Source organism: Chiloscyllium punctatum, chromosome 36 (assembly GCF_047496795.1).
Source record: "Chiloscyllium punctatum isolate Juve2018m chromosome 36, sChiPun1.3, whole genome shotgun sequence".
Taxonomy (NCBI): Eukaryota; Metazoa; Chordata; class Chondrichthyes; order Orectolobiformes; family Hemiscylliidae; genus Chiloscyllium; species Chiloscyllium punctatum.
In genome coordinates this window covers 52,261,900-52,333,988 of record NC_092774.1, presented here as the reverse complement: position 1 = coordinate 52,333,988, position 72,089 = coordinate 52,261,900, and the positions used below count along the sequence as shown (strand labels likewise).

Here is a 72,089-nt window from a genome sequence, read left to right as displayed (position 1 = left end):
AACACAATACAGCAGTGAACTACAAAGATTTATATTAATTTATTGATTAAAGGCACTTACCAGGAATAGCAAATATAGCGAGGAGCACATAGTAAATGATCTCTACCCATAGAGTTGTTTGAAGCATGTTCTAAATGAATCCAATCTAATTGATTGTGATAAAACAAGCGGAAGTGAATTCTAATAGATGGTTAACGGTCATTCATTATATATCCTTTAGAGTCTCCACGGAAATGCACGAAGTGATTTCCTTCATTTTGAACAAACAAATTACGTAAGCGTTTTTATTTGACTGAACCGCCAAGAATAAATTAGTCCCACCACACAAACAAAACTGTAAGTCTCAATGCAATAAGTAACTAACAGTATTTGGAATGGCATTCATAGGAATGGAAATGCACATTTTGACACCTGCCGTCATGTCTCATTCATGCTCTTCACTGTTCCAACAATTAAATGCAGGTCTTCTGTTCTCAGTAACTGCCCATTTTATATGCAGTAAATCCATATGATAATTCTTGTATTTATAAAAAAATCAACATTTTTTGAGCCATGTCTAGTCGATGCCCACTCATTTAAAAAATATCTCAGATAATTCTACTTTTCCATCTCCTCGTCATTCTTGTTTTATTTTGGTTATCCATTAGTTGTTTTGTGTTTGCATATGGTTTCACTGAATTCTCGGGTACATTATTTCAGAACATAATCACATGATTTTAATTCTTCACGTTCATTCTACCATTGATTTAAGACAATCACTGGGACACAATACATGTGAGCAGATGTCGACCATTCCCTTCATTGAGTTTGATCCGCTATTCAATGAGATTGCATCGAACCTGATCATTCTCAACTGCATTGTGAAGCGAGCACCGCCAGAACACGTGATTCCAGTACTGATGTGAACCGTGTTCTCAAAATAAGCAAAGAACCAATTACTTCAGCCCTCTGCAGAAAACAACTCAACATATTCACCACCATCGGACAGAGTGAATACCCACCTCTTTTTTGTTGCACAGATTAGAACATTTATTTTCAGATTATTGCATCGGACTCTCGGAAATCTCACGTGGGAAACAAATCCCTTTCTGCATATATTAAATCAAGTCCTTCGATGATCTTATATACTTCACTGAGAGGCATGGATAGAGTCGATAGCCAGACAATATTTCCCAGGGCTGAAATGATTAACACGAGGGGTCATAGTTTTAGCTGGTTGGAGGAAAATATAGAGGGGATGTCAGAGGCAGGTTCATTTCACAGAGAGTTGTGAGAGCATGGAATGCGTTGCCAGCAGCAGTTGTGGAAGCGAGGTCATTGGGGTCATTTTAGAGACTACTGGACATGCATATGGTCACAGAAATTTGAGGGTGTATACATGAGGATCAGTGGTCAGCACAACATCGTGGCTCAAGGGCCTGTTTTGTGCTGTACTGTTCTATGTTCTATGTTCTATTTCAACTCCTCTCAATCTGCCAATTACAAAGAATAAAGGCCAAACTCTCCTCAATGTTTGGATGCTTTCTATCTGCTATTCAGCGAGTGAACATTTTCTGGACTGCCTTCAAAGCCAATATATATTTCCTAATACAAAAGGCTCAACATTATTTACAGTATTCCTGATTTGACTTAATTGGAGTCTTCTACAGATTTAGTAAAGCTTATTTAATTTTATAGCCCATTTCCTTTAAAATATAGACCACCATTTAATTTGCCTTCCATGATATCTGCTGCAATCAAGGGTGAGGATTTTGTGTGTGTGTGTGTGATTAATGGGTGAAGACTCACAAATTCCTCTTTACTGCGGGTTTCTGTCGTTTTTCTCACTTTAATTAACATTTGCTTCCACTAGACTTCCTCCCAAAGTGACACTAACCATAATCTTCCATTTCTCCACATTAAATTCCGGTGGCAAGTTTATTTTTGGCTTAACCTGTCAATGTGCTTTTGAGCTGTCTTCATAATATTCTCACAACAAACTTTTTTTTATCGTGTCTTGCAAACATTTCACAAGAGTATAGCCACTTTCATAATCTAAGTTGTGTCTATTGGGTATAATTATGGCCCAGCACTCATAGTTTTACCACACCACTAATTACATGTTGCAATTCAGAAAAAGACCTCCGCATCCCAGCTGGCCAGTTTCATTTGCTCAGCCAGTCAGCAATCCATGCAAAAATAATCCATCCAACCATATGGGCTCACATCGTCTTCAGGAGAATAATGTCTTATTTCTTATTGAGCACAATCTAAAAATCGAAGTTTATTTCGTTTAGAGTCAGAGAGTCATGGAGTCATAGAGATGTCCAGAATGGAAACAGACCCTTCAGTCCAACCCGTCCATGCCAACCAGATATCGCAACCCAATCTAGCCTCACCTGCCAGCACCAGGCCCAAATCCCTTCAAACTTCAAAAGGATAACGAAGGAAGGCTGTGTGTCGAACCTGAGAAAATGGATGGGATTCTGAATGATTATATTACGTCGTTGTTCACTGAGGAGAGGAACATGATGAATATTGAGATTGCAGATAGAAGTTTGTTTAGTCTGGATCACGTTGACGTAAGTAGGGAAGATGTGTTGGGTAGGCTAGAGGTTATTAAGGTGGATAAATCGCCAGGACCGGATGGGATCTATCCCAGGTTGCCGAGGGAGGTGAGAGGAAATAGCTGGGGCCCTGACAGATACCTTTGTGGCATCCTAAAATACAGCTGAGGTGCTGGAGAATTAGAGTGTTGCTTATGTTTTCCCTGTGCAATAAGCGTAGAAGGGATATTTCAGGGAACTACAGACCAGTGAGCCTGACATCAATGGGAGAAAGCTGCTGGAGAAGTTACTGAGGGATAGGATGCATTTATATTTAGAAAGGAATGGGCTTATCCATAATAGGCAACGTGGTTTTGTGCGGGGGATATCGTGCCATACTAACTTAATAGAGTTGTTCGAGGAAGCGACCAAGTTGATAGATGAAGGAAGGGCTGTTGATGTCATATACATGGACTTTAGTAAGGCATTCGATAAGGTTCCCCATGGACTAATGGAGAAAGTGAGGTCACATGGTGTGCAGGGTGTTCTAGCTAGGTGGATAAATAACCTGTTGAGCAACAGGAGACAGACAGTAGTAGTTGAAGGGAGTTTCTCATAATAGAGAAAGGTGACCAGTGGTGTTGCACAGTGGTCAGTGTTGGGGCCAATGTTGTTTGTAATATACATAAATAATCTAGAAGTGGGCACTGTTAGTATGATCAGCACGTTTGCAGATGACATGTAGATTGGTAGAGTAGCAGAAAGCTTAAGGAACTGTCAGAGAATACAGGAGAATACAGATAGACTAGAGAATTCCTGCATTTGAGGCTTAATTTATTGCATAGGACGCAAAAAACAAAAAAGAATTGGGAATGAGTATTTTTTGAGAAATAATGAATGCATTCACTAGATTGCCAGAGGCTATTCGATTACACAATCTCACAGCTAAAAGGATTGAATACGAGTTACTCAAATCTTTCACTAGATACAGATTACCCATAGGGATACAAACTAATAAGGGTCAAACTTTATAAAAAAATTATTCAAGGATGTTATTGATGGCTTGGGATGAAAACAATACAAATTTGCTGCATACCATCTCGAAACACAAGGAACGTCAGAAAGGTGGCATCAGACATAAAATACCATACTCAGAACTGATATCAAGACTATCCACATGATTGGGAAAAATAAATACAGTTTGGATGTTTTGGCATCAGAGATGTGCCAAATGAATCGACCAAATTTCGTCCATTTGCATTAATTATTGGGCATGAAGTTGGAGGACAGTTAAAATTGATTCAGGAGAAATTGTCAAGTCGGAGTTATCAGATACCATGTTTGGACTACGTGTCAAATTTAAGGGACTGTTTAAATGGAGCGGGAAATTTGGCTAAAAAGCAGTCAAAAACTTGCAATTTTGCTATCGGACATGTAGGTGTTAGTGTTACTTTCAGTGATAGGTGAATCTTTATAAGCAAGATTTAGTGAAACGTATCAGTTCGAAACGAAATTTTGTGAGGTGAACTATTTCATAGGGACTTCAGGCAGAAAGAAATCTACCGGATTGTGTCACGTGGATATGCTCCAAAACTATTTTTACAGGCAAGGAATACAAACAGAGACTTATTGATTACAACCGATCATGAAGAACCAAGTTCAGATGATTCTGTATTAGACATACCTCAAATTAAATTGGACAATAAGGAAGTTGTCAAAAAAGTTCGATAAACGATTGAGTTATTTTCCGGCGTAAAATTGAAATGAACTGACAGAGTTATTGATATCACATGGGGAGATATGTGGAAATAAGCTGGGAAGTACAAACTTACTTGTGCATGACATAGATATATGAAATGGTGTTACGATTAAGCAAATCCCTTATAGGCATGATCCTCTAAAATTGGTAAAGGCTCAAATGTAGATAAAATGCAAGCTCCAAGACGACATAGTTGAAGCGAAATTCAGTGATTAGAGGTCAACCATTGTAATGTTTCCAAAACCAGATGGTACCAACGGTTTTGCGTGGACTATCGCAAAGTCAGTGCAGTTGTGAAGACTGATGCAATTCCAATTCCACGTTTGGAAGACTGTATTGAAAATATGGGACAAATATCTTTTTGTTTCGAAGTTGGACTTGCCAGAGGGTAGTGGCAGGTGATTTTGTCTGAAAGAGCAAAGTCAATTTCGGCTTTTGTAACGCCAAATGACTGCACAAAATTAAAGTTATGCCATTTAGTATGAAAAACCAACCAGCGACATTTTAAAGATTAACCAATAACGTCATTTCCAGATTACCTTATATAATGGTGACCTGATGATTTTTAGTCACACATCGAAGGAACATTTGCAATATCTATGAGAATTGTTTGCTTCACATCGTGAGGCAGATTTGGTGATAAAGCTTGCTAAAAGTGAATTTGCTAAAGCCCAAGTCCCCTCATGGGCCACGTTATTTGACATGGACAAATGGCTCTAAGGAATGCAAAAACAAAGTGAAATGTGTGGATTCCATACCATTGACAAGAGCAGAATCACGTTTCCTGGGATTGAATGGATTTTATCAGAAATTCATACCAAAATTTAGCAGTAGAAACAGAACATAGGACATTACTGCGCCTTGAGCAGCCCTCTTTCCATAGCTTTTCCAAATAATCGCTATGAAATATGCATTCAACTCACTTTTGAAATCTTCAATAGAACCCATTCTCCCAGTCAACACATTCCAAATCCTAAAGTCTGAGCAAGGACGTTTCTCCTCATCTCACTTCCAGCTCTCTCTTGAAATTGTAACCACTCCGCCCACCTCCCATTACCCCGCCCACCCCCCCACCCCGCCAGTAACGTCCACACCAACTGGTGGAACAGGGAGAAATTGAGCACTGCAGATGATGGATATCAGAGTCGGAGAGTGAGGTGCTGGAAAAGTATTACCTATTAGCCAGCATCCGAGGAGCAGGAGAAGCGACATTTTGGTTATACCCCCTTCCTCATTCATCCCTGATGAAGGGCTTATGCCTGAAATGTCGAATCTTCTGCTCCTCAGATGCCTCCTGAGTGGCTGTTCTTTTCCAGCACCACTTAACGACTGGTGGAAAAGGACGTCCTTTTCTGTTCTGTCATACAGTCGCAGAGTCATAGAGGTGTACTGCATGGAACCAGACCCTTCAGTCCAACCCGTCCATGCTGACCAGATAACCCAACCCAATCTAGTCCCATCTGCCAGCATCCGGCCCATATCCCTCCAAACACTTCCTATTCATGTAACTATTCAGATGCATGTTAAGTGTTGCAATTGTACTTGGCTCCACCACTTTTTCTGACAGCTCATTCTATACACAGACTACCTTTTGTGTGAATATGTTGCCGCTTAAGACTCTGTTACATCTTTTCCCTCTCACCCTAAACCTATGCCCTCTAGTTCTGGACACACCCACCCCAGGGAAAAGATTTTGTCTATTTATTTATCCATACCCCCTCGTGATGTTATAACTCTCTATAAGGTCACCCCTCAGCCTCCGATGCTCCTTGGAAAACAGCCCTATCCTATTCAACCTCTCCCTAAAGTCAAAATTGTTGATAATTTCGAACACCTGAGTAAGCTCACCTGATAAACTGCGAAAACATCTGGTGGCAGAATGTAGGTGAGTAACATCAGACCAAACTTCAAAGACTTTAGAGATTAAAGAATGGAATAAAAAAGCCTTTATTTTGTTACGTACATTCCAATGAGTGCAATGAAAAGTCTGTAATGTCGCCTCTTAGCACTATATTAAGTGCAGAGTACCTAGTCACAGATAAATTAAATGTTGTTACAATGTATAAACAAAAATAGCTTAGCATTGGAACTCCAGAATAATAATAAAAATGGCTATAGAGTGCTTTCGTTCTAGTCTCCATCCATCGTGAGTCCATACCTACTGGCCTCAGAACACTTCCATCATGGGCCAGCATCCATCCACAACTCACTGTGAAGCTGCTCCAGCTCTGGTCCATTCCACTGTCGCTCCGGGTCTTGGCCCAGGAACCAGCCCACACAATCTGCTGCTGTTCCATGGGGCTCGGCCCCGACATGCGCTGCTCCCACCCAGCCTGCAGGTCCCACACGTCTCTCAAGGCTTCATTCCCAGACAGGATAGAGTAGTCTAAATTTTGGGGTGGGGCAGAAGAACAAAAGTAACAAGGAGAAGAAAAAATGAACTGGCGAGCAGATGAGCTCAGACTGAAGCATCCGACTGTGCCGTGATCTTGGAAGGGAAGCCTGAAATGGAGGATTAGCTTGCTCGGGGTGGGATGGGGGAGATGGGGGATGGTGCCAGAGGGAAATGTAGCAGAATAATTAACCTCAATAACAGTCGCACAGTTGGCCTCCAGGGCAAGGGGTTTGATTGCTCCTTCTCCTCTTCTTCTTACTGTTCTCTTCTTTTCAACGTTTTATTCTTTACTTAACTATTTCTGAAGATCTTGGTCGTGAGGGTGGAGTATGTCCAGTATAGACTTATGTCAACGGTGGCAGAGGTGAGATTGGGTCTTTGTAGGGACCTGGAAGCATTGATGACAGCAGCATCGGTGAAATTGGTCCAAAGAGGTTTGATACTTGCGGTGGTCTGTTTGGAGGCAAGAGGTACAGAGAATGGCTACAATTATTCCGGTAGCAGCGAAGGGACTCGAGGCTGGCCAACTGTTTCATACTGGTGATGGTCTCAGCATCGGGTGACGGAGTCTTGATCGAGCCATGGCTGAGCACTGAACAAGAAGGACTGTAAACTTTGTTTGCTTTCTGCCTTTATATTCTATGCATTATTTTTCAATGTTTTAGCCAACCTCCAACACTTCCCCAGCAGCCCACTCCACGCATACATCATTTTCCTTTTTAATGTGGAAAGTGGTGCGTATGTGGACAGGGCTTCCAGTGGAGGTCGTGGCAGCTGGCACACTTACAACATTTAAGTGTCGATGGTAGCCCTGATGTGAATGCACCGGAAGTGGACAGGGGTTGACAAAGTTAAAAAATCACACATCACCATTTTATAGTCCCACAGGTCTATTTGAAAGTTCAAGCTTTCAAAATGCTGCTACTTTGTAAGATAGCTAGTGGAGTAGGACAATAGAAAACAGAACGTAGAGCAAAAGACATAACCTATGCCTCCACTTTTCACCTTTAAACAACAGCCAAGCCGTAAACAGACTATTATTTGCAGCAAACTGCCCAGCCTTCAGGTCAACATCAACTCTGGGAATGGAACCAGTCTAACCCAAGAATAAATTCTAATGCTAACCCTACAACTTTAACGAATTGCCTGAGCTCAGATGTCACTTTTGTTTTTTTATAAAACCTTAAGCTATCCCGAGAATGTGACTTGAAGAAGTTATATGATTTACATATCAATCAATCAAAACCTGCAACCCATTCTAAAAGATAAAAGACTTACCTGCAATCAAGGTTTGTTCAATAGAATGCATCAGTTGTATGACACTATGATCTTTCATTATAAATTCTCTGTCCTCTGATCCTACTCTGATAGCTACCTGATGAAGGAGCGGCACTCCAGAAGCTTGCATTTCCAAAGAAATCTATCGGATTATAACCAGGTATTATGTGGTTTATAACATTTAACAGACAGCTGGATGGATACACGAATAGGAATGGTTTAGTGGAATTTGGGCCAAATGCTGGCAAACTGAACAAGATTAAGGTAAAATATTTAATCGACATGGACAAATTGCACCGCTAGTCTGTTTCTATGCTGGACATCTCCAGGAATCAAAGGTGGCGCCAGAGAGTGGAGCAGTGCTTATAACAAAGTACACATGACGCTAAATAAATATACCTATCAACAGAAACAGAAGATTGGATTGTCTCAATATCATGACAAAGAAGCTCCATGAGTTCCTCCTACTTTTTCGAGGTGAGGATGGAGGTGACGGGGAGAGGGAGATCCTTTCAAAGTGAACTGTTGTGAACATTTAACAAACTGACACAGAGCTGATGTATTTGACGTTTACTCAGGCTATACATATAAACCCAGACTGGATGTTATCAACATCGACAGACACAATGAACATGGTTGTTACCATTATGTGGTTAGCAGCAAAATTCAGCGCATAGTCACTTGTGAACATGCTGGTGTCTCAGCAGATTGAATGAGTGAGTGAATCCCTTCCCACACTCCATATAGGAGAATGGTCTCTCCCCAGTGTGAATTCGCTGGTGTACACTCCAGTCAGATGATCGCTGGTATACAAGATGATTAGGGGGTTAAATAGGGTTGACAGTGAGAACCTTTTTCCACGTATGGAGTCAGCTATTACAAGGGGGCATAGCTTTAAATTAAGGGGTGGTAGATATAGGACTGATGTTAGGGGTAGGTTCTTCACTCAGCGAGTCGTAAGTTCATGGAATACCCTGCCTGTAGCAGTGGTGGACTCTCCCTCTTTATGGGCATTTAAACGGGCATTGGATAGGCATATGGAGGATAGTGGGTTAGTGTAGGTTAGGTGGGCTTTGATCGGCGCAACATCGAGGGCCGAAGGGCCTGTACTGCGCTGTATTCTTCTATGTTCTATGTTCTATGTTAAAACCAGCCCCGCAGTGAGAACATCTGAATGGTCTCTCCTCACGTCGATGCCACATTAGTTCCCCAGAACTTTTAAAGCACTTTCCACTGTGTGGGCATGCAAATTCACTCTCCTTGGTGTGAACATGGTAGCGGTGGATTCGCTTCTTGGAACTTTTAAAGCATTTCCCACAGTCCAAACATTGAAAAAAAGACTCTTATCAGTGTGAACTGGCTGGTGCGTGAGAAGGTGGGATGACTGAGTGAATCCTTTCCCACACTCATTGAAGGTAAAGGGTCTCTCCCCAATGTGGACTCGCTGGTGTTTCGAGTGGTTAGATGATTGCCTCAACGTAGTCCCACAATGAGAGAACCTGAATGGTCTCTTGTTAGTGTGAACATGGCTGTGGGATTTGAGATTACTGGAACGGTTAAAGCGCATTTCACAGTTCGGACATTAATAGGTCTCTCATCAGTGCGAGCACGTTGATGGGATATCAACTCTCCTGAACTTTTATACCATTTTCCACAGTCAGGAAAATTAGAAGGTCACTCTTTGGTGAGAACACGGAGGTGGGACATCAGACTGCTGTTATTTTTATAGCATTTCTCACATTCTGGAAATTTAATAGATCCCTCTTCGGTATGAACTCGCTGGTGTCTCAACAGACTGGATGAGTGAATGAATCCCTTCCCACACTCAGAGCAAGTTAAGTGTCTCTCTTCAGTGTGAAACCATTGGTGTCACAAGAGGTGGGATAACTGAGCGAATCCCATCTCACAGTCGGAGCAGATGAACAGTTTCTTCCAAGTGTGACAGCATTTGAGAGGCCAGCTGACGGCCTAATTCCTTGGTCACACATACAACATGCGTATCGTTCCTTCCCACGATGAAAGTGGCTTTTTTTCTTCCACGTTCAAAATTCGATGATATTTTGTTGATGACAAATGTGGTGCCTCTCTCAGGTGCGGGTGCGATGCCTGATTAGAGGTTCCGACTGCAAATTCTTCTGTTTAGAGCAGAACAGTGACTGAGTGAGATAGAGAGAGAGAGTGAACGAATCAACACACAAAAGAAGACAATGAAAGGGAGCTGAAGGAATCCAGTAATTTCTGGGATAGACATGAGGGAACTGTGAGCATGAAAGCAGCCAGCGTGTTAAAGAAGTGCTATCCAGTCTGGACCATCCAAAAGATCTCCTTCGATGGGAAGAGGTAGAGAAACGGTGAACAAGAAAGAAGAGAAGAGAAGAGCAAAAGACAGAGAGAGCTCCGAAGAAAGAGTGAATGTGATGCAAGTCATACAAAAAATAGTGATGGGGACAGAGTGTGAGCAGGAGAGGAAGGAGAGGCGGCGAAGTGGCGTAGAGAGCCCAGACTGTGAATGGTGTGGTCACAACATGAAGGTTACAAGTGCCAGAGAGATGAATGAGTGGGACCCTTAGTTGGGAGCATGGGCCAGAGTGAGGAAGAGCACAAAGGGCATGAGAGGGAATGAGAGAGTAGTCAGAACATTATTGGGGAGTTAGATCAGAAGAGTTGACCATTCCCCCAGTCTGGAAACCTGAAATATTGCCCAGTCATGTGACATCACCAAGATGATTGCACACGCACTCGACTCCCATTGAAACTGTTTCCCAGAAAATGTTGCAGAGTTGAATGTATGGCTCCTGCATGATCTTATCCAGGACTTGGGCTCTGTTCATACCCGGCTTCATTCTTCTTCTACGTCCTTCTACACCCAGCTCCATTCCTCTTCCCAATCCCTGACCTACAGGCCTATTACTCTCCACCCTGAAAGCCTGGTCCAATTCTTCTCGTATCTCCCACCCTATGCTCCAAACCGTCTCATCGCTTCCTCACTCTCCACGCAATTCCTCTCCTTGCCTCACCCATGGCTGTATTCGCCGGCACCCTCCTTCACCCCATTCAACTGCACGGTGGCACAGTGGTTAGCACTGCGGCCTCACAGCGCCAGAGACCCGGGTTCAATTCCAGCCTCAGGCGACTGTCTGTGTGGAGTTTGCACATTCTCCCTGTGTCTGCGTGGGTGTGCTCTGGTTTCCTCCCACACTCCAAAGATGTGCAGGTCAGGTGAATTGGCCATACTAAATTGCCCGTAGGGTTAGGTTAGGGGTAGATGTAGGGGTATGGGTGGGTCGCGGGGCGGTGTGGACTTGTTGGGCCGAAGGGCCTGTTTCCACACTGTAAGTAATCTAATCTAATCTAATCAACAGGTTCCATCCCTCTCCCACTGCCAAGGACCTGGCTCCATTGTATTCCCCTCCACTGTCCTCCAGTTTCATTATTCCCCCTCCTCCACAACCCAGCTCTATTCCTCTCCCCGCCTCCCTCGGTCCATTACTCTTGTGCCCTTTCCATTCCTTGCTTCATTCCTATTGTTGTCCTCCACGCCGGACTCAATGCCTTTCCTCCCTCTCTAACACTGGCTCAATTTCGTTCCTTCCCCCCGGTTCATCCTTCCCCCAATCCCCTGTTGGTGGCGCTGCCCCTTCATCAGGTGTTAGTGCACCATCACCATATCACGCAGAAATTGCAACCAAAGGTCACAGTGTCATGGAGTTTTTTTTAAACTTTTGTCCACCTGTATGCAATACTGGCACCTCCAAATTATACCTAACAATGTCAGCAATGATAGTGACTTTACCAACCATCTGCTGCCGAAATGAAGATGCTCAGATGTAGTTCCCCCTTCCGCCGGAGGATGGGGCACACGCTGTGACATTGGTACCAGTTGGCAGAGATACAAAATCACACAATACCAGATTATATTCCAAAATGTTTATTTGGAGGCACGAGCTTTCGGACTGCTGCTCCTTCATCAAGTGGTTATGGAGTATAAGATTGTGGGACACAGAATTTATAGGAAAAGTTTACAGTGCGATATAACTGAAATTATATGTTGAAAAAGACCTGAATTGTTTGCTAATTCTCGCATCTTTTAGAATAGGCATGTTGTTTTCAGGTTTTTCATATCTAAATCCCAGAACTTTCTTAAACTTACATTCTCAGGTGAACTTTAACAATAGGTGTAATGTTGGCCCAGACAATGCACTAAAGGTGTGCGGTGACCTGGGTGAGGCTGTTTGTGCCCCAATGTTCAGGCTGATGCTAATCTATAAAAAGAAAGTATCTTACATGGATTCATACAGCTTCTGAACAAAATAAAATGTAATTCTGCAAGTACAAATTCACCCCACATACTTATATATGTATGTGTGCATTTGGATGTGTGTGTGTGTGAAGGGGTATGAGTGACTGTGAGACAGTGTGTGTATGTGTGAGTGTAAAGGGGTATAACTCTGTGAGATGGTACGTGCGTGCGTGTATGAGAGAGAGCTTATGGGTCTGTAAGAGTATGCGTGCGTGTGTGTGTGTGTGTGTGTGGGGGGGGGGGTGAATGTGTAGTGCAGTGAGGTCACTTGTTATGTGACATGAATAGCCATGGGGACCAAATCTGCATCCCAATATGCCATCACTTCCATGCACAGGTTCAAACAAGACTTCTTCTCTATGGAGGAACTCCAACCAACACTATACCCGATGTATATAGATGATATGCTCTTCTTCTGGTAAGAAGTCACTGAAACAACTACACAGCAATATCACCAAGTTTCATCCTTACGTCAAACTCACCATGGATTACTCTCTAATATCTGTATAATTCTTGGATACAAGGATGGGCACCTCACCACCTCACTCTACCGCAAACCCACAGATAGCCTCACGATACTACACTCCTCCAGCTTCCACCATAAATATTAAAACAGCCATTCCCTACGGACAAGCCCAATGCACACATAGGACCTGTTCAGTTGAGGAGGAACTTGACGGGCACTTGAAAGTACTCAAGGATGCGTCATAAGAACGGGGTATGATGCTCAAGTCATCGATCGCCAGTTCTGCGTGCCACAGCAAGAAAGCATAATGAGCTCCTCGGGAGACAGACAGGAGCTGCAAATGACAGTGTACCCTTCATTGTCCAATACTTCCCAGGAGACAAAAAAATTATGCCATGTTCTTCGCAGTCAGCAACACATTATCAATGCAGATGAGCACCTCGCCAAGACCATCCCTTGACTTCCACTTCTCGCTTTTACACAACCATCAAACGTGAAACAGGTCATTGTTCACAGCAAACTGCTCAGCTTTCAGGACATCACCATACAACATTGCCACGATAGATGCTGCAGGACGTGTTGGACTGTCGGCACAGACACCACCATTACACTTGGGGACACCTTCCAACATGCACGTGGCTGGAACTCATGTGACTCAGCCAACGTTGTCTAATGATATGCTGCAGGCAAGGATGCCCTGAGACATAGTACATTAGTGAGAATGCGCAGAGGCTAAGGTAATGGATGAATGGACACCTCAGAATAATCAACAGACAGGAGTTCTCCCAAGCAATCAGAGAACATTTCAGCAGTCTGGAGCATTTGGTCTTGGAACTTCGGGTGATCATCCTCCAAGGTGTTCATGCAAATTTTCATAATCTTCCTCAATGTCCACGATACCATCTGCTTTAATGTTATCTGAAGACTTAATAGTGATGCCTCGTGCACTCTCATTCAAATTATTGACATAGATAGTAAATAGTAATGAGATCAAACCCGACCCCTGAGGTACTCCACTAGTCAAAAACCTCCAGTCAGACAAGCATCCCTCCACAAACCTCTGCTTCCAACCATCAAGCTAATTGTTAATCTAATTTGCCAGATGCACTGGATTCCAGAGATCCAACCCACAGAACAGCCTCCCATGTGGAGCCTTATCAAAGATCTTACTGAAATCCATGTCGAAAAATGCGACAGCTCTGGCCACATCAACCTTTCTGGTCACTTCATCAAAGAACTCTCACAAATATGTGAGGCATGACGTTTCACGCACAAAGTCATGCTGACTGCTCCTAATCAAACGCTGTCTTTCCAAATCCATGGATATCTTATCTCTCGGGATATTATCAAGCAACATGCCTATCACAGATGTTAGGCTAACTGGTCTATAGTTCCCAGGGTTTTCTTTGCAGCTTTTCTTGAATAAAGCAACAACATTCTATACCCTCCAGCATTCCGGGTCGTCACCTGTGGTTAACGATGATGCAAAATTATCAGCCAGAGTCACCACAATTTCTTTCCTAGCCTCTTGCAGTATTCTTGAATATATCTGATCAAGGTCAGGAGACTTATCCATCTTCAAGACAATGATATAGACTGACCCAAAGATTAACAACAAGCTTCCCAAAATTCCCAAGTATTCATGTCTTTCTCCGTGGGAAACGCAGAGGAGAAATAGTCATTGAGGCCCTCAGCCCACTTTTACAGTTCTGTCCAGACATGTCCATTTTTTGCTTTTGAATGGTCTTATTTTCTTTCTAGTTGTTGTTTTTGTTTTCCTTTAGAATACTTAAAGAACCTCTTTAGATTCACCCGAATCTTCTTACCCAAGTCAATCTCGTGGTCCCTATTCGCCCTCCTGATTTCCTGTAGTAAACCACCAAATCCCCAATACATCTCGAGGGACTCACTTGATCCCAGCTGCCTTTCTCTGAGACATACTTCCTCCTTTTTTTTCTAATCAAAGCCTCAACACCTCTTGTCTTCCAGGTCTCCCTATCCTTGCCAACCTTCTTCTTCACCCTCACAGGAACATGAAGACTCTGAATTCTACCTATCTCACTTTTTGGAGATGCTGGTGTTGGACTGAGGTGTACAAAGTTGAAAATCTCACAACACCAGGTTACAGTCAAACGGGTTTAATTGGAAGCACTGGCTTTCGGAGAGACGCTCCTTCATCAGGTGGTAGTGGCGGGTTGAATCCTAACACACAGAATTTACAGCAAAAATGTACAATGTGATGTAGCAGAAATTATACTTCAAAAATTTGATTTTCTGTTAAGCCTTTCGTCTGTTAGAATACAGTGATAGTTTCACTTCTTTCATGTGTAAATCACAAAACCTTTTTTAAAAAAAGTTGCATTCCCGGGTTAGCTGTTAATGATGAAAGCTAGACAATATGTTGAAGGTATTGGCCCCCGGGTTCTCTGTCTATGCCATGATGTTGAGATTGATTCCAATCTAAAAAGTGAGATACCGGAGTTTTACATAAATTCATACAGTTTTTGAGCTCAGAGTTCTACGTGAATGCATGGAGTTTTCAAGCAAAGTACAATGTAACCCTGAAAGTACAAATCCACCCCACAAAATATATGTGTGTACATGTGGGTCTTTGTGTGTGTGTATCTGTCTGAGTTGGGGTTGTGAGTGTGAGAAAGTGTACGTGTGTGTAGTGAGTGCAGAGTGTCTTAGGTCTGTGAGGGGGTGCCTGTGAGAGTGTGGGAGTGTGTGTGTCTGTAAGGGGGTGTGTGGGTGTCTGTGTGCGCGTCTGTGTGTAAGTGCGTCCATGTGTATGTGTGTATAGGAGTGCCTGTGTGAGTGTGAGTGTGTTTGTGTGTAGGAGTATCTGTGTGTGTATATAGTGCAATGGTGGTCACTTGTAAAGTGACATGATCCCAAGGTCCCAGTTGAGCCCCTCCCTATGGGTACCGAACTTAGCTCTCAGCCTCTGCTCGACCAGGTTCCTCTGCTGCCTGTCCTGAAGTCCACCTTGGAGGTTGGTCACCCGAAGGTCCGAGGCTGAATGTCCTGGACCACTGAAGTGTTCCCCAACTGTTGAGGAAAACTTCAGTGGTCCAGGATATTCAGCCTCGGACCTTCGGGTGACCATCATCCAAGGTGGACTTCAGGACAGGCAGCAGAGGGAACTGGTCGAGCAGAGGCTGAGAGCTAACTTCGGTACCCATAGGGAGGGGCTCAACCGGGACCTTGGATTAATGTCACTTTACAGGTGATTACCATTGCACTATACACACAGACAGATACTCCTACACACACTCTCTCACACGCACACAGGCACTCCTATACACATATGCATGCGGACACACAGACGCGCACACAGACACCCATACACACCCTGACTGACACACACACTCCCACACTCTCACATGCAACCCCTCACAGACTTAAGACACTTTGCATTCTCTACGCACACACGTACACTTCCTCACACTCACAACCCCCAACCCAGACAGACAGACAGACACAAAGAACCACATGCACACATAAATTTTATGGTGTGAATTTGTACTTGCATGGTTACATTGTGCTTTGCTCAAAAACTGCATGCATTCTTGTAGAACTTTGAGCTCAAAAACTGCATAAATTTATGTAAAACTCCGCTATCTCACTTTTTAGATTAGAATTAATCTAAACATCATGGCATAGACAGAGAACACAGGGAGCCAACACCTTCAACATGTTGTCTAGCTATCACCATTGTTAACAGCTAACCCGAGTTTTTGTGATTTACACATGAAGGAAGTGAAACTATCACTGTATTCTAACAGATGAAAGGCTTAATAGACAATCAATTTTTCAATGCATAATTTCAGTTACGTCACACTGTAAATTTTTGCCATAAATTCTGTGTTAGGATTGAGCCCTCCACTACCTCCTGATGAACGAGCGTCGCTCGGAAAGCTACTGTGCTTCCAAGTAAACCTGTTGGACTAAAAGCCGGTGTTCTGTGATTTTTAACTTTGTCTCACTTTTAATGGCCTTCCATTGGCCGGAGGTCACTTTTCCTGCTAACAAACAACTTTAATCAAACCCTGCAAGCTCCTGTCTAATTCGATCAATATTCACCTTGCTCCAATTTAGAACTTGAGCCTGTGGACCAGTTTTGTCAATCTCCACAACTACATTAATATTAATAGAACTGGGGTCACACCAGGAGCGCCCCCGCTGTCAACTCAGTCACCTCTCCTGCTCTATTTCCCAAGGATAGATCGAGTTTCAGCCAATCCCGACTAGGATGTTTCATGTTCTGCTGCTGGAATTAGCTGATATACACTTGAGATGGCATTTTTCATCTCGTTAAACTCCCCAGATATCAACTTTGTTTGGATAACCAGGAGACAATGGTCATTTCATTTCTTTACCTCTTTCTCAAAAGAAATGAAATACTTCTTGTTGAAAGTAGGCGACTTTTAGTCATACTTCATTAGATAGACACCAGTGGTTTGACAGTGATTGGATTTCTCTCCTGTTCTCTCACTGTCCTCATCACGACTCCTAATTTTCACCTCCCCTTCTGTTATTTCAAGTACACTTTGAGTTTGCAGTTCCAAGATCTGAACGCACAAAACTCTCTTTTTCTCCCGTTGTTCTTGTATTTGTTTCCCTTTCTTGTGCTAGAGCTTTCCATTCCTTTTCTTTCCCTGCTTCTAATCGGAATTCACATCGTTTCATTTCCTTTCCTTTTATTTTCTTTTCCTGCCAACTTCACTGCTTAATTCTGAATTGCATTTTACCCTACCACAGATTACAATGTCATTATTATTAATTGTAAATGCTTCCCAATTGCCACAATTACTTTTCCTTTGTCAAACGTTTTGCCTACTTCACTGTCTGTAAAGCTCCTGAAGTGACTTATCTTACTCATAGGAACGTCTTAGTCACCGAACGAGCCATTATTATGAAAGCCACACTTTGCTTTAGGCAACTGATTACAACATGAAAATGAAGAAAACATCAATAACTCGCCTACCACTGTATTTGAGTCCAATACTCCTAAATGTAATACAGAATTATAAAGATTTTAATCCCAGACGAGTCAAAGCTTGTTATGGATCAAAGCAGATCCCATTAGAATATATTAGGAAGACAGTTTAGAACCTAATGTTGTCTTCTTTTAAAGGCTTTGTCAGGCTTTGCATTCCAGATCCAATCGGATTGAATAATCTGCCAGTCTTGAAACAAAACACATTATATTCATACACAGTAGTTACAATACACAGAAATAACAAAATGGATTGGCTTAACGCAATTGGAAAACCTAACGGAATAATAGATTACTTCATCACTAAACAGTGACTATTCCAGTTTAGTAGCACCCCATAAACACAGTCTTGCCAAAGGTGAAGTCAGCAAATTAAATAATCCCGCATGCAATTTTCCACTTCAAACGAAAAGAAAGAGAAAATTCTGAGAGAGAGAGTAACGGGGAGAGATGCATTGCACTTCTAAATCCTGTTTTAAGATCCCAGCAAATGGTACTGGATAACTTCAAGTAAGAAACCTCATTCAGCAGAGGATTGATTCCACCCAGTCAGGCTCATGGTACTGTTTGGACTTGAGAACAAAAAAAAACGAAGGCCTCACATGCTGGACTTTAAAGCTTTGTAAATAGTTTAGCAATTAATGTAATTGGATGCATTAGCAGACTCTTCACCTCTTTTCTGAACTTGGACTGTGTCGCCACGTAAAGAAATGTATTTGTACAGCAACTTAAGTTCCGCAGCATATATGCGATATGAACACGTATACCGAAAGGATCAATGGCGCGAAAGACACCAAAAATATACAGAACATAAACCAACCATAGAAGAGTGAAACTGCCTGATATAGTGAACAACAAAATCACAGAATTTCTTCTGCTTTCCATTTCTGTGTCTCTGAGATCACCTCCTTTCTTCTGACACTTCAGTGCCTTACGGGCTCGACTGGCCACGAAAATGAATCTGACTGTAAGAGAGTTGAGTAACAGAATTAAAAAGAATGGCATCATTGGAGTTAAAACCTTTTCGAACGTCTTAAATCCAATCCATCTCGGGTCAGTATTATAACTCAACTTATTCGAGCAGAACCATGGTATATTGTTGACTATCATAGCAGGTTTAAATCTAAAGTGGATTGGAATGTTTTTCAGGTAGAACAGAATTACAGTTGTTGAGATAACCGCAGCTGCAGTTTTCTTGGTGCAATAGTTAGTCTTCAGTCTTGAACAACAAATGAAAACAAATCGATCAAAAGTGAAAGCAGTGGTAAACCAAACAGAATAGTCTAATGCTGCTCGAAGCAGGACATAGATACCCGTGCACACAGGTGTGATGTTCAGAAAATTTACTGGGAAATAGTGATAATTGACACGGAGGAATATGACTTCAGTAACAATGATCAGCAGATCAGATGTTGCCATAGCCGTCAGATAGTATATGGTGCAGGTGGAAAGTCCACACTTCCTCTGGTATAGAATCACAACTGTCACGATATTTACTGTAAGATAAATAATTCAAAAAAGCACTTAGTATGATTAGGAAGTTTAAGAACAGACGGATAAAAATTAGAACGTTAGATTACGTGTTATGATTATGAGAAAATGGTGCAACTTCTTTGTTGTAGACGTAAACGTGCAGAAGGAGTGTCAAACAATGATGACCTCATTATAAAGGAGTTTGAAATTGATAACATTCCAAACATATTTCCACCTGTCATGCTATTTAATTCTATGTGTGACCAGTGCGGAGCAATCATCAATGAATTTGCAAAAGAATTTAAGGAATAACAGTCTAAATCAGAATGTGGAATTATTACTGGGAGTCTTTGCGATCAGAAAACAAAATCGTTTAATACAAAATGACACAGGTACATGTGGTGGAGAGGAAATGGTGGAAATATTAATAGATTTAAACGATCTGGAATGGAGAGCTCTCTGGTGGCATGTTAAGATGAAAATTATCCGGTCTGGCTAATCCTCAATTCCTACTCTATGTTATAATTAACGTTTGAGTTGAATAATCAAATTATTGAGGAATTCTTGCATAGTCCTGAAGTGTAACACTTATAAACAATGTGCACCCGGCCCCAAGTAATTCACAGGGTTGCTTTTGGTAAGACTAGTAAGTTTCGAAAAGTGATGCCAATCAGTTGACTTCGAATCAGAGTGAGATGACGTTTCAGTTCCAATACGATTATAAAACGAGAAGTATTTCACAAATCGTACGGTTGATTGTGTCACATTGCTCACCACATATTAAAAGCTTTTCTAGGATATTAGTTACTCCCAGTAATTTATGGTCACTGTAATCCTGTCATCAACTTCTGTGATCACACTCAACATAATTGAGTCCCAAGTATTATGTCTAGTGATAGATTTTCCTGTTAAAAAAAAAATGTATTCAGCAGAAGAGAAATTTACCTTGTAGCACAAATTTGTGGTTTGGTAGAACCAGTTGAGACAAAAGTCTAAACTTGCATCAACCACACGTAAAATTCAATAGCACAGACATATTATTGAATGGAAGTCTTTATAGCTCTGAACAATCGATTACATGTGACATTACCATTAACAAAACAGCAGCGAACTACAAAGATTTATGATAAGTTATTTATTAAAGGCACTTACCAGGCATAGCAAATACAGCAAGGAACATATAGTAAATTTTCTCTATCCATAGAATTATTTGAAGCATGTTTTAAATGAATCCAATCTAACTGGTTGTGACAAAACAAGGTGAATTGATTTCTCAGTTGATGGTTTTCCGTCATTCATTTTATATCCTTCAGCGTTTACACAGAATTGCATGAAGCGCTTTCGTTCATGTTTGAACAAACAAATTACGTAAGCTTTTTTGTTTGATTGAACTGCCAAGAATAAATTAGTCCCACCATACTTTCAAACCTGTAATGCTCAATACAATATGTTACTCAACGTACTTGGAATGGGGTTCAAAGTTATGGAAATGCACATTTTGACACCTGCCACCAGGTCTCATTCATGCCCTTCACTCTTTCAACGATTAAATGCAGTTCGTCTGTTCTCAGCAACTGCCCGTTTTGTACGCAGTAAATCCGCATTATAATTCTTGTATATATAACAAATCAACTTTTTTTAACCGTTTCTTATCGATGCCCACTCATTGAAAATAATCTCAGATAATTCAACTTTTCTATCTCCAGGACTTTTTTTTTTGTTTTATTTTGGTTATTCGTTAGTTGTTTTTTTCGTTTGCATGTGGTTTCAGTGCATTCTCGGGTACATTAATTCAGAACATAATCACAAGATTTTAGTTCTTCACGTTCAATCTACCACTGATTTGTGACAACCAATAGCACACAATGCATGAGCGCAGATGTAGACCACTTCCTTCATTGATTCGGCTCCGCTATTCAATGAGATCTCATCGAACCTGATCATTAACTGCATGGTGATGCTTGCACCGCCAGAACACTTGATTCCAGTCCTAATTAAATAAGATATTAACCGTGTTCTCGATAAAACCAAAAGCACAACTTCTACAGTCCACTGCAGAAAACAGCTCAACATATTTACCATCTTCTGAGAGAGTGAATGCCTCCCTCATTTTTGTTGTACAGGTTAGAATAATTATTTTCAGATTATTCCTTCCTACCGGCGAAAATCTCACGTGGGGAACAATAACCTTTCTGCATATATTAAATCAATTTCTTCGGTGATCTTATGTATGTCACCATATTTCAACCCCTTTCAATCTCCCAATTACAAAGAACAAATGACAAACTAATGCAACATCTCCTTACTGTTTGGAGGCTTCATGTCTGCTGTTCAGCGAATGATCAGTTTCTGGCTTGCCTTCAAAGCCCGTCAAGGATAATAGTGGGAAGTTGTGTGTGGAGTCAGGGGAGATAGGGGAAGCACTAAATAAATATTTTTCGACAGTGTTCACTATAGAAAATGAAAATGTTGGCGAGGAAGATACAGAGATACTTACATCTAGACTAGAAGAGATTGAGGTTCACAAGGAAGAGGTATTGGAAATACTCCAGAGTGTGAAGATAGACAAGTCCTCTAGGCCGGATGGGATCTATCCTAGGATCCTTTGGGAAGCAAGGGAAGAGATTGCCGAGCCTTTGGCATTGACCTTGAACTCATCATTGTCTACAGGAATAGTGCCTGAGGACTGGAGGATAGCAAATGTGGTTCCCTTGTTCAAAAAAGGGTAGTAGAGACAACCCTGGTAATTACAGACCAGTGAGTCTCACTTCAGTTGTTGGTAAAGTGTTGGAAAAGGTTATAAGAGATAGGATTTATAATCATCCAGAAAAGAATAATCTGATCAGGGACAGTCAACACGGTTTTGTGAAGGGTAGGTCATGCCTAACGAATCTTATTGAGTTTTTCGACAAAGTGACCATACAGGGAGATGAGAGTAAACCAGTTGATGTGGTGTATATGGATTTCAGCAAGGCGTTCGATAAGGTTCCCCACAGTAGGCTATAATATAAAATACAGAGGAATGGGATTGTGGGAGACATAGCAGTTTCGATCAGTAATTGGCTTGCTGAAAGAAAACAGAGGGTTGTAGTTGATGGAACATGTTCATCTTGGTGTCCAGTTACGAGCGGCGTTCCACAAGGTCAGTGTTGGGTCCACTGCTGTTTGTCATTTTTATAAATTACCTGGATGAGGGCTTAGAAGGGTGGGTTAGCAAATTTGCAGAAGATACGAAGTTGGGTTGAGTTGTGGATAGTGACGAAGGATGTGGAAGGTTGCAGAAAGACATAGATATGATGCAGAGCTGGGCCGAGAGGTGGAAAATGGAGTTTAATGTGGACAAGTGTGAGGTGATACACTTTGGACGGAATAATCGGAATGAAAAGTACTGGGCTAAAGATAAGATTCGTGGGAGTGCAGATGAGCAGAGAGATCTCGGTGTCCATGTACACAGATCCCTGAAAGTTGCCACCCAGATTGACAGGGTTGTTAAGAAGGCATACAGTATTTTGGCCTTTATTAACAGAGGGATTGAGTTCCGGAACCAGGAGGTTATGCTGCAGCTGTACAAAGCTATTGTATGGCCATACTTGGAGTACTGTGTACAGTTCTGGTCACCGCATTAAAAGAAGGATGTGGAAGCTTTGAAAAGGGTGCAAAGAGATTTACTAGGATGTTGCCTGGTATGGAAGGAGTGTCTTATGAGGAAAGGCTGAGGGCCTTGAGGCTGTTCTCGTTTGAGAGAAGAAGTTTGAGAGGCGACTTAATAAAGGCATACAAGATAATCAGATGGTTAGACAGGGTGGACAGGGAGAGCCTTTTTCCAAGTATGGGAACGGCAAACACGAGGGGACACAACTTTAAAGTGAGGGGAGATAGGTTTCAGGTAGATGACAGAGGTAGTTTCTTTACTCAGAGAGTAGTAAGGGTATGGAATGCTTTGCCTGCAACGGTAGTAGATTCGCCAAGTTTAAGTGCATTTAAGTCGTCATTGGACAGGCATAAGAATGTACATGGAATAGTGTAAGTGGGATGGACTTCAGATTAGTATGACAGGGTGGCGCAACATCGAGGGTCGAAGGGCCTGTACTGTGCTGTAGTTTTTGATGTTCTATGTTATATCTTTATATCCTAATGTAAAAGGCCCAACATTATTCACAGTATTCCTGCTTTGGCTTAATTAGTTCTTTCTGTAGATTTACTAAAGCCTATCTAATTTTATAAACGATTCCGATTAAAATATACACCATCATTTAATTTGCCATGATATCTGCAGGACTCTTTCGTGATTAATGGGTGAAAACTCCGAAATTCCTCTTTACTACAAGTTTCTGCCGTCTTTCTCAATTTAATTGACATTTGCTTCTTCTAGAATTCCTCCCAAAGTGACGCGAACCATAATTGTCCCTTTCTCCACATTATATTCCGGTGTCAAATTTATTTTTTGCTTAACCTGTCGGTGGTCTTTTGAGCTCTCTTCATGACATTCTCACCACAAGCCTTGCTACTTTTTTCTCATTGCGTCTTGCAGAAATTTGGCAAGAGTAGATTCACCTTCACGTTGCAAGTCGAGGCTATTGGATATAATTATGTCCCAGCACTGACAGTTTCGCCACACCACTAGTTACATGTTGCAATCCAGAAAATGACGTACGCCCCCCAACTGGCTGTCTTCTTTTGCTTAGCCAATCAGCTATCCATGCAAACATACTCCATCCGATCAGATGGACTTACATCCTGTTCAGGACCATAATGTGTTATCTCTTATTAAGATAATCTAAAAATCGATGTATATTTTGTTTACTGCTTCCTCTTCATTTATCCTGCTTTTTAATAAGTCAAAGAACGCTAATACATTTTTCATGAATAATTTCCCCTTCACGACGCCATTTTTCTTCATTCTGCAAGTTCAATTTTGTAATTCCACATGCTTTGTCATTCGATCTTTTGTGATAGGATCGAGTATATTCATAATGACCGACGTTGATCAAATTGATCTGTTGATGGCGATTTTATTGTTGTTATCCTTCTCTTTCTGAAATAAATTTACTCCATTGGCGCCTTACTAAAAGTTATTTTTGTCACAATATAAGGTTTCCAGGAAGATTTCCACCAGTGTATATGTTATCCCGGAAGTGGCTACCTATACATCCTGCATTGTTCAGGGGATTGAGCAGTCTTTCTCCCATTAAATTCCACTTTTCTTTCGGGATAGTTACTATAGTTATTTCATTTCCTCCTTTATTTCCTCATTTTTATTTAGTTGTTTGCAAGCTAATTTGTCCACTTCTGTGAAGACTGATGCATTGTATTTATTTAACTCATCTGCCGTGTCAGGCAGGAAGATGTTTTGAAGTGTGTCTACTTTAGCGCCAGGAACATGTGAATGAAGGTGGGTGAGCTTCCACCATAAGTAGGTACCTGTGAATTCGATGCTATGGCCATTTCGGAGACATGGATAGAGCAAGGACAGGTCTGTGTGTTGTAGGTTTCGGGGTTTGAACATTTCAGTAGGAACGGGGAAAGTGGTAAAATAGGAGGAGGCGTGGCATTGTTAGTCAATCACAGCATTACAGTGGCATAAAGGACGTTTGATGATACGTCATCTACAGAGTTCGCAAGGGCTGAAGTTAGAAACAGGAAAGGAGATGTCACCCTCTTGGCAGTTTTCTATCAGTCTCCGAAAAGTTCCAGAGATGTAAAGTATTGCAAAGCTGATTCTGGACAGGTGCGAAAGCAACAGGATAGTTTATATGATGGTGGGACTTCATCTTCCCAAATATTGACTGGAAAGTTTAAGTACTTTAGATGGGTCAGTTTTTGTCCAAGCTGTGCAGGAGGGTTTCCTGTAACATTACGTAGATAGACCAAAAAGAGACGAAGTCACATTGGATTTGGTACTAGGTAATGAACCATGGCAGGTAGTAGATTTTGGATGTAGGTGAACAATTTGTGGATAATGAAGCAATTATGATGCGACTGAGCATGACTTAAGATGAATAAGATGGAAACTGCAGGGGATGGGCACAATTCAAATGTGGAGCTTGCTCAAGGAACAGTCACTGCATTTCCTTGATCAGGTTGTACCTGTTAGGCGGGGAGGAAGTGATCGTGTGAGGGGAATGTGGTTGGCTAAAGACGTTGAATCTCTTGTCAAGAGGAAGAATGAGAGTTCTGTAAACAAGAGTTGTGAAGACTCAGTTAGGGCACTTCTAAGTTAAAAGTTGGCAGGAAAGGGCTTAAAGAGAGTGCTGACAAGAGCCAGGTGGGGACATGTGAAGTGTATGACAGGTCAGATCACGGAAAAGCCTAAAGGTTTCTATAGGTATCTCAGGAATAAAAGAATGACTGAAGAGAGATGAGGGCCCATTAAGGACAGTATTGGGAATTTGCATGTGAATTCTGAGGAGATAGGAGAGGCACTAAATTAATATTTTTCGTCACTATTCACACTGCAAAAAGAAAATGTTATCGAGGAGAACACAGAGACGCAGGTTATTAGACTGGACGGGATTAAAGTTCATAACGAGGACATGTCAGCTATTCTGGAAAATGTGAAAATAGATAAGTCCCCTGGGCTGGATGGGATTTATCATAGTATTCTGTTCCTGTTTCTCAGCAGCAGCAGCTCTAGAACCAGCTAGAAGGGTGGGAGCTTGCACCAGGCTCCTGTCAGGAGTGGTGAGTCATTGATTTGAACCTTTAAAAATTTACTTCGAGCGCTGGAGCCCTCAGTTTCTGTTTTTCTGCAGCAGCTGCAGGTCAAAAGGCGGTAGGTTGGACCAGCGGCCTGTCAGGAGCAGTGAGTCATTGATTTGAACCTTTCAAAATTTACATGCCAGACATGCCATACCTGCCAGGTAATTGGAAAACCAAGGGCAGAAATGAAACCCGCACCTTTAATACCTATTCCTGCATTTGAGGCTTAATTTATTGCATAGGACGCTTACCTAAAAAAAAGTGGGAAGGGGTATTTTTTGAGCAATAGTGAATGTATTCACTAGAATGCCAGAGGCCATTCGATTACACAATATCACAGCTAAAAGGATTGAAGACGAGTTACTCAAAATTTTTAGTAAATATGGATTACCTACAGCGATACAATCCTAATAAGGGTCAAACTTTATAACAAAATTATTCAAGGTTGGGAAGAAGTCAATTCAAATTTGCTGCATAACATCTGGAACAAGTAACGTTGGAAAGGTGGCATCAGACATAAAATACAATACTCAGGGCGAATATCAAGATTAACCAGATGATTGGGAAAAATGAATTCAGTTTTGTTTTGCCATTGGAGATGTGCCAAATGAATCGACCAAATTTCGCCCACTTGCATTAATTCTTGGGCATAACGTGAGAAGTCAGCTAAAATTGATTCAGGAGAAACTGGCAAGTCGGAATTCACCGATCACATTTTGAATTATGTGCGAAATTTAAGGAACTGTTTAAATGGAGCGGGAGATTTGGGCAGAAAGCATTTAAAAGCATCACAGGATACAATGAAACAGAAAGCAGACAAGGAATCAAAAACTTGCAATTTTGCTATCGGAGATAAGGTGTTAGTATTAATTTCATTGAGAGGTGAACCTTTACAAGCAAAGTTTAGTGGACTTTGTCAAGTCAAAACGAGATTGACTGAGGTGAACTATTTGATAGGGACTCCAGACAGAAAGAAATCTGCCAGATTGTGTCATGTAAATATGCTCAACAGGTATTTTTACAGGCAAGGAAAACAAAACAAAAGACTGTTACTGATTACAACCTAACGTGAAGAGCCAAGTTCAGAGGATTCCGTATTGAACATTCCTCAAATTAAATTGGACAATACGGAAATTGTCAAAAAAATCGGATAAATGATTGAGTTATTTTCCAGCGAAAAATTGAAATTAACTGACAGAGTTAGAACATAGAACATAGAACATAGAACAATACAGCACAGAACAGGCCCTTCGGCCCACGATGTTGTGCCGAACTTCTATCCTAGATTAAGCACCCATCCATGTACCTATCCAAATGCCGCTTAAAGGTCGCCAATGAATCTGACTCTACCACTCCCACGGGCAGCGCATTCCATGCCCCCACCACTCTCTGGGTGAAGAACCCACCCCTGACATCTCCCCTATACCTTCCACCCTTCACCTTAAATTTATGTCCCCTTGTAACACTCTGTTGTACCCGGGGAAAAAGTTTCTGACTGTCTACTCTATCTATTCCTCTGATCATCTTATAAACCTCTATCAAGTCACCCCTCATCCTTCGCCGTTCCAACGAGAAAAGGCCGAGAACTCTCAACCTATCCTCGTACGACCTACTCTCCATTCCAGGCAACATCCTGGTAAATCTTCTCTGCACCCTCTCCAAAGCTTCCACATCTTTCCTAAAGTGAGGCGACCAGAACTGCACACAGTACTCCAAATGTGGCCTAACCAAAGTCCTGTACAGCTGCAACATCACCTCACGACTCTTGAATTCAATCCCTCTGCTAGTTATTGATATCACATGGGGAGATATGTGGAAATAAGTTGGGAATACGAACGGGTTGTGCCTGACATAGATATAGGAAATGGTGTTACGATAAAGCAAATCCCTGATTGGCATGGCCATCTATTGTTGGCACAGGTTCAAAAGGAGATACAATGCATGCTCCAAGACAACATAATTGAAGCGAGTTATAGTGCCTGGAGCTCACCCATTGTAATGTTGTCAAAACCACATGGTACCCAACGGTTTTGCATGGACTGTTGCAAAGTCACTGCAGTTATGAAGACTGATGCAATTCCGATTCCACTACCGTATTGAAAAGATGAGACAAACAACTTTTTATTTCTAAGGTGAACTTGCCCAGAGGGTAGTGGCAGGTGTTTTTGTCTGAAAGAGCAAAGTCAATTTCGGCTTTTGTATCGCCGAATGAAGTATATAAGTTTAAAGTTGTGCTATTTAGTCTGAAAAATCAGGCAGCCACATTTTAAAGATCTACCAATAACGTCATTTCAGGAATAATCTTTTTTTATTGGTGACCTGGTGACTTTTAGTCACACATCGAAGGAGTATTTGCAGCATTTATCAGAATTGTTCGCTTCACTTCGGGAGGCCGGTTTGATTATTAAACTGGTTGAAATTGAATTTGCTAAAGCCAAGTCACCTTCCTGGGCCATGTTATTTGACATGGACAAATGGCTCCACCGAGTGCAAAAACAAAGGTAAATGGGGAGATTCCCATAGCATTGACAACAACAGTATAATCATGATTCCTGGGATTAAGTGGATTTTATCAAAAATTCATACCAAAGTCTAGCAATAGAAATAGAACATAGGACTTTACAAATCAGTATAGGCCCTTCGGCCCTCAGTGCTGTGCTAACCTGTGGAACCAGTCTGACGCCCATCTAACTGACACTAATCCATTCTTGTACATATGCCTATTCAATGACTATTTAAATGTCCTTAAAGTTGGCGAGTGTACTGCTGTGCAGGCAGAATGTTCCACATCCTTACGACTCTCTGAGTAAAGGAACTTCCTGTGACATCTGTACTCTTTCTATCACCCATCAAGTTAAAGCTATGTCCACTTGTGCTAGCCATTGCCATCCAAGTAAAAATGACTCTCAAAGTCCAACCTTTCTAACCCTTGGATTATCTTATGTGTCTCAATTAAGTCACCTCTCAACCTTCTTTTACCTTACGAAAACAACCTCAAGTTCCTCAGCCTTTCCTCGTAAGACTTTCCCTCCATACCAGGCAAAATCCCAGAAAATTTCTGCTGAACCCTTTCCAAAGCTTCCACATCCTTCCTATAATGAGGTGATCTGAACCGTATGCAATAGTCCAAGTGTGGCTGCACCAGAGTTTTGCATAGCAGCAGCATGATCACGTGATTCCAAAACTCAACCCCTCTACCAATAAAAGCTAACATGCCATTTACCTTATTAACAACGGAATCAACCTGGGTGACAACTTTCAAGGATCTATGTATCTGGCCACTGTCATCTTTCTGCTCATCTACACTACCAAGAGTCTGAACATTAGCCCAGTACTCTGCAATCCTGTTACTCCTTCCAAAGTGAATTATCTCACAATTTCAAGGATTAAATTCCATTTGATATCTCTCATTCCAGCCCTGCAGCTTATCTATGTCTCTCTGTAACCTACAACACCTTTCGTCACTATCCACAACTCCACCGACCTTAGCATCATCCCCACATTTACTAACACATTCTTCTATGCTCTTATCCAGGTCATCTATAAAAATAAAAATAGCAAACAACACTGAACCCAAAAGAGATCCTTGCGGTACCCCACTAGTAACTGAACTCCAGGATGAATATTTCCTATCAAACACTATCCATTGTATTCTTTCAGCGAGCCATTTTTTGATCCAATCCGCTAAATCACCTTATATCCAATCTGTCCTTGTTTTATGCAATAGCCTACCGTGGAGAACCTTATCAAATACCTTACCGAAATCCATATACACCAGATCAACCGATTTAAGCTCATTCACCTGTTTGTTCACCTTCTCAATGAAGTCAATAAATATTACGAGGCACGACCAATCCTTCACAAAACCGTGTTGACTATCCTGAATCAACTTATTCCATTTTGATGATTATAAATCCTCTCTCATATAGTCCTTTTCAATACTTTACCCACAACCGAAGTAAGGCTCACTGATCTATAATGTCCAGTGTTGTCGCTATTCCCCTTCTTGAATAGGCCAACAACATTTGCTATCCTCCAGTGTGGCTGTTCCACTCACTGATCTACTAAATCAAGTCAAGAGGTTTCCGTGGACAACACACTGCTAGCAGTTATTTGACAGCATGAAAGCTCTGTTAGTCATTGCTTCTGTATTAGCTACTTCAAATTGTGAAAAGCCATTCAAGGTGTCTATCGATTTTGACTGATGTGGGTGTTAGTGCTATGCTCTTGTGGGAAGACGATGAGAAGATGGTAAGAACTATCGGATATATCTCCAGGAAATTGAACATTCATCAGCAATCATATTCAAAAGTTGGGAAGAAACCTTAGTGTTGGAGTTACAACATTTCAAAGTTTATGTTTCCAGTAATGTATCTGAGACAACCACGTAAAACAATCATAACTCATTGAAGTTTGTGGAGAACTTTTAAGTACTAAAGTTCCAGACTGCCTAGGTGGAACTTGTTGTTATAGTCATTCAGTTTCAACGTTGTGCATGTGGCAGTACGAGAAAACATGATTGCCAGTGCATTGTCGAGACTCGGATGCAAAACTGAGGAATTCGGTGGCAGGAGTAAATGGACTAAAACAGAATGCAGCAGTGCATTATTGCATGTTCATAGTCTATGTAGTGTATCTGTGTTGTAGTGCACTAACAATGTAATACTGAGGAATCTTAAAATGAAGCCATCTTTGTATATTGATAGTTCATTTTTCAAGGGGGTGGTGTGATGATGCTGTTCCTTTAACACCGTTATGTTGTTCTTCATTTTTTTTCAGACTGATCATTAAACCAAAGGTTCCAATATGTCTATCATCTGCATGAAGAAGATTGCAAGTTTTTCTTCTGCACAATGAAAGGAGAGTGATTAGTTCTCCCAGTTTAGCTCTTCTGTGGTTTGGTTTGGTTTGATATTAGTATGCAATCAGTTTTCGAGGCTGCTGTTCAAATAAAATCTCCATGCTGATTCTCTCTCTCTCTCTCTCTCTCTGACATCACTCCAGTAAGAACCTATGTTTCAATTTACCTTTCTTTGCCAAGGGCTATTTAATGGGAATGTTGAAAGTGTTTGGAACAGGATTAGAGTCGATTAGGTTTTAAATTAGTTATGTTATTCTAAATTCGGTTTACTTTTGTTTGTGTATAAATAAATTGTTTTTTTTCTTGAAATTGATTTGTTGGGCCAGCTGCATCACTCCTGAAATATCCAGTAAACAGCTGCTTACAACAGGTAGAAATTTAGGGTCTGGGTTGCCTTCTTGAAATGTTTTGAGGGAGTCTAGTCCAGTCCACAACTGGACGAGTAGATTTTTCTGTCAAAAATATTAAAGGATGTGAAGCAAAGTGAGTCGATGGAGATAACTTACAAAGCAGCCATGATCTGAATGAATAGTGGAACAGCCTCAAAGGGTAAACGGCATCATGCCATCCCTGTGTGCCTCTCTTGTTAAGTTACCAATTAATATGATAGAAAGGCTGTCGTCCAAAAGGTGGCCAGTTCGCCCATTATGCATCGGGCAGACCTCTTTCCATAGCTTTCCAAATAATCGCTTTGAAATATGTAAACCCCTCTGTTTTGAAATCTTGAATAGAATCCATTCTTCCAGACAACACGATCCAAATCCTAAAGTCTGAGCAAAGAAGTTCTCCTTATCTCACTCCCAGCTCTCTTGAAATTGTAACCAGAGTACCTAGTCACAGATATATCAAGTGTTTTTAAAGTGTAAAATCTGGAATGATAATAAAAAGGCCATAAAGTACTTTAGTTCTACTCTCCTTCCACCATGACTCCATGCCTGCTGGCCTCAAAACACTTCCTTCATGGGTCAGCCTCCATCCATGACTTGCTGTGAAGCTGCTCCGGCTCTGGTCCGTTCTACTGCTGCTCCGGGCCCAGGTCTCAGCCCACACAGCCCGCTGCTGCTCCATGGGGCCCAGCCTATGTGTGCTGCTCCCACCCAGCTTTGAGCCCCAAACATCTCCTACAGCTCCATTCCCAGGCAGCATAGGGCAGTCCAAAGTTTGGGGTGTTGGGGGGGGGGGGGGGGGTGGGTTGTGGTGGAACAACAAAAGCTATAAAGAGGAGAAAAGAGGAGCTGGCGAGCAGGTGAGCTCTGACTGAAGCATCCTATTGTGCCGCGATCTTGGAAGGTAAGTCTGAGATGGAGGGTTAGCTTGCTCAGGAGAGTCAAATTTCTTTTTAATGAGATTGATCAATTCAAAGGCATGAAGGATAAAATGAGAAGAGAGAATGAACAGTTAACAATATCAATGAACATGGGAGGTTGATTCATCTATTGGAACTAGAATCACTGTCAACAAGACCAGCTCTAATAGAATGAAGGGAAATTGGAGGGTAATTGGAGAAAGATGGGTATTCTGACCGGAGATGAGGAGGAACTTTATGCAGTCTAGCCCGTTGAGCTATTGGCAAGGGAAGCCCCATGATCCAAATTAGAACAGTAGGGCAATGTCAATAAAGTAGCTCACTCAAGACAAGTCTTGAGACATTTTGCCAGGTAGGGTTGGGGGGTGGAGGGGAGCGGGGAAGAGCTGGAGCACAATGTTGCCAGACGGAAATGTGGCAAAATAGTTCAGCTGGATGACAGTAGCAGAGTTGGACTCCTGGTCATGGAGCTCAGTTGCTCCTTCTCGTTTTCTCATTATTTTAACTTCTTAAAAATTTTAACGCTTTATTTCAGTACTTCTGAAGAACATGGCGGTGAGATTGAGGTGTGTTCAGTACAGATTCATATCAGTAGTTCCAGAGGGGAGTAAGGACCTTTGTGTGGGACCTGGAAGCATTGGTAGCAGCAGCATCGGTGAGGTCAGTCCAACGAGGTCTGATCTGGTGGTGGTATGGGTGGAGGCAAGAGGGACAGAGAGTGGCTTGTTCTGGTAGCAGTGGAGCGACACGAGGCTGGCCAACTGTTTCATACCGGTGATGGTCTCAGCATCGGGTGAAGGAGTCTTGATCCAGCCATGGCTGAGCACTGAACAAGAAGGATTGCAAACTTTGTTTATTCTCTGCCTTTATATTTTATGTGTTAGTTTTTTTTCTGTGTTTCAGCCAACCTCCAACACTCCCCCAGCAGCCCACTCCACACACGCACCATTCTCCTTTTTCATGCGGAGAGTGATGTATGTGTGGACTAGGCTGCTTGTGGAGGTAGTGGAAGCTAGCACAATTACAACATTTAAGTGTCGATGGTAGCCATGATGTGGATCTGTCAGTGTTGGACTGGGGTGGACAAAGTTAAAAAATCACACAACACCAGGTTATAGTCCCACAGGTTTATTTGAAAGTTCAAACTTTCAGAACGCTGCTCCTTTGTCAGGTAGCTATTGGAGTAAGATCATAGAACACAGAACTTAGAGCAAATGCCTGCCTTATGCCTCCAGTTCTCACCTTTAAACAAAATACAAGCCATAAACAGACCATTATTTGCAGAAAACTGCCCAGCCTTCAGGACATCAACCACAACACCATATAACCGTGTTCTGACAACTACGGCAAGATGTCAGAGCATCAACACAGATACCACCATTAAACATGGGGCACTACCCACCCTATGGTTCAAGTAGCTCGGCCAGCGTGGTCTGCCCGATTCACTGGAGGTAAGGATGACACGAGACTAAGCAGATGCTATGACAATGGACAAATGGACATCATGCAACAAGTGCCCTAGAGTGACGTTCCCTCCCAGATATGGAACACTTCAGCAGTCAGGGACATTCAGCTTCGGATCTTCAGTTGACTGTCCTCCAAGGTGGACTTTGGATATGCAACAATGTAGAGTCGTCAAGCAGAGGCTGATAGCCAAGTTCAGTACTCATGGAGATAGCCTGAACTGGGACCTCTGGTTCATGTCACACTACAGGTAACCCCACTAAACTATACACTCTCTCACACACACTCAGACACAAGCACACGTACGCACATATTCTCTTACATACCTACACACTCAAGCAGACCCTCTCTAATAGACACGATCTCTTTCAGGCACAATCATACAAACCCCACACTCACACCCATGCGCACACCCACTCAGAGGCATGCACTCCATCACATCCACATGCACGCACACTATCAAGCAAGCACATACACACATTCTCATACACACACACACAGAGTCACACACACTCTCTCTCTTTCCCTCACATGCACACGCACATTTCGGGGTGAATTTGCATGTGCAGAATTGTATTTGCAGATACATTCCATTTTGTTCAAAAAGCACACAATCTGTAGGCAGTCATTTTATTTTATAATCCATGTGACATTTTGTAAATTCCTACTCTGGGAATAGAACCAGTCTGACTGAAGACTGGAATAAATTCAGATACTAACCTACACCTTTAATGAATTGCCTGAGCTGAGATGTCACTTTTTTATATAAAAGCTTAAGTTATCTTGAGAAAATGACTTGAAGTTCTAGGATTTACATATTAATCAATCAAAACCTGCAACCCATCCTGAAAGATAAAAGACTTACGAGCAATCTAGGTTTATTCAATAGAACACATCGGTTATATGACACTACGATCTTTTACTATAAATTCTCTGTCCTATGATCCTACTCTGCCAGCTAACTGGTGAAGGAGCAGCACTGCAGAAGCTTGCATTTCCAAATAAATCTGTCATACTATAACCGTGTGTTGTGTGGTTTTTAACATTTAACAGCCATGTGGATGGATACACGAATAGGAAAGGTTTATTGGAATTTGGGCTAAATGTTGGCAAATGGAACGAGATTAATGTAAAATATCAAGTCGGCATGGACAAATTGTACCACTAGTCAGTTTCTATGCTGGATATCTCCAGGACTCGAAGATGGTGCCAGTGAGTGGAGCAGTATTTGTAACAAAATACACATGACACTAAATAAATATACCTAATCAACAGAAATGGAAGATTGGATTGTCGCAATGTCATGACAAAGAAGTTCCATGAGTTCCTCCCACTTGTTGGAGGTGAAGATGGAGGTGATGGGGAGAGGGAGAGCCCTTCAGAATGAACTACTGCGAATATTTAACAAACTAACACAGAGCTGATTTATTTGATGTTTACTCAGGCTATACATGTAAACCCAGACTGAATGTTATCAACATCGACAAACACAACGAACAAGATTGTTTCCATTATGTCGTTAACAGCAAAATTCAACACATAGTCACTTGTGAACACGCTGGTGTCTCAGCAGGTTGGATGAATGAGTGAATCCCTTCCCACACTCCATGCAGGAGAATGGCCTCTCCCCAGTGTGAATTCGCTGGTGTACAATGAGGTCAGATGATCGCTTAAAACCAGCCCCGCAGTGAGGACATCTGAATGGTCTCTCCTCAGTGTGAACACGTTGATGCCGCATTAGTTCCCCTGAACTTTTAAAGCACTTTCCACAGTCTGGACATGCAAATGCTCTCTCCTCAGTGTGAACATGGTAGTGGTGGATTAGTTCCCTGGAACTTTTAAAGCATTTCCCACAGTCTGAACATTTAAAAGGTCTTTTATCAGTGTGAACGAGCTGGTGCGTGAGAAGGTGGGATGACTGAGTGAATCCTTTCCCACACTCATTGCAGGTAAAGGGTCTCTCCCCAGTGTGGACTCGCTGGTGTTTAGTGAGTTGAGATGATTGCCTGAACGTAGTCCCACAGTGAGAGCATCTGAATGGTCTCTTGTCAGTGTGAACATGGCTGTGGGATGTGAGATTACTGGAACGTTTAAAACACATCCCACAGTCTGAGCATTTAAATGGTCTCTCATCAGTGTGGACACGCAGATGGGACATCAATTCTCCTGAACTTTTATAGCATTTTCCACAGTTTGGGCATTTATACGGCCTCTCCTCAGTGTGAACACGTTGATGGGACATCAACTCTCCCGAACTTTTATAGCATTTTTCACAGTCTGGACATTTAAAAGGTCTCTCGTTAGTGTGAACACGGAGGTGGGACATTAGACTGCTGGTACTTTTATAGCATTTCTCACAGTCTGGACATTTAAAAGGTCTCTCTTCGGTGTGAACTCGCTGGTGTCTCAACAGACTGGACGAGTGCGTGCATCCCTTCCCACACTCAGAGCACGTTAACGGTCTTTCTTCAGTGTGAACCCACTGGTGTCGCAGGAGGTGGGCTGACTGAGCGAATCCCATCCCACAGTCTGAGCAGATGAACAGTTTCTTCCCAGTGTGACTACATTTGTGGTTTGTGAGGCCAGCTGATTGGCTGAAGCCTTGTCCACACATACAACATGTATATGGTTCCTTCCGAGTATGAAGGGGGCCTTTTTCTTCCATGGTAAAAATTCGATGATATTTTGTTGATGACAAATGTGGTGCCTCTCTCAAGTCCTGGTGCAATGCTTGGTTCGAGGTTCCCGACTGCAAATCCTCCTTTGCTAATGCCCTGTCAAGTTTGTTTCAAACAGAACAGTGAGACAGTGAGTGAGAAAGAGAGCAAGAGAACAGACCAAAAGACAAAAGAATACAATGAAATGGAGCTGAAAGAGTCCAATAATTTCTGGGGCAGACAAGAGGAACGTGTGAGCATGAAAGCGGCCAGCTTGTTTAAAAAAAAACTATCCAATCTGGACCATCCAAAAGTTCCCCTTTGATGGGAAGCGGAAACAAAATGGTGAACTAGAAAAAAAAAGAGAAGGGAAGAGCAAAAGACCGAGAGAGCTCGGAACAAAGAGTGAATGGGGTGTAAGTCAGGGAAAAACTGGGAAAGAGGGATAGAGTGTGAGTAGGAGAGGAACAAGAGGAGGTGAAGAGAGCCCAGAGTGTAAGAGGTGTAGTCACAACATGAAGATTACAAGTGCCAGAGAGATGGATGAGTGAGACCATGGGGCAGAGTGAGGAAGAGCACAAAGGGCATGTGAGAGAATGAGACAGTAGTCAGAACATTATTGGGGGAGTTGGATCAGAAGAGTTGACTATTCTCCCAGTCTTCTGGCCACTGAGAACATGAAGCATTGTCCACTCATGTTACATCACCAAGATGATCGCACATGCACTCGACTCTGTTTGAAACTGTTTCCCAGAGAATTCCACAGAGTTGCAAGCGTGGCTCCTGCATCATCTTATTGAGGACTTGGGCACTGTTAATACCTGGCTTCATTCCTCTCCTACCTCCTTCTACACCTGGCTCCATTCGTTTCCCCACTCCTAGACTGATATGTCCATTACTCTCTACCCCTGAGCCCCTAGTTCAATTCCTTGTCCCACCCTATACTCCATTCCTCTCATCGCTCCCTCACCTTCCATGCAATTCCTCTCCTTGCCTCACCTGTGGCTGTATTCGCCTCCTCTCTTCCCTACCACACTCAACAGGTTGCATTCCTCTCCCACTGCTTAGGCCCTTGCTCCATTCCATTCCTCTCCCCCGCCTTCCAGCTCCATTAATCTCCCTCCTCCCACTCCAGCTCGCTTCCTCACTCCATTATTCTCCCTCCACCCCACCCCAACTCCATTCTGCTACCATCCTCCCTCAATCAATTACTTTCATCCCCCTTCCACCCCTTGCTTCATTCCTGCTCTCCCTACCCATGCCTGGCTCAATGCCTTCCCCCCCTCTCCGACACTGGCTCAATTTCACTCCTCCCCTGATTCTTCCTTCTATTAACCGCCTGTTGGTGGCGTTGCCTCTTCATCAGGTAGTTGTAGAACATGACCATGTCACACAGAATTTATAGCAAAAGGGTTACAATGTCATGGAGCTTTTTAGCTTTTCCCACCCCAGTACAACACCGGCACCTCCAAATTATAGCTAACAATGTCAGCAATAACAGTGCCTTTACCCAGCATCTGCCACAGTAATGAAGGTATGTAGGTGTAGTTCCCCTTTCCACTGGTGTAAGGGGCATGCGCAGTGACATTGCTACCAATGGGAGAGATAAAAATCACACAACACCAGGTTATAGTCCAAAATGCTTATTTGGAAGCACTAGCTTTCGGAGCGCTGCTCCTTTACAGGTGGTTATGGAGTATAAAGTCGTAGGAAACAGAATTTATAGGAAAGGTTTACAGTGTGATATAACTGCAATTATATATTGAAAAAGACCTAAATTGTTTGGTAAGTCTTGCACCTTTCAGAATGGGCATGCTGGTTTCAGTTTTTAAATATCTAAATCCCAGAACTTTCTTAAAGTTACCTTCTGAAGTGAACTTTAACAATAGGTGTCATGTTGGCCAAGATAATGCGTTAAAGGTGTGAGGTGCCCTGTGTGAGACTGTCTGTGCCCCAATGTTCAGACTGATTCTAATCTTTAAAAAAAAGGATTGACAGAATCTTACATGGATTCATGCAGTTTCTGAGCAAACTAAAAATGTAATTCTGCAAGTACAAGTTCACCTCACAAACTTAAATATGTGTGCAGGTGGGTGTGTGCACGCAGAGGGGTATGAGTGACTGTGACAGGGTGCGTGTGTGAGTGTATGAGAGAGAGCTTGTTATGAGAGAGGATCTGTGTGAGCTTATGGGTCAGTAGGAGTGTGTGTGCACGCATATGTAGTGCAGTTGAGTCACCTGTAGTGTGGCGTGAACAGCCTTAGGAACCAAATTTGCACTCTAATATGCCATCATTTTCATGCACAGGTTCGAACAAGACTTATTCTATATGCACGACCTCCAATCAAAACTATACACCAGGTATATTAATGATATGTTCTTCCTCTGGTCCCATGGCAAGGAGTCACTGAAACAACTACACAGTGATATCACAGAGTTTCTCACCATCAAACTCACCATGGACTACTCTCTAGTATCTGTGTCATTCTTGGACACATGCATCACCATCAACGATGGGAACCTCAGTACCTCACTCTCCCGAAAACCCACAGATAACCTCAGAATACTACACTCCTCCAGCTTGCACGATAAACATATTAAAACTGCCATTCCCTACGGACAATCACTACGCATACATAGGATCTGTTCAGATGAGGAGGAACTTGATGGGAACTTGAAGGTACTCAAGGATGCCCTCATAAGAACGGGGTACGATGCTCAACTCATCGACCTCCAGTTCTGATGTGCCACAGTGAGAAAGCGTAACGACCTCCCCAGGAGACAGACACAAGCTGCAAACGACAGGGTACTCTTCGTTGTCCAGTATTTCCCAAGAGTTGAAAAACTACGCTATGTTCTTTGCAGCCTGCAACACATTATCAATGAGGATCAGCACCTTGCCAAGACCTTCCCCACGCCTCCACTTCTTTAAACAATCACCAAACGTCAAATAGATCATTGTTCACAGCAAACTTCCCGGCTTTCAGGACATCACCATACAACCTTCTTCTGCTAGACGCTGCAAGATGTGTCAGAGTGTTGACACGGATACCATCATTACACGTGGGGACACCTTCCACCATGTACTTGGCTGGTACACATGTGACTTGGCCAACGTTGTCTATCTCATATGCTGCAGGCAAGGGGGCCCTGAGGCATGGTACATTGGTGAGAATGAGCAGAGGCTACGGTAACGGATGAATGGACACTGCATGATAATCAACAGATAGGAGTGTTCCCTTGCAGTCAGAGAACACTTCAGTGGTCTGAGACATTCGGCCTTGGACCTTCGGTTGACCATCCTACAAGATGGACTTCGGAACGAGCAACAGTGCAAAGTTTCCAAGCAGAGGCTGATAGCCAAGTTTAGTACCCATGGGGATGGCCTCAAATAGGACCTTGGGCCCATATCACACTATAGTTGACCCCACTGCACTATACACACATAGACATTGACACTCCTACACACACCTACAGACACACACACACTCACACAGACTCTCTCTCATCCATAAACTCTCTCTCATATGCTCACACATACACTCCCACATGCACCCTCTCACAGTCTTAAACCCCTTTACACTCTCATTCTCTCACAGACACTCAAACCCCTCTCCGCCAACACACACATATCCACATGCACACACAACATATAGGTTAGTGGGGTGAATTTGTACTTGCAGAATGACATTTTATCTTGCTGAAAAACTACACAAATCCATGTAAGATTCTGTCAATCCCTTTTTTAGATTAGAACCAATCTGAACATTGAGGTACAGGCAGAGTCACACAGGCCACCACACACATTCAATGCATTATCTGGGCTGACATGGCAGCTTTTGTTAAAGTTCACTTGAGAAAGCAACTTCAAAGAAAGTTCTGGGTTTTATATATGAAAGAACTGAAAGCAACATGGTCATTCGAAAAGATGAAAGACTAAACAGCAATCTAAGATTTTTTTTTCAATGCATCATTTCAGTTGCATGACACTGTAATCGTTTGCTGTAAATTCTGTGCCGCTATCTAAAGGAGCAGCGCTCTGAATGTTAGTGCTTCCAAATAAACCTGTTGGACTGTAACTTGGCGCTGTGTGATTTTTATCTTTGTACTTCACAGTCCAACACCGGCTCCTCCAAACAAAACCATGAGCTGCATCTTGAACCGCTGCAGTGCACCCACACCGACATTAGGGAGGGAATGCCAGGATTCCGACCCGGGGAAAATAAAGGACAGCTGATATCGTTCCAGAGCAGGATGGTGAGCAACCCAGAGGGGTACAAAGTTAAAAATCACACAACACCAGGTTACAGTCCAACAGGTTTATTTGGAAGCACTAGCTTTTGGAGTGCTGCTCCTTCATCAGGTGGTTGCAGAGGTTAAGATTGGAGGACACAGAATTTATAGCAGAAGTTTACAGTGTGATGCAACGGAAATTATATATTGAAAAAGACCAATATATAATTTCAGTTGCATCACACTGTAAACGTTCGTGATAAATTCTGTCTTACTCTCGTATTTTCCACAACCACCTGCTGACAAAGCAGCGCTCCGAAAGCTAATGCTTCCAAATAAACCTGTCGGACTGTAACCTGGGTGTTGTGTGATTTTTAACTTTGTGCACCTCAGTCCAACTCCGGCTCCTCCAATGTCAGCAATGACAATACCTTGGTAAAAAACAATGACTGCAGATGCTGGAAACCAGATTCTGGATTAGTGGTGCTGGAAGAGCACAGCAGTTCAGGCAGCATCCAAGTAGCTTCGAAATCGAAGGTTTATAAAATCATGGAGGGGCATGGATAGGGTAAATAGACAAGGTTTTTTCCCTTGGGTGGGGGAGTCCAGAACTAGAGGGCATAGGTTTAGGGTGAGAGGGCAAAAATCTAAAATGGACCAAAGAGACATCTTTCCCACACAAAGTGTTGCGGCTGTGAAATGAGCTGCCAGAGGAAGTGGTGGAGGCTATTAAAATCGCATTATTTAAAAGGTAGGTGGCCCTTCATCAGGAATAAAGGATGCTGCCAGAACTGCTGTGCTCTTCCAATGACAATACCTTTACCCACCATGCGCCGCGGTGATGAAATGTGCGCATGTGCAGTTTCCCCTCCGCTAGAGTATGGAGCATGCGCAGTGACATTGATACCAACGTTCAGAGAGGGTTTTTTTAATGCGCGGAGGGGACGGGTGGGGGGGCTGCGGGACGGGGGAGGCAATGACGGAGTGTTCGCAAACGCTTACTAAACACTGTACCTCAAACTTCGACTCACAACCTGCAAATCCCACATGTATATTGTTCTGGGATCAGATCCTGGTTAGCGTCCGCCATCTTGGCTCCCTCGGGAGGACCGCACATGCATGATCCGCTTTGTGACGCAGTTATGGGCGGGGCTTCAAGGCTTCCGTTCCTGCCGGGTCCTAGCGCTGGTCCGTCAGAATTGTTGGAATGAGACCTTTCGGCCCAATTCGTCTCATGCCGACCAGATTTCCTGACCTAATCTAATCCCATTTGCCAGCACTTGATCCATATCCCTCGAAACCGTTACTATTCATATACCCACCTACCTTTTAAATAATGCGATTTTAATAGCCTCCACCACTTCCTCTGGCAGCTCATTTCACAGCTGCAACACTTTGTGTGGGAAAGATGTCTCTTTGGTCCGTTTTAGATTTTTGCCCTCTCACCCGAAACCTATGCCCTCTAGTTCTGGACTCCCCCACCCAAGGGAAAAGACCTTATCTATTTACCCTATCCATGCCCCTCATGATTTTATAAACCTCTATATAAGGTGGGCAGGAGCACTGTAGCTACCAGAAAGGACAGCTCCAAAACATTTGATGGCACTGTTGCCTCACACTCCTTATCTTGCATTGCTCAGTTGAGTCTCTTATTACTCTACATTTAAACCCTGACAAGTGCACCTAACACTCAGGCAATTTAGAATGGCCAATTCACTTAACCTGCACATCTTTGGAATTGTCAAGCTTAGATATTCAGGACCTCTTTGAGAGTTGTGGGCATGGGGTGCTGGAATCGCTATGGCTGAAAATAAGAGATAGATGCAGGAACAAGCCATTTGGCCCATCGAGCCTGCTTTGTGATTCATTAAGATTTCGTCTGACTGTGGATGGTCAAGTCCCCTCAGTCTAAACCAAGTTATCTCTAACTCTTCTGAACTTCAGTGGACACAAGCTTGGTCTGTCATCTTGTTGAGATTGACCATTGCAGGTAACATCAATGACTTGTATTTATATAGAACTGTAAAACCTCTCGAAACCCTTCCTAATCATATACCCATCCAGACGCCTTTTAACATGCTGTAATTGTACCAGACTCTACTACTTCTGCTGGCAGCTCATTCCATAGAAGCACTGCCCTCTGTGTGATAAGGTTGCCCCTTAGGTCCCTTTTATATCTTTCCCGTCTCATCCTAAACATATGCCTTTGTGTTCTGGACTCGCCCACCCCAGGCAAATGAACTTCTGTCTATTTATCCTACCCATGATTTTATAAACCTCTATCAAGGTCACCCCCTCAGCCACTGATGCTCCAGAGAAAACAGCCCCAGCCTATTCAGCCTCTTCCTGTACCCAAACCTTCAACCCTGGCAACATCTTTGTAAATCTTTTCTGAACCTTTTCAAGTTTCACAACATCGTTCCAATAGGAGGGAGACCAGAACTGCGCACAATATTCCAAAAGTGATCTAACCAATGTACTGTGCAGCCATAACATGACCTCCCAGCTCTTATACTCAACAGCTGGACTCCAGTCTGACCTGTCCCCTCAAGCCCTTACCTGAACTACCTGCCTGAACCTGGTCCACATCATGGTGAGGAAGTTGCCGGTGAAGGTAACATGGTCTCTGGGCTGTGCCAGTCTCGTGTTCTCCCCTCAGCTGTACACGGTCACGCTGCGGGGAATGTTTCTCACCTGCACCTGGTCGGAGAGAGAAACTGCTTCTGAGGAACTTCACGTATGGCTCTGAACTGGACCCATGCAGGTCATGACCATGTCTGTGCAGGAGATGTCTTAAACAGGATAATACAACTTACAAAATTTGTGAAAAGATTTGTAGCTCGGGTGCTCATTGTTGTGGTTCTGTTCGCCGAGCTGGGAATTTGTGTTGCAGACGTTTTGTCCCCTGTCTAGGTGACATCCTCAGTGCTTGGGTGGCTCCTGTGAAGGGCTTCTGTGATGTTTCCTCCGGCATTTATAGTGATTTGTATCTGCCACTTCCATTGTCAGTTCCAGCTGTCCGCTGCAGTGGCCGGTATATCGGGTCCAGGTCGATGTACTTATTGATTGAATCTGTGGATGAATTCCCAGCTCGGCGATCAGAACCACAACAACTTACAAACTTATCACATATCTCCACCAGCTGGTGTGCAGCAGAGTGAGAGCACGAGTGAGGATGGGGAAGGGTGGAGGGATTTGGTACTGGTCAATACTCATCCCACAGCTCACTAACACCAGACAGTATCAACATGGTATCTCCCAGTACACTGTCCATTTCTTGAACTGCCTCCCCAGTTCCCATCAGTTGAGTGCGCCCTGTACACGTTCTTTGCCAGAACAGGATGCTGTCATCAAGCCAGGACAATGTTCTGTTTCTCACAGTAATGTGTAATGTGGCATGTCAGTGTTAGCGTGAGACCAGGTTTCTGCTCCATAAATCTCAAAGAGAGAGATCATATCGGAAGCAGCAGGTCTCCCCAACTGGTCACAAGAAACAAGGCAACCCAACTAGCTCGCACTTCAAAAAATTGCAACACATGATCTAACATCAGATATGATTCTGCAATTGGACAGTTGTTACACAAATAACCAGGGCTCTGAGGTTGAGGAAATTAGAAAGATAGGGAAGGTTGTGAAACTGTAGGTTAGGGAGGGGGGGAGGGGGGGGCGGTGTTATTAGAGATAGGGAGAATTGCAAGGCTGTGGGAGATCAGAGAGGTAGGGGAGGGTTGTGAAGCTGGATGAGGTTACACTGACAGGGAGGACTGTGACTCGGGACGAGATTATAGAGAAAGCAGGTTTTGCTGGGCTGGAACAGGTTACAGGCTGGAGAAAATTACAGAGCTAGGGACTGTTGCAGGGACCAGGGGAATTTACAGAGATAGTAAGAGTTATACAGCATGGAAACAGGTTCTCAGTCCAACTTTTCTGTGCCAACCAGATATCCTAAACTAATCTAGTCCCAACTGCCAGCATTTCGCACATATCCCTCTAAAACTTTCCTATTCATCGACCCGGCCAGATGCCTTTTAAATGTTGTAATTGTACCCACTTCCACCAACTCCTCTGGCATCTGGTTCCATCTTCTGCACGAAAAAGTTGCCCCAGGTCCCTTTCAAATCTTACCCTTGTCACATTAAACCTATACCCACTCGTTTTGGAGTCCCTACTCCATGAAAAAGACCTTGGCTATTCACCCTTTCAATTGCCCTCATGATCTTATAAACCTCTATAAAGCAGCCTCCGACATTCCAGAGAAAAAAATTGCCCAAGCCTCTTCCGATAGTTCAAACACTCCAATCCCGTCAACATCCTTGTGAATTATTTTTGCACCCTCTCATGTTTAACAACATCTTTTCCATAGCAAGGAGACCAGAATTTAAAGCAGTATTCTAAAACATGCCTGACCAATGCCGATTAGAGCTGCGACAAAACACCCCAACTGCTATACTCAGTGCACTGACAAATGAAGGCAAGTGTGCCTAACGCCTTCTTCACTACCCTGTCTACCTGCAAATCTACTTACAATGAAATATGCAGCTGCAGCCCTCGGTCTCTTTATTCAGCAATACTGCCCACAGCCTTCCCATTGACTGTATAATTCCTACCTGGTTTGCCTTAGCAAAATGTAATAGCTCAAATCTATCCAGTCTAAACTCCATCAACCATTCCTCAGCCCATTGGCACATCTGATCAAGGTGCCATTGAAATACACTGTCCACAACATCCACCAACATTTGTAACCTATAGCTAATTCTGATATGAGGAGAAAGTAAGGACAGCATATGCTGAGTCAGAGTCGAAAAGGTGTGGCTCTGGAGAAGCACATTCCTGATTAAATGCTTTTGTCCGAAACATCAACTCTCCTGCTCCTCAGGTGCTCCATGACCTACTGTGCTTTTCAAGCGCCACACTTTTTGACTCTAATTCTGATGCTGGAAGGGTTGACAGAGACAGGGAGGATGGTGACATTGGAGGGATTTACAGACATAGAGAAAGTTGTGAGACTGCAGGAGATTATCTTCCAAATCGCATTGTGGTGTACTAACAATACGCGGTCTACACAGTTCAAGAAGGCAGTTCACCACTACTTTCTCCAAGTCAAATACGGGTGGAAAATAAATACTAGTCTGGATAGCAAAGAACATAAACTGTGCATTAATTAAAATTAAGATGGGTTTTTGTTTTGTGGAGAGGCAGCTGAAGCTCAGATAATTCTCCTTGAAGCTGAGAAGGTTACTCAGTCAAGGTGTAGATTTGTTTCCAATAGACTTCATTTGCATAAGGCGAAAAATTACCAACATTGTCACAAGGTTTAGGAGCCAGAAAACATAGCTTTCAGATAATTGGGAAATAATGCAGGGTGAAAACGTAAAGATTATTTTACTCAGTGAGTTCCAAGGACCTAGAATCGTCTGAATGGCAGCTGGATGCAGATTCAGCAGTTATTGTAGAGTTGAAATTGAACTTGCAGCCAGATGGGGCAATTGCAGGGAATTTGGGATAGATTTGCAGCGAATGAGAGAGTACAATCCCAATGGACCAAATGGCCAGCAATTCCCTGTCCTCTGGGATTATTATAACACACTGCACCATTTATTGTAAACATGACGCTCACCCCTGGACCACAAAGAGATAAGTTCCTGCCTCTTACCTCTCAATGGGCCCCGGCTGATGGACGGCAGCGACGGACCAATAGAAGGAGAGGGCACAACTGGAGGACCAAGCAGGGACAGGTCTGGGGGACCAAGCGGGGTCAGAGAAAGAAAAACTGCAGATGCTGGAATCCAAAGTAGACAGGCAAGAGGCTGGAAGAACACAGCAAGACTGACAGCATCAGCAAGTGGAGAAGTCAATGTTTCGGGTGTAACCCTTCTTCAAGACCCAGATATAGTGTGCTAGACCTGAATTAGAAACGGGAGCAAAGGGAATGTGGCTACAGGCCTCAGGCACGAACAGCCTGGGTGACCATCTTTGTTGGGGCAAGGTGAAGATGCTCGGATTCCTTTGTGGTTGGGGTTGGGGGCAGGGTGTGGTAATTTGAAAAAGAGAATTGACAGACGCATAAAACTCAAAAAATGTTCTAGAGTCACAGAGTCGTACAGCATGGAAACAGACCCTTCAGTCCAAATCATCCATGACGACCAGATATCCTAAATTAATCCAGTCCTATTTGCCAGCACTTAGCCCATATCCCTCTAAACCCTTGCCATTCATATAACCAACCAGATGCCTGTTAAATGTTGTAACTGTACCACCTCCACCACTTCTTCTGGCAGCTCATTCCATACCTGTACCACTCTCTTCATGAAAAAGTTGCTCCTTCAGTCTCTTTTAAATCGTTTCCCTCTCTGTCATGTTTGCCCTTTCCTGATTTCTATCCTGGACTGACAATGGATTTTTCCTTTGTGAACTCATTTTACAGGATATTAATTGAGAATAATTTGCACACCAGGATCTCAAAACACATTCTGACAGAGTCTGCAGGGCCATCTGGATTTGAACTTCATTGGCATTCACTGTGGAAGTGGAAAGGTTTGTCTTATGTATGGGGAAAATATCTCCGACATGATTGTCACTTCAAAAGCAGCAAAGTGTTCAAATTGGTGGGTAAACCACCCTTGAGGTATGCATTCAGATCTGGGGCCTGCAATTGAGGAAGGAGCTATTGGCCCAAGAGGGAGGACAGATTTATCTAAATAACACGTCATTCTCTTTGAATGAAATGTTCAAGTCACCGACTTCATGATTTTAACCGATAAATTCCTTATCATCTGCAAATTCCCTTTTAAAATGTTTTATAGCATCAAGATTAAGCACCTTTTCAGGTTCTTCCAACTCTCTTGACTCAGAAACTGCAAAATTCCATGCTGAGTCCAGGGAATTATAAATAGTTGAATTAAAGAAAGGATACTCTTCCCTGAGGTCCCACTGAGCTTCACTGGGACAGTGCAGGACATTGGGATCAGAGTGGGAGTGAGCAGAAAATTAAAATGCCTAGGCTGCACTGGGAATGCTGTTTGGCAAGATGGAAGTGTTTTGGAGTTGGGTGAAAACAGGGAGTTAGGTAAGACAAGGAGAAGATGAAGCTGAAAGACTGGAGTGTGGTGCTCAGTTACAGTTCAGAACGGGGCAGACGAACCAGGAAATCCCTTATTACCAACCGTGCAGGTGGACAGTCTTAACCTACTATTAATGTGTTGATGTACCATGACGAAGTGATAATATCCAAAACCTATCTGATAGATGCACAATCGTTACTACCATTTTATTGAAAATATCAGTAACTTGAATTGAGCAGGGATTAGTAACATCAGAACAAATATGCAAAGAGCACAGTTCATTGCTTGGTGTGAGAAAGAGCAAAAATCTTCAACTGTGGTTCTTTGTGAATTTGCTGATATGTTAACGCTTTGGATAAGCAAGTGAATCCCTTCCTACACAGGAATCAAGTGAACAGTTTCTCTTCAGTGTGAACTCGCTGGTGTGTTAGTAGGTGAGTTCTATGAGTGAATGCTTTCCCATACGGAGTGTGGGATGAATGGTCTCTCCCCAGTGTGAACTCGCTGGGGTCTCAGCAGGCTGGACGATCGAGTAAAACCCTTTTCCACACTCAGAACAAGGAAATGTTCTCTCTCTAGTGTGAATGCTCTGGTGTACCTGTAGGTCGGATGAGCGGTAAAGCCCCTACCCACAATCAGAACAGGTGAATGGTCTCGCCCCAGTGTGAACTTGCTGATGTTTGAGTAGGCCAGATGACCAAGTGAATCCTTTCTCACAAAACGGGCAGGTGAATGGTCTTTCTCCAGTGTGACTCACTGGTGTTTGAGATCAGATGAACAAGTGAGTCCTTTCCCCACACTCAGAACATGTGAATGGTCTCTCTCCGGTATGAGCTCATTGGTGTTCCAGTAGTTCTGATGACCGAGTGAAGCCATTCCCCCACACAGAACAAATGAAGTATCTTTCATCAGTGTGAATTCTCTGGTGTATCAGGAGACTGGAAACCCGAGTGAATGCATTCCCACAATCCGAACAGATGAATGGTTTCTGCCCAGTGCGAACTCACCAGTGTTTCAGCAGGTTGGACGATTGGGCGAATCATATCCCACAGGCAGAGCAGTTGTATGGTTTCTCCTCAGTGTGAACTCGCTGGTGAATTTCCAGCTGGAATGAGTAACAGAATCCTTTTCCACAATCTCCACATTTTCACAGTCTCTCCCCAGTGTCACTGTGTTGGTGTTTCAGATGAATCTTCAGGCTTCTCCCACACACAGGTGACATGTTTCTCTCCAGTGCAAATGATGCTTTTTTTCTTAAATGTTCCAAATCCCGAGATAATCAGCTTGTGACAAGCAAGAATGTGTGTGTGTGTGTGTGTGTGTGTGTGTGAGAGAAAGAGACAGAGAGAGAGAAAATCAGAAATGGTAGCAAATGCAGGAAACATTAGGTGAAAATACAAAAGGTATGGTGAGTACTTTTGCAGACAACACCAAAATTGGTGGCATAGCAGATTGTGCAAAAGGTTTTCTAAGATTACAAAGGGATCTTGATCAAATGGGTCAATGGGTTGAGGAGTGGTAGATGGAGTTCAATGTGGATAAAAGCAAGGTATTGTATTTTGCTACAACAAACATGGGCCTTGGCTAATGTTGGAGAAGTGAGGGAGTAGTGGCCCAGTTACATAATTCTTTGACATTTGCATCACTTATTGATTGGGTGGTTAAAAAAGTTTTTCGAGTGCTTGCCTTCACTGCTCAGTACTTCGAGTCAAGGAGTTGGGATGTCATGTTAAGATTGGACAGAACATTGGTGGTGCAGTTTCTGAAGTACTGTGCCCAGTTCTTCAGTTAAAGGAAAAATATTACTAAGATGGAGAGGGTTCAGAAGAGATTTACCAAGATGCTGCTGGGAGTGGAAGGTTTGAGATATAAAGAAAGGCTGGATACGCTTGGACTTTTCTTCACTGTGGCATTGGAGCTTGAGAAATGAACTTGGAGGTTTATTAGGTCATGAGGGGTATAGATAGAGTTAATGGAAGGTCTTTTCCCAAGGATGGGGGATTTCAAGACTAGGGGGCATATTTTTAAGGTGAGAGGAGAAAGATTTAAAAAAGATATGAGGAGCAATTTTGTTTTAGGCAGAGGGCGGTTTGAGTGTGGAATGAAGTTCCTGAAGAAGTGTTAGATGTAAGTATGGTTCCAACATTTAAGACACTTCGATAAGTACATGAACAGCAAAGGTTTGGAGGGATATGGGCCAGGAGTAGGCTGCTGGGACTAGTTTCGTTTAAGATTATCGTTGTCATTGACTAGTTGGACGAAAGAGTCTGTTTCTGTGCTGTCTGACTTTAAGCATTTAGATGATCATACAAAGTACTGTAAATAACAGGTTATATACTGATTGCCGGGAAATGGGACTGGCATCTGTAGGTACTTGCTGACCAGCACGGATGTAATGGGGAAACTGCGTACAATCATTTTACATCAGAGTCTCTGATCCCATTTTGTTTTGTGTTTCTCTAACACTTTCAGTAGTTGCAGCATGCAGTGAAGAACGCAAATGATACGTTGGCCTCAGAGTGAGAGGATTTGAATACAGGAGAAGGGATATATTTCGATAAGGACACCTGGAATAATGTGTGTACTTTTGCTTTCTTTTCCCAAGGACGTATCCTCTGGCTATTGAGAGAGGGAAACATAGGTTCACCAGACTGATTCCGGAGATATTATGATGAACATACAAAGAGATATTCGATCCTTGTTTAATCCTCATTTGTTATTCTGAGCCATTGACGACATCACTAACTAATGTGCTGCCTCCTGTTTCCTGACCTGAACCTGACCCAACATCCAAGCCAATACTTAGGCTCCCATTCCCCTGCCATACTCCATCAAAACTTCACCAATAGATCTCGCAAAAGCCCCGTGAGGAAATTTGTCCCCGCTCTGCCCGCGTGTATTATTGGTCAAACATATACAGGTTACAACTTTCCCAGAAACTGTCCCAATGCCTCAAGAATCTGAACCCCGCTCTGCTTCACCATTTCTCCAACCACAAATTCATCTGATCTATCCACCTATTCCTGCTCTTACGTCCACCTGACACTGGGACTGAGCCTGACATTGCAGCATTTGCGGCGCTGCCATTTAAAGTACTCCCTCTCTTCCTGTATTCAGTTATCAGTCCTTCAATCCTTTGTGTCCCTAGGTCACTGGTACCTAGCCGACCACAACCACTGGCCATTCACCCTCCAGCTCCAGTATTCCCTGTAGCCGCTCCATGATCTCCCTGATCCCGGCACCAGGGAGGCAACGTCCCATCCTGGATACATGTCTGCAGCCACAACAACACTTGGCTGTAGGCCTTGCTTTTGAGTACCCTAGTACTGTAGCTCTGGCACTCGTTTTCCTTCCATTCTGTGTAGCACAGCAACCCATGTGGTGCATGAACTTGGCTGTTTGCTACCTCTCCCACAACAGTATCCAAAGTGATGTGTCCGTTTGAGACGGGAACGACCACAGCAAACTCCTGCACTTCCTTCCTGAGCCTTTTCCTTTGTCTGATGGTCACCCATTCCCTTTCTGCCCAGGCAACCTTCACTTGCGGGGGGAATCCACCTGCTGCTCCAGCTCCAAAGGAGAGTCAGCCCCTAGCTGCGGATGGGCACACTTTCTGCACGGGTAGCCATCAGGGATACCGAAAGTCTCCCTTATTTCCCACATTGTGCAAGGAAAGAATCTAAGGTCTCCTGTCGTGACTTCTCTCGAGATTAAGCTAGTTACTCCCTTCAAGAGAATGTAATTCCGTGAGGGGCCTCTCTTCATTTCAAGATCTTCTATTGTAATTGAAAACCTCTATCTTTACTGTCCTTTACAACATCTAAGAAAATATTCTGCAGGTATCACTCAGCAAATGGCTGTTTCTGTTGGGAACATGTCACTTTCTGAATTGCCCAGACTGAGACCGCTCTCATTCTTTCAGCTTTACCGTCACCCTGTCTCACTGATTTCACACAACTCCAAAGCGGTCTTGTTTTGGGACTCACAGGGACCACGCTGACCTCAGCCTCCTGCACTCGTGCAGTGAAGCTCAGTGGGAGCTCGGGGAAGAGTCTCCCATTTCTCAATACAACCCTTAATAACCCTCCAGACTTCACACAGAATTCTGCAGTTTCTGGATCAAGAGAGTTGTCGGGATCTGGAAACCTCCCAGCGTAAGGGGTTTCGGATTGCAAATTCATAACGAATTTAAAAATGGGAATTTGCAGCTCTTTAGAGAATTAGAAACTTATAGGCTATAATCGTGAAGTGTGAGACTGGGAGTAAATATAACAGTTTGTTCCAAGAGATGAGGTGTTACCTGTATAAATCTGTGTCACTGTCCCCGTCAAGCCAATATCTCCTTCCTCAGCTGCAGGGCCCAGACACAGGAGCCTGAACACCTTGCTGTGTTTTGAATTACAACCATTTTGGAAATATTTTTCCCATAGACAAACCTTTTTCCTTCCACAGTAAACGCCAATGATATTCAGGTCCTGATGACTCTGCTGACTCTGTCAGAACGTGTTTTGGGATCCTGGAGTGCAAATTATTCTCAATTAAATATCCTGCAAAAGAAGTTCACAAAAGAAAAATGTACTGTCAGTCCAAAGCAGAAACCTCGAAAAGACAATCATTTATCTTGGTTTAAATTGGCTGCATGTGAATCCTCAAACCCCAGCCGCACTCCCCTTGCATTAGGAAACCTGTGCATGCATACACCTGTCAATCAGCTGGGCCCCACTGTGAGGTAAGTGATGGGATCCTCTCTCTCCCTGCCCTGGGATGAGCTTCACCATTCGCAGTGAATGGAACAGTATCACAGAGCAATGGGGTTGAGGTCCATTCAGCCCATTGCAGCTGTACTCTCTCTCAGTCATACAGCATGAAACAGACCCTTCGGTCCAACCAGCCCACGCCGACCATGTTCCCAAACTAAACTAGTCCCATCTGCCTGCCTTTGGCCCATACAGCTCCAAAACTTTCCCATTGGTGTAAATTTATCAACTGGTCTTTTATAAACATTACGACTGGGCATACATCCACTTCCCCCTCACATTTCACACATGAATCACCTTGTTTAAAAAAAAAATAACCTTCCTCTCCTTTTTACAATATTTCCTCGCGCCTTAAAAATGTGCTTCCCTAGTTTTGAAGTCACCCACCCAAGAGAAAAGACTTTTGTTACTCACTTAATCTATTCCCCTCATTTTATAAACATCAATTTGGTCACCCCTCAATCTCCTAAACTCCAGTGGTCTACTCCAGGCAACATCCCGCAAAATCGTTTCTCAACCCTCTCCAGTTGAACAATATCATTTCTTCAACAGGAGACTGGAACTGCACACAGTACTCCAGAAGAAGCCTCACCAATGTCCTCTGCAACCGCAACAGGACTTCCCAACTCTTGTACTCAAGGGACTAAACAATGAAGGCAAGCATACTAAACCCCTTCTTAGCCAGCTGTGATACAAACTACAAAGAATTATGTACCCGAACCCCTAGGTCGCTCGATTATACAACACTATCCAGGGCCCGACTAATAATTTGTATGTTCATCTTTATATCCTTAACTCACACTTAACAAAATTAAACCCTCTCCCACTCCTCACCTCGATGACCAATACCTCTTTGTAATCTTAGATTTACCTTTGATTTGCCGACCAAAGAGGAGTCTTAAGTTCTGCGTTTCTTCGCCAAAGTGGTCTTTATTTAGAGTTCTATTGCCACATTTGTGGGAGAAGCCAGAGACATCCCAAATCTGCCTTTCACATGGGGCTTAATTGCCCTCTTAATCACAGCTCAGATCGGAAAGCCAGTGAAATATATTTTTATACCCTTCGCATTATAATAATGACATGCAACATTGACGTCATTGTTAGCCACATTTCCCTAAGCTGTACATACAATCCATGATCAATGATGGCAACTTGACGGACCGCCCTAGATCCTCCCATAATCTCATGATGTTTATCAGATGTCTTCATCATCTATCGTTGGGATCTTACAATGCTTCTGACAGTTTTATTTCTTCCCAGACACTTGCCAGCTGCACCACATTATATACCAATAACCCAAATACTTGCTTTTCGCCAAGAAATCTTACAAATTCTGTACTAACTTTACTAATAGTATAGCAGATTAGGAAGGATATTAATCTATAACAATTGTTATAAAGCCTTTAAAATCAACTCTAATATAAAGTTAATGTGACACATGGCAAATTGAGAGCAACCCTCTTTCACTTGTTTGAGACATCAAACAACAGTCTCTCTGACATGCAATTGCAGTTTACGACCACTACCATTTACATGCTGTAAGCGGATTTTAATCTCAAATTTCATTTTTAAACAAATCTTTACTGTTTCCACTGTAAACATTTCACATTGCAAATGATTTTTTCTTTGTAAAAGCATCTGATGAGGGTGAAATTCAACCACTTTACAATTTTACCAAGCCATTAAACAAAACTTCAGATTTCACAAAAAAATCACATTGTCACTCTAAATTTTGTAATCTGTCTTTATCAATCTTTCCTTGATCTTTGGATGTAGGAGTTTGTCCAAATTATCTATATCTGCACTTAAGTTTCAGTTGTTTACCTTTCCAGTCATGACCTCTCTATTTACAACCTTTCTTCTATGTCAATGGTTTTTTGAAGATCGTGTTTACACTAATTATTACTTTATCTTCCCTCAAAATGCATTGGGCCTCTTTACTGCCTATAAACATTTGCTCAAGTTTGTAACTAACTTTTTCACTCTAATTTGTGATTTGCATTTCTAATTTGACAATTACTTAAACATTTCAGAATACTGTACGATCAGGCTTTTCCTTCTACATTTTACTAAATAACAAACTTGGAACTTGGTTAAATTAGGCCTTGCAAAATGCCCCTTATTAGAATGCCTGGATGTTCAAAACTGCCCATTCACAGAAACTTGATTAACTTCCTTAACGTCTCTTCTGATGGCGAATTTCATTTTACCCAGACAATCTCATATGAAGACTACACGTTGAGCTGTGAACATCTGGTGTCTGTAACTGTCAAACCCTTTCAGCCGTTTTGTGTTAGTTTAAAAAAGCCCAAGCAGCCATTTTGTCAACTTAGCCATGGGCTGCGACAGCAACCTATTCACTATTTAATTTAATTATTATCTACAAATGTACTTACCATACTCTCTATATCTTCATCCAAATCATTCATATAAAAGAAACACAAATGGACCTCATACCAAACTCTGGGGAACATTACTGATCACAGGCCTCCAGTGTGAAAAACAACCCTCCACCATCACCTTCTGTCTCCTACCTTAAAGCCAATGTTGTACCCAATTGGCAAGCTCTCCCTACGATGTAACGTTACTAATTAGACAACCATGCAGAACCTTATTAAAGGCTTTAATCTAACCCTAGAAATCCTCCAAATCTGTCCCAATTTCCCTGCCATTTGCCCACAGCCCTCTTAATCTTTCATTTAAAAGTTAAATTCCAAATCTCTTTCGAGAATATCTGCTGAATCTCCATCCAGTTGAGACTGTTCCAGATCCTCAGAACCTGCTGAATTCACCCCGCATTATTTGCTAAATATCTGAAACTTATATTCTGTGGTTATCAAACATTGTAACAGTGTTAATATTTTCATTCTGTCTCTACAAATTAAATATCCTGGGAACAAATATACAACTCGAATAAATCATTGCTTAACCTTCTAAGCTGCCAGGACAATTATCTGAGCTTCTGCTCGCTCTCCACAAAACAGAAACCCACCATAATTTTAGGTTATTAACGGGGTGTGTTGATGGCTGCCCAGGCCAGTACTTATTCTCCATGTTTATCTGACTTGGACAAAGTGGTGGTGAACAAGTTTCTTGAATTCCTGCAGTCCACATGCTGCGAGTACACCACAGTACTGTTCAGACTATAATTGTGCAGCCTCACAATTCTTCTTATCTCTGTAATACCCTCTAGCATCACAATCCTCCCTACCTCTGCAATTATCTTCAGCCCATACAAAACGTCCCTATCTCTAATCTCATCCAGCATCACAAACCTCCCTACCACAGTAATCTCCTCCATAGCCCACAAAATTCCTTTTCTCTGTAATCTCCTTTGGCCTCACAATCCTTCTTCTCTCTATAACCTCCTCCAACCTCATAACCCTCCCCATCTCAAATCTTATCGGGCCTCCCAAATTGCTGAGATACGTACTTTCCTCTAATACCATCCTAATGAGGACACTTAATTTTTATTTCTCTCCTTGATGGTGGCACTTTCAGATTCTTAGGCTGAGCTCCAGGATTTTCTCCCTCTCAACCACATTTCCTCCCGAATCATTTGCTGTCTCTTCTACTATCGCCTTCTCTGACCTGATTTCAAATGTTCCTTGCGATATTCCGATGTCAAGTATCTCGGAAGTCTATGGTACAGGGAAAAATTTTGTGGCCGATCGAGTCTGTGCTAGTTAAAAGCAACCATTGAATTAGTCAAATCCTATTTTCCAGCACTTGGCCCATAGCCTTGCCCACTTTGGCATTGCAAATATGCATCTGAACACGTCTTAAATGTTATCAAGATTTCTGCATCCACCACCCTTAGACACAGTGAGGTTCAGTGTTATTGTTACTGCATAATGACATTTCCCAGCATCTGGGCTTGTGCAAACCAGAGATCACCCAGACATTGTAAAGGATGGTTCTAGGAATGAGGGATTTTAGTTGTATGATAGCATTTTTTTGACATTATTCGTTCAAGTGATATGGGTGTTGCTGATACACACACAGAATATCCATCTACAACAGATAGAATCTCCTTCTGAATCTCTCCCCTCACCTGGGGTGTGGTAACCTTCAGGTTAAACCGTCGCCAGTCATCTTTCTGTAAAGAACGAGCAGCTGTCTAGTCTGGTAGGACAATGCTGGCTTTACATTTTACAATCATGCCACTATGCCTTGGTGGTGGAGAGAGGGAATATTGAAAGCGGTGAATGAGTCAGTGCTTAGTCTGGAGCACGTTCACTTTCTTTAATATTACTGGGGCTTGTAACGAGGCAGGCAAGTACAGAATGTTCCAACACAATCCTGGTATGTGCCATATAGATAGCAAACAGGCATTGGGGAATCAGAGGTTCAAAGAAACTGATATTGTTCTCTTTGTAGCAAAGAAAATTGAGGGGAGCTTTGATAGAAGGATTTACAAAAGATTGGAATGAGAAAACGTTTGTCAGCTGATCATAAAAGAATTACAGGACACATATTTCCCCGGGTACAACAGAGTGTTACAAGGGGACATAAATTTAAGGTGAAGGGTGGAAGGTATAGGGGAGATGTCAGGGGTGGGTTCTTTACCCAGAGAGTGGTGGGGGCATGGAATGCGCTGCCCTTGGGAGTGATAGAGTCAGATTCATTGGCGACCTTTAAGCGGCATTTGGATAGGTGCATGGATGGGTGCTTAATCTAGGATAGAAGTTCGGCACAACATCGTGGGCCGAAGGGCCTGTTCTGTGCTGTATTGTTCTATGTTCTATGTTCTATAGTCGATCTTTCCCAAAATCTTAAACTGAGAGAATGAGCTGATGAAAGGAAGACATTTGATGCTGCAAGTGGGAATGAGCTGGAAGACAATACTCTCTCACACGATGCGGATATCCATGTCCTGATGAATTGATAAATTGTCAAGAGTTTGGTGTTACAATTCTTTTGAGATGAAACACAGAAAGTTACCACATTGTTGCCAAGGGTAATCAGGAATGGCAATGCAATGTTGTCCCTTATTTCAAGGGGCTTGAAGGATAAGAGTAAGGAAGTCTTACTGCAGTTGTACAAAGTGTTGGGAGACCACATCTGGAGTAATGTGAACAGCTTTGGTCCACTTATGTAAATAAATATATCACTTCAATAGATGCAATTCAGAGATGATTCACTAGAATTATCCCTTTAATGGATTGTCTTTTCAGCAAAGGCTAAACAGGTTGGAAATCTACTCACCAGACATTGGAAGATTGAGAGGTGATCTCATTGAAAATTACAGGATTCTTAAGGGGCTTCACAGGATAAATGCCGAGAGGATGCTTCCCTTCATGAGGCAGCTTAGGACCAGATTCTTGATCACTCGGGAATGAGGGGGTTATGTTTTGGAATCGTCAAATTTAAGACAACAAAGATGTGTATAAGGGTTTCTATTACAAATGAGCTGGGGTGAAGTGATACAAGCAACATTTTACAGATTGAAATCTCTGTTCTTAGAGGTTGTGCACATCTATGGTCAGACACTCATCTTGAGGTCAGACATGAGAACAATACTGGGAATAGTGAGGAACGTTTGATGACTCTGGGTTTATACTCAGTGGATTTTAGAAGGCTGAAAGGGGATCTAATTGAAACATAGAATACTAAATGGCCTGAACAGAGTAGATGTTCCCATTGGTAGGAGAGACTAGGACTCAAGGGCATAGCCTTCGAGTAAAGGCCTTTTAGAATGGAGATAAGGAGAAACTTCTTCATCCAGAGAGTGGTGAATTTATGGAATTTACTCTCACAGAAGGCTGTGGAGGCCAGGTCATTGAGTATATTTACGAGTGAGATAGATAGGTTCTTGGGGATCAAGGTTTATGGGGAGAAAGCGGGAGAATGGGTTTGAGAAACCTATTAGCCATGATTGAATGGTGAAACAGACTTAATGGGTTGAATGGCCTAATTTCTGCTCCTATGTCTTATGGAGTATAGATCAGCCTCAGACAGTTCCCAGGCAGAGGGATAGGCTCGGTAGTAAGGGAAAGTAATTTGTAACACTAAGAGAAGGCAATGGGTTTGACCATCCCAGTGTTTCCTTGGAGAATATTTCTACTCATTGAGTACTGGAAGCAGTTTAGTAATTGAGTAACAGTGGAGCAATGGAGAGGGATGGTGGTGAGGTCGAGCTGGGCAATGTCAGTGAACATGTGAAAACTAACCCAATGTTAACTTTCACATGTTCACTGACAATGCCCAGCTCTACCTCACCACCATCTGGAAGTATGCAGATGAGAAACAGGAGGGACCAAGGATAGATCCTTGAGGGACACCAAATACAAGGACTTCAGAGAGGAAAGGGAGAATGGAGATGGTGTGTCATTTTCCAAGGATGACGAGGACAAAGTTATTTTTTAACAGAATGGGTGAGGAGGACATAACCAGGTAAAGAGAAACTGACAAAACAAGTAACAATCTCTGTGAACTGGCACGGGGCAAGAGACATGGTACAGGAGGAAGGTGAAGGTGAGAAGACGACAGAGAGAGCGCGAGAGACAGAGCGCGAGAGAGAAAGACAGAGCGAGAGAGACAGACAGAGACAGGGAGTTAAAATATTTGTACTTTAACCAGAATAAGCTAAGGGTCAAGGTGAGCTCTGAGAAGGCTTGAAAATGTGGTTGCAAATTTAAGATTAATTGAAGAGCCACACGCAAGGCAGTTTGGCCTGGTTGGCGAGGGGAAGGGAGGGAAATATGAGAGGCAGCCGGTCAGTTTATCACAGTCCTAGGACAAAGAAACTTCAGGTGCCTCTCACACTTGTTTCTGGAGGGGAGGATGGAGGAGACAAGATGATGGACAGTGTTTTGGAAGGAAATAAGTAACGGTGCTGCTGATATTTAAAAATAAACAACAAACTGATTTATTTAACTTTTTTCCAGAACAAGGTTTGGGTGTGAATCCCACCTCAGCAGATGATGGAATTGGAATTCAATTAAAAAAAACTGGAAGTTAGAATGTACTGATTGCCATGGAAGCACTGCCAGTCATCAGAAAAAGTCCTCAATATTGACTCCAGATCCCACGAAGGATCCTGGTTTCAGGTTAAACATGGGGAAGGAAACCTCCTACAGATTACCCATGGACCGTCCTCCCTCAGCTGATGAGCCAATACTCCTCCATGCTGAACACTACATGATGGGAACACGGAAGGTGGCAATGACGCAAAATGTAGTAGATCTCAACGTCCACCACCAAGTGTGGCTTGACAGCAGTACTCGAGCTAATGAGCTCCTTAAGGACATAGCTCCTAGACTGGGTTTGAAGCAGGTGGTCGGAGGGAACCAACAAGAGGGAAAAACATACTTGACCTCATCCTTACCAATCTGCAGTTGCATCTGTCTGTAACAGTATTGATAAGAGTGACCACCTCACATTCCTTACAGAGACAAAGTCCCTCCTTCACATTCAGAGCATACGCCATTGTGTTGCCCAGCACTATTACTATTCTAAATAGGTCAGAGTTGGAACACATCAGGCAACCTAAGACTGGAAATCCACGAGGATCCAGGTGAGCCATCAACAGCAGCAAAACTGTACTCAAAAACACAATCTGTAACCTCATGACCAGGTATATCCTCTATTCAACTCGGACCATTAAGCCAGGGGGTCAACTCTGGTTCAATAGAGTGTGCAGGATCACATCAAGCACATTGAAAAATGAGGTGGAAACCTAGGGAAGCTACCAAACATGACTAGCTGCATGGTAAACAGCAAAAGCAGCGAGTGATAGCACAAAGTGATCTCACAACAAACAGATCAGATCCAAGCTCTGTAGTTTTGCTATACCTCTTCACAAGTGGTGACGGACAATAGGGTAGGAGATGGAATTATGGCTAGATTATTAATCCAGAAACTCAGCTAATGTTCTGGGGACCTGGGTTCGAATCACAGCAGATGGTAGAATTTGAATTCAATAACCAACAATATGGAATTAAGAATCTAATGATCACCATGAAACGTTGTTGATTGTCAGAAAAAAAACCCATCTGGTTCACTAAAGTCCTTCAGGGAATGAAGTCTGCCATCCTGACCTAGTCTGGTCTACATGTGACTCCACACCCACAGCAATGTGGTTGACTCTCAATTGCCCTCTGAAGCCATTTGATTGTACCAACCAATACACAGTCTCAAAAAAAATGAAAGCGAACAGGTCACCTGGCATCGACTTGGGCACCGGAAAATACAAGGGCAGAAACTGTCCTGTCGACCCTACAAAGTCCCCCTCACTAAGATCTGGGGTCTCGTGCCAAAACTGGAAGAACTGTCTCAGACTAGTCAAGCAACAGCCTGACACAGTCATACTCACAGAACGATACCTTACAGACAATGTTGCCGACACCACCACCATTCCTGGAGATGTCCTGTCTCACCAGCAGGACAGACCCAGCAGAGGGGGCAACACAGTGGGTTAGAGTTGGGAGGGAGTTGTTCTCAGAGTCCTTAACATTAACTCTGGACCCAATGAAGTCTCTTGGCTTCAAGTTAAATATGCGCAAGGAAACTTCCTGCTGACTACAACACACCATCCTCCCACAGCTGATGAATTGGTATACCTCCATGTTGAACAACACTTAGAGGAAGCACAGAGGATGGCAAGGATACAAAATGTACTGTCAGTGGGGGATTTCAATGCCCACCAGCAAGAGTGACTCGGCAGCAGCACTACTGATCAGGCTAGTCTGGTCCGAAAGGACATAGCTGCTTGACTGGGTCTGTGGCAGGTGGTGAAGGAACCAAGAGGGAAAAACATACTTGACCACATCCTTACCAATCTGCCAACTGCAGATGCATCTGTCCATTACAGAATTGGTAAGAGTGGCCACCACACAGTCCTTGCGAAAACAAAAGTTCGCCCTTCACATTAAGAATAACCTCCATCGTGTTGTGTGGCACTATCAGTGTGCTGAATGGGACAGACTTCAAACAGATCCAGCAACTCATAACTGGGCATCCATGAGGCGCTGTGGAACATTCACAGCAGCAGAATTGTACTCCAGTACAATGTGTACTGCATGGCCCAGCATGTCCCCCCATTCAACCATCACCATCAAGCCAGGGGATCAACCCTGGTTCAATGGAGAGTGCAGGAAGGCATGCCAGGAGCAGCACCAGGCACACCTCAAGATGAAATATCAACCCTGGTGAAGCCACCAAACAGGACTACTTGCATGTCAAACAGCATAAATAGCAAGTGATAGACAGAGGTAAGTGATCCCACAATTAATAGATCAGATCGAAGCTCCACAGTCCTGCCACATCCAGCCGTGAATGGTGGTGGACAATTAAACAACTCACTGGAAGAGGAGGCTCCACACAATCCTCAATGATGGAAGAGCCCAGCACTTCAGTATAAAAGATAAGGCCGAAGCTTTCGCAGCAATCTTCAGCGAGAAGTGCCAAGTGGATGATCCATCTCAGCCTTGTCCAGTAGTCCCCAGCATCACAGATCCCAGCCTCCAGCCAATTCAGTTCACTCCACGTGATATCAAGAAACAGTTGGAGACACTGGATACTGCAAAGGCAATAGCCCCTGACAACATTCCGGCGATAGTACTGAAGACTTTTGCTCCAGAACTTGCCGCTCCCCTAGCCAAGCTGTTCTAGTACAGCTACAGCACTGGCATCTACTGACAATGTGGAAAATTGGCCAAGTCTGTCCTGTGCATAAAAAAGCAGGACAAATCCAACCCGGCCAATTACTGTCCCCTCTCATTCATAAGTAAAGTGATGGAAGGTGTCATGAACAGTCCTGTCAAGCAGTACCCAGTTGGGTTCCGCCAGGACCACTCAGTTCCTGACCTCATTACAGCCTTGGTTCAATTATGGACAAAAACCGATAAATTCCAGCAGCGAGATGAGAGTGACAGCCCCTGACATCATGGCTGCATTCAATCGAGTGTGGCATCAAGGAGCCTGAGCGAAACTAGAGTAAGCCCCAGCGAAACATGTATGCAATGGGTGTCAGCAGACAAACTTTCCAATGGTCGGGGTCATACCTGACACATAGGTAGATGGTTGTGGTTGTTGGAGGTCAGTCATCTCAATTCCAGGATATCTCGGCAGGAGTTCCTCAGGGTAGTGTCCTAGGCCCAACCATCTTCAGCTGCTTCATCACTGACCTTCCCTCCAATAGAAGGTCAGAAGTGGGGATGTTCGCTGATTATTGCACAATGTTCAGCAACGTTCACAACTCCTCAGATACTGAAGCATGTTCAAATGCAACAAGATCTGGACAATATCCAGGCTTGGGCTGACAGGTGGCAACTAGCACCCGTGCCACACAAATGCCAGGCTATGACCATCACAAATGAGACGACAATCTAACCACCATCCCTTGATATTCAATGGCGCTACCATCACTGAAACTCCCACTATCAACATCCTGGAATTATCATTGACCAAAAACTCAGCTGGACTCACCACAAAAACACAGTGGCTACAAGAGCAGGTCAGAAGCTTGGAGTACTGCAGCGAGTAACTCACCTCCTGATTTCGCAGAGCTTATCCACCATCTACAAGGCACAAGTCTAGAGCGTGATGGAATACTCTCCACTTGCCTGGATGAGTGCAGCCCCAACAACACTCAAGAAGCTTGACACCATCCGCTTCACTGGCACTACATCCACAAGCATTCACTCCCTCCACCGACACTCCGTAGCAGCAGTGTGTATTATCTACAAGATGCACTGCAAACATTCACCCAAGATCCTCAGACAGCATTTTCCAAACCCACAACCAGTTCCATTTAGCAGGACGAGAGCAGCAGATACATGGGAACACCACCATCCTCAGGTTCCCCTCCAAGTCCCTCCCTATCCTGACTTTAAAATATATCGCTGTTCCTTCACTGTGGCTAGGCCAAAACCCTGGAATTCCCTCCCTAATGGCACTGTGGATCAACCCACAGCAGGTGGACTGCAGCGGTTCAAGAAGGCAGCTCACCACCACCGTCTCAAGGGCAACTAGGATTGGGCAATTCATGCTGGCCCAGCCAGCGACACCTGCATCCCACAAAAAGGAAAGAATTTTTTTAAATGAAACTCACCGGAGAAGACAAATCAACAAATATCCTCACTCACATTGATGGGAGAGTCCAAACCATCTGTGCAAGGGAGAAGATGAAAGCGCTTCCAAGAATCCTCAGACAGAAGTGCCAAGCGGATCATTCATCTCAGCCTTCTCCACAAACATCACAGACGCCAGTCTTCAACCCAATTCGATTCACTCCACTTGGTACCAAGAAACAGCTGGAGACACTGGACACTGCAAAGTCTATCGGCTTTGCCAACATTCTGGCAATAGTATTGAAGACTTATGCTCCAGAACTTCCCACCTTCCAAGCCAAGCTATTCCAGTACCACTCCAGCATGGACATCTACGAATGTGGATTATGCCCAGGTACACAAAAAGCAGGCCAATTCCAACCTGACCGATTACCACCCTATCTGTCTACTCTCGATCAGCACTAAAGTGTTGGAAAGTGTTCTCGACAACGGTATCAAGCAGCATCTGTTCAGCGACATCCAGTTTGGGTTCCACCAGGTCCACTCAGCTCCTGACCTTATTCCAGTCTTGATTCAGTTTGACAAATTAGCTGAATTCCAGAGGTGAGGTGAAAGTGTCTGACCAGCCCCACACCAAGACTGGTGGCATCACTTAACTCCACCCTCGTCTCAGCTCATCTGCTGAAATTCTCATCATGACTCGGAAGGGCTTTTGCCCGGAACGTCGATTTTCCTGCTCCTCGAATGCTGCCTGACCTTCTGTGCTTTTCCAGCACCACTCTAATCTAGAGTCTGGTTTCCAGCGTCTGCAGTCCTTGTTTTTACCTTGCTGAAATTCTCATCCATTCCTGTCTCAACTTCAGGCATAAGTATCCAAACACACTCCTGGCTGACCTCCTACATACAACCTCCCTGTAATCTCCAGGATATCGAAACTCTGCTGCCCGTGTGCTCACTTGTTCACCCATCACCAAGTGTTCCGTGACGTACCCAAGGCTCCTACTTATAGGCAACATATTCAAATTTTGAGCCTTGGCTTATTCCTAGCTGTAACTATCCTTTTCTTGCTGCATCACACAACCTTTGAGACCTTGACGACTCATTTGGTTTCAGATTCCAGCAATGCACTTATTCATTGCTTCACCATTGGTGGCTGCTTCTACCGTTGTCACGGCAACACAGTCGAGAATTCCCACTGCAAACCTCTCAGGTCCACTTTCATCCTTTTAAGATATTGCTGAAAACCTGCTTATTTGGTAATGCTTTTGGTGACCTGACCTAATATGTCTGTGCCCTCATGTCAAAGGTTCCTTGATAATATTTTTGTGAAAATAAAAATACAAATTATTGTTAACTTCAACATATATTGTCAACTCTTCACAAAAACTATGTGAATAACCTGAATCTCCTTACCTTATCACATTGTGAGAGTCCCTTCACCACATGAACTGCAACAGAACAAGGAGGTCAAACATCACCTTCTCCACAGGCAACAGGACTTCAGCAACGATCACTGGTGACTGTGGAGAGAGAAACAGAGTTAATGATTCATCAAGTGCAAACTCAGTTACAGAAGGAAAACTGGTACAGAAGTTGACAGTCAGAAATAGACTCAAGCTGGAAAAAAGAATTACGTACTGTGAATGACATTATGCGATAATCAATTTGGTAAGACAGCAGCACATGGTGAGAGGGTGGTCAGCTGGAGAAAACTTGTTTACAGGGTCTTGAAGGCAGCGTTTGGTACACTTACGCACAATGTTATGACCAATGAAGGCAAGAGTTGGGATGTCATGTTGCAGCTGTGCAGGACATTGGTGAAGCTTCCTTTGAAATACTGCGTTTAATTTTGGTTGCCCTTCTATAGGGAAGACGTGTTAAACTTCAGAGGTTGCCAGGACTGAGTTACAGGAAGGTTAAATAGAGTGAGGCTTTTTTTTCCCTGTAAACGAGACTGCGGGGTGACCCTATACCGATTTCTAAAACCATGAAGGACATAAATAGGGTGCTTTTTCATCCTCAGAGTGGGTGGGGGGTCTAAAACTGGAGGACAAAGGATTGAAGATGAGAGAGAAAGATTTAGAAAAGGATTTGAGAAGTAACTTTTTCACACAAGAGATTACATGTATTGAACGGTCTGCCACAGTAAAGGGTGGTAGGTACAATTACAACATTGAAATGGCATCTAGATTGGTATATGCATAAGAAGGGTTTAGAGGGATATGGGCCAAATGCTGGCAAACGGAACTCCGTCAGGTTGTGATATTTGGTCAGTGCAGATAAGCTGGAGTGAAGGATCTGATTCCATGCTGGATGACTCCATGCAAACGCCTGTGAAAGTAACATTAAAACAGTAAACAATACGGAAATACACCATTAGAGACTGAGGAAGTTAGGTAATGACAAGAGATGATCAGTTTGCATAGAGTTGCATCAGAGCTGTGTTAGTTGTTACAATTCCAGTTATATGGAGACTGGACAAACAGAAATGCTTTATCAGGCCATAATCTTTAAAGCAGGGCTTCTTACAGTAAGTAGGAACAAATTACTCCAGATGGTGGAATCTGTACTGAAGAGGCAAAAAAACCTGCAAGATGCTGGAATATAAAGTAGACCAACAGGAGGCTAGAAAAAACACAGCACACAAGGCAGCATCAAGATTTGGAGAAGTCAATGTTTTGGGTATAACTCCTCCTCAAGAAAGGTGAAACGTTGGGTTTTCCATCCCCTGATGCTGCCTGGCTTGCTGTGCACTCCCAGGAGTCAAAAAACTGTGGTGCTGGAAAAGCACAACAGGTCAGGCAACATCCGAGGAGCAGGAGTGTCGAAGGTTACTGTGCTTTTCCAGGACCACACATTTTGACTCTAATCTTCAACATCTGCAGTCCTCACTTTCTCCTAATGCTCTTCCAGGAATCGAATCTATAAGATTTGAAATGTTAGTTTACTCTCTCTCTCACTCCATAGATGCTGTTTGATCCATTGTGATCTTCAGCATTAGTTGTTCCCTGCAGTGAGGCTGCAATGGATAACATGGAACTATGATAGAGTTCGTAGCACTTCGCCTCCAGTAAGTATCTGAAGTATAACAGCAGCAATTATGCTGCATAAAGCATGGGATGCATTACACTGCCAGCTTCAACATCTCTCCGAGAAAAAATACACCCTCTCGGTCAGGTCTGGGGAAGAAACAAACATTGCTCTTGGCTTCAGTTTGCTCTTTGCAAATCCTCACCCACTGCCAGGAAGGCTGCACATGCATCCCACTGCGCCTTGCCACCTACAAAGTTGGCTAGACACAAAACAAAACTGCTGGTGCTGGAATCCAAAATAGACACACAGGAGGCTGGACGAACACAGCAAGCCAGGTGGAATCAGGAAGTAGAGAAGAAAATATTTTGGGTGTATCCCTTCGTCAGGACTGGGCTGGGGTGGGGGGATAAACAGAGTGGCAGGTCCGGGTAATGAGGCGGTGACATGTGAAGACGGGTAGAGGGTACAACCTGGTTGGTCGATGGGAGGGATAGACCTGGTTGGTGGCTGGGAGGAGGAGGTGGAGGAGGTGGAGGAGGGACGGGGGACGGGGGACGTTATTTGAAATTGGAGACACACACCCTCTCTCATAGACTCCCACACACAGGCTTATATCCCTTTACACTCACACACACCTTCAACAGACACTCATAACCCGTCTACCTCCCCCCACCCACCAAACACACACCCACATGCAAACATACACATAAAAGTTTGTGGGGTGAATTTGTACTTGCAGAATTACATTTTACTTTGCTCAAAAACTGGGTGAATCCATGTAATATTCTGTAAGTCTGTTTTTTAGGTTAGAATCAGTCTGACCATTGTGGCACAGACAGCTTCACAGGGAGTTAACACCTTCAATACCTTATCTGGGCCGACAAGACACCAATTGTTAAAGTGCACTTGAGAATGTAACTTTTTAAAAAAGTTTTAGAACATAGAACATAGAAGAATACAGTGCAGTACAGGCCCTTCGGCCCTCGATGTTGCGCCGATCAAAGCCCACCTAACCTACACTAACCCACTATCCTCCATATGCCTATCCAAAGCCCGTTTAAATGCCCATAAAGAGGGAGAGTCCACCACTGCTACAGGCAGGGCATTCCATGAACTTACGACTCGCTGAGTGAAGAACCTACCCCTAACATCAGTCCTATATCTACCCCCCCTTAATTTAAAGCTATGCCCCCTTGTAATAGCAGACTCCATACGTGGAAAAAGGTTCTCACTGTCAACCCTATCTAACCCCCTAATCATCTTGTACACCTCTATCAAGTCACCCCTAAACCTTCTTTTCTCCAATGAAAACAACCCCAAGTGCCTCAGCCTTTCCTCATAGGATCTTCCTACCATACCAGGCAACATCCTGGTAAACCTCCTCTGTACCCGTTCCAGTGCCTCCACATCCTTCCTATAGTATGGCGACCAAAACTGCACACAATATTCCAGATGCGGCCGCACCAGAGTCTTATACAACTGCAGCATGACCTCAGGACTCCGGAACCCAATTCCTCTACCAATAAAAGCCAGTACGCCATATGCCTTCTTCACTGCACTATTTACCTGGGTGGCAACTTTCAGAGATCTGTGTACATGGACACCAAGATCCCTCTGCTCTTCCACACTACCAAGTATCCGACCATTAGCCCAGTAATCCATCTTTTTGTTACTCTTACCAAAGTGAATCACCTCACACTTAGCTACATTGAACTCCATTTGCCACCTTTTTGCCCAGCTCTGCAGCTTCTCTATATCCCACTGTAACGTGCCACATCCTTCCTCACTGTCTACAACACCTCCGACTTTCGTATCATCCGCAAACTTGCTCACCCAACCTTCTAACCCTTCCTCCAGGTCGTTTATAAAAATGACAAACAGCAATGGTCCCAAAACAGATCCTTGCGGAACACCGCTAGTGACGGCACTCCAAGATGAACCTTTGCCATCAACTACTAACTTACAATATGAAACAACTGAAACCAACATGGTCATTCTAAAAGATGAGAGACTTAACACACAATCCGGATCTTTTTCAATGTATAATTTCAGTTACATCACACTATAAACTTCTGCTATAAATTCTATGCCTTAAAATATTATTCTCCACAACCACCCGATGAAGGAGCAGCACTCTTAAAGCTAGTGCTTCCAGATAAACCTGTTAGACCATAACCTGGTGTTGCGTGATTCTTAATATTCTGCCTTGGCAGTCTACAGCCCACAGAACTCAACCTGGTGTTATATGACTTCTGACTTTGTCCACCCCAGTCCAACACTGGCACCTCCACAACATGATTTTCCAGGAAAACATCTCCTGACTTGTCCATCTGAAGTTCAGCCTCACCCCTTATTCACTCCAATTAATTGGAACAGCCACGCAAACTTAGTCTGCCAACACCACATTTTCTTTCTATTGTGTTGAAAATCACACAACACCAGGTACAAGCGTTTGAAGCACTGCTTCTTCGTCAGGTAGCGAGTTCTGCGCCTATCTGCCACACTAGCTACCTGACAAAGGAGCAGCACTCCAAAAGTTTTCCAAATAACCTGTTGGACTATAATCTGGTGTTGTGTGAAGTTTAACTTGGTCCACCCGAGTCCAAAACCGGTACCTCCAAATCATATAATGTCCCTCCCCATCCCCTGAATCCCTCTCCAACGCCATCTCCTCCTCCCTGCCACCAACCAGATTCATTCCTCCCATTAACCAACCAGGTCATACCCTATACCCATCTTTACCTATCCCCACCTCACCACCTCCTTTATCCACAGCTTCCCCCTACACCCACACCCAATCCTGCAGAAGGGCTACACCAAAACTGTCACCTTCTCCACCTCCTGATGCTGCCTGATCTGCTGTGTTCTTCAGTCTCCTGTCGGTCGATCAACAAAGTTGGCTTCAGTTCATCTAACAACAGGTATTATCTTAGCTCAGACAACATATTAACAGTGTGAACTTAAAATCTGTCCCAATGTTGAGTCAGTCGTATTTTCGAAAGTAGGACTTACAGAATATTGCATGGATTTATGCAGTTTTTGAGGAAGAAAATAAAACGCAGCTCTGCAGATACAGATCCATCCCATAAATTTGCATGACTTACCTTGAGATAACACCAATTGTTAGGTAAACTGAAGCCACCTCGAGGATGAAGCGAGTTCTCGAATTTACATTGTAGAGAGCCCAAACAAACATACCCCATCCTAAAAGATGCAAGACTTAATCTAAGTTTGTTTACTATATCATTACAACTCTGTGACACTGTAACCCATTTGCTATAAATTCTGTATCTTCTGGTCCTGCTGCACAACCACCTGATGAACAAGCAATACTCCAAAAGTTAGTGCTTTCAAATAAGCCTGTTGGACTATAGCCTGGTATTGTGTGACTGCCAACTGTGTAGGTGGACAGGCTGCAGGCATGGTGTGCAGGAGCTGGGTGTTGGACTGACGTAACAATCAAACTACAAACTTGGGGGGGCGGGGAAACGTCTGACGGACGACTGCCCCTAATAAAGATGGCGGCAGTTGGCAGCCGAGAACACGTCTGGCGCATCCCGGCCCCCAATAAAGATAGCGCCGATTGGCAGCCGTGGAGATGTCAGGTGATCAGTGCCCCCAATAAAGGTGGCGACGATTGGCAGCTGGGTACATGTTGGCCGTGTCCTGCCCCCAATAAAGATGGCGGCGACTGCCCATGGCCTACTAGACCCCGTAAACTGCAGGCTTTTTTTTTCCCCTCTTCGTTGCAAACACGGGGACTTAGATTTCGAATATCGAGTGCACCAAAGTTTCTCAGCCCACACGAGCTCTACTTATCTCCGCCCTGCACTGATACGTCCTTCTTTACCGGTTCACACGCACACTCACGGTTCAGTCCCAACGGTTCCGGCTTCGGCGCGAGGACGGTCACGTGGGTCGCATCATTTTCCCCGCCCACCTCCCCGTCCGTTCCCATTGGTTGGATGACCAGCCGCCCGCCCCCATGACACGTCGGACCGCCCGGTGCGGCCCCTGGGCTCCAATTGGGCCAGACGTACGTCATTCAGAGGCCCCCCGCCTCCCCATTGGTGAACGGGAGAATGGGCGGTGTGTTGCCTGGGGTGGACAAAGTTAAAAATGAGGAGAAGGTGAGGACTGCAGATGCTGGAGGTCAGAGCTGAGTGTGCGCAGCAGGTCAGGCAGCATCAAAGGAGCAGGAGAATAGACGTTTCGAGCATAAAACCCTTCTTCAGGAATGAGGAAAGTTTGTCCAGGAGGCTAAGGAGGAGGGACTTTGGAAATGATAGGTGGAAGGAGGTCAAGGTGAGGGTGATAGGCTGGGGTGGGGGCAGAGAGGTCAGGAAGAAGATTGCAGGTTAGGAAGGCGGTGCTGAGTTCGAGGGATTTGACTGAGACAAGGTGGGGGGAGGGGAAATGAGGAAACTGGAGAAATCTGAGTTCATCTCTTGTGGTTGGAGAGTTCCCAGGCGGAAGATGAGGCGCTCTGCCTCCAACCGTCGTGTTGCTATGGTCTGGCGATGGAGGAGTCCAAGGACCTGCATGTCCGTGGTGGAGTGGGAGGGGGAAGTTGAAGTGTTGAGCTGGCGGGTGGTTAGGTTGGTTGGTCCGGGTGTCCCAGAGGTGTTCTCTGAAACGTTCCGTAGAAACCCTCCAACCACAAGGGATGAACTCACATTTCTCCAGTTTCCTCACTTTTTCCGCCCCCCCCAACCTTGTCTCAATCAAATCCCTCGAACTCAGCACCACCTTCCGAACCTGCAATCTTCTTCCTGACCTCTCCGCCTCCACCCCCACTCTAGCCTATCACCCTCACCTTGACCTCCTTCCACCTATCGCATTTCCAACACCCCTCCCCCAAGTCCCTCCTCCCTACCTTTTATCTTAGCCTGCTAGACACACTTGCCTCATTCCTGAAGAAGGGCTCATGCCTGAAATGTCGATTCTCCTGCTCCTTGGATGCTGCCTGACCTGCTGCGCTTTTCCAGCAACACATTTTCATCAAAGTTAAAAATGACACAACACCAGGTTACAGTCCAACAGGTTTATTTGGATGCACTGCCTTTCGGAACACTGCTCCTTCAGCAGGTGGTTGTGGAGTATACTCGAGGGTCAGGGTCGACTTTTTCTTAGAATGTCTACTAGTGTGGAAACAGGCCCTTCAGCCCAACCAGTCCACACCCACCCTCCAAAGAGTAACCCACCCAGACCCACTCCACCCAACTATATTGACCCCTGACTAATATGTCTAACTTCCACTTCCCTGAACACCATGGAGCAATTTAGCATAGCCAATCCACCCTAACCTGCACATCTTTGGATTGTGGAAGGAAACCCACGCAGACAAGGGGAGAACGTGCAAACTCCACACAGACAGACAGTCGCCTGGAGCTGGAATGATACGTTGGCTTTCATTAGCAGGGGAATATGAGTCTAAGAGCCGCAAAGTTATACTGCAGCTCAAAAGACGAAAGAGCTGTGGTTCGACCGTACTTGGAATATCGTGTTCAGTTCTGGTCAGCTCTTTGTAGGAAAGATGTGGAAGCTTTAGAGAGGGCGCAGAGGAGATTTAGCAGGATGCTGCCTGGTCTTGAAGGCATGTCTTATGAAGAAAGGTTGAGGGAGCTTGGGTTTTCTTATTGGAGTGAAGAAGGAGGAGAGGTGACTTGTTAGAGGTGTGCAAGATGTTGAGAGGCATAGACAATGTGGATAGCCAGAGACTTCTCCCCATGGTGGAAACGTCTGTCATGAGGGGGCGCAATACTTTAGATGATTGGAGGAAGATTTAGGGGAGATATCACAGGT

General features: G+C 43.5%; 2 protein-coding genes and 1 pseudogene across 12 annotated transcripts; all 3 read right to left on the bottom strand.

The window, feature by feature from the left end:
• LOC140460097 (uncharacterized) overlaps positions 1–6,599 on the bottom strand; it is a 13,300-nt pseudogene extending 6,701 nt beyond the window's left edge.
• An 11,676-nt stretch (positions 6,600–18,275) lies between these two features.
• On the bottom strand, positions 18,276–69,480 carry LOC140460096 (uncharacterized). The gene is made up of 3 exons (XM_072554496.1): positions 69,389–69,480; positions 42,978–43,210; positions 18,276–19,221 (listed from the first exon to the last, which is right to left on the bottom strand). Exons 1-3 carry the CDS (start codon positions 69,478–69,480, stop codon positions 18,338–18,340), a joined length of 1,209 nt encoding a protein of 402 aa, XP_072410597.1. The 3' UTR covers positions 18,276–18,337.
• On the bottom strand, positions 32,745–52,008 carry LOC140460496 (uncharacterized). 11 transcript variants are annotated; one of them, XM_072555056.1, is made up of 3 exons: positions 51,916–52,008; positions 46,709–50,098; positions 33,170–36,302 (listed from the first exon to the last, which is right to left on the bottom strand). In XM_072555056.1, exon 3 carries the CDS (start codon positions 36,191–36,193, stop codon positions 35,072–35,074), a length of 1,122 nt encoding a protein of 373 aa, XP_072411157.1. In that variant the 5' UTR covers positions 36,194–36,302; positions 46,709–50,098; positions 51,916–52,008; the 3' UTR covers positions 33,170–35,071. The 11 variants fall into 11 exon arrangements, 8 of the variants coding, with proteins under 8 accessions (XP_072411157.1, XP_072411160.1, XP_072411156.1 ...); XR_011954121.1 differs by lacking the exons at positions 33,170–36,302; positions 46,709–50,098; positions 51,916–52,008 and adding exons at positions 32,745–32,890; positions 41,433–41,733; XR_011954122.1 differs by lacking the exons at positions 33,170–36,302; positions 46,709–50,098; positions 51,916–52,008 and adding exons at positions 32,750–32,890; positions 41,453–41,733.
• Positions 69,481–72,089: the final 2,609 nt, after the last annotated feature.

Bases quoted from the DNA above. Each gene is read 5' to 3' on its own strand.
- LOC140460496 (XM_072555052.1), bottom strand. From the start codon at position 41,535: ATGTGCGGTCCTCCCGAGGGAGCCAAGATGGCGGACGCTAACCAGGAT. The intron at 36,303-41,449 runs GTGAGTCGAAGT...CAAACTTGACAG, and splicing joins ACATGTGGGATTTGCAGGTT to GGCATTAGCAAAGGAGGATT.
- LOC140460096 (XM_072554496.1), bottom strand. From the start codon at position 69,480: ATGTTTGTTTGGGCTCTCTACAATGTAAATTCGAGAACTCGCTTCATC. The intron at 43,211-69,388 runs GTAAGTCATGCA...ATCCTGTTTAAG, and splicing joins ACAATTGGTGTTATCTCAAG to ACATCTCCTGCACAGACATG. The intron at 19,222-42,977 runs GTAAGGGCTTGA...TTTATCTTACAG, and splicing joins GGTTCAGGCAGGTAGTTCAG to TAAATATCGTGACAGTTGTG.